We start from the raw sequence: 72,089 nt of genomic DNA on the forward strand, positions 1-72,089 counted from the left end.
CCACCATCACTCCCAGGTCCTTCTCTGCCTGGCAGCTCTCCAACCATTCCTCTCCCAGCCTGAAGCACAAGTAGAGTGCATGGTAGCCTTAGGCTGGTGTGTGTCTCCTTGGCATGTCCTGTGCATTGACCAGCTGCACACCCAAAGCTGCAGAGGGATGAACACTGCCAGTCATTCTGGAGGTGGAACAAGCAAAGCCTGGTGGGCAGATCCTAACCTTCCAAAAGATCAAAGGACAGATCTAATTTGTATATAAACTGGTATTCATTTCATAGTACAGTAAATATACACTTTTTAAAAAATATATTTTCATTGATTAACATTACATTTCAAACCTAGAGTTGTATTTCATGGTATTTCAGACCTAGAATTTTGGTCTTGAATTTGACACAATCAATTGAATAAGCTTATTATCAAATAAATAATAATCATATAACAATCTCACTAACCAAAAACTTGATCAAGGAAGATCAACTGGAAAAAAAGAAATCTATTCCAAAAAAGTCAGAAATTTGCATTTATGGGAGTTCTGTACACAGCAACCCCTTGGTTTTGGGGTGCCTGGTCTATGGACATGTGCTGGCTTGCATAGGGCTGGGGACTCAGTTGTATTTCAGCCAATAGGGAATTAATCTATTACTATCAGAAACAGGATCACGTGTTTTATTATTATTCATTAAGATGGAGAACTGTGAAAGAACCTTCAGGAAAATGGTTAACGTAGATCAGAGAAATCTCTTTTAATATAAATGCTTTAACACATTTTAAGCATATGTTTGAACGTGATAAAAATGAAATATGAACACAAAGAAGAAACACACTCGACTTTTTTTTTTTTTTAAAATCTGTTAACTGAGGCTTGTATTACTTTGATGCCATCTAGTTCAGTTTTTAAGCTATTCTGGAAAGGAAAAGGGGACCCATTCAAAATGAATGCTAATTGCATGTAACAGCTTAGCTAGAAGAACTGGTTCAGCTTCATTTGCTGACTTTTTTTTATATATATATATTTTAATCATTTGCTATATTGTTGCTTAGCATAACAGCACTTTATAGATTCAGATAAGATCAGAGATACACTGCATTTTGTGTAGTGTCAAATACACACAGAAATGTGATTTCCATCCTCAGACTGTAGACCAAAATCAATACTGTACATAAAATCTTGGCTTGGTTAGACCAATGGGAAAGAATAATCACTATCATTCATTTCAGGTTTCAAAAAAGAAAGTCACATTTTTATTTTCCACAAAAAGAGATTTTTTGTTTTGTTTTATTTTGTTTTGATTGAGCTATATTTGATTTACAGATAGAAGGAGAAAAAAGGACTTTGCAAGGGGCATATAAAACTACAAAAACCAATAAATGCAATGATATTTAAAGTTTAAAGGACAGCAATCTGTAAGCTGTGTGACTGCAAAGTGCTTTCACATGGCTCGTGAAAGCGCTGTGGATTTGAATGCACATCTGCTAATCGGTGTGTGCTTGCTGTGTGCTACGTCTGATTGTGCTGGAGTTCCTCTGAATGTCTGAGAGTCCATCAAGCACAGTTTCCTGTTTCCCAACAGCAGACGCTGATGAAAAACAAAGAATAAGAGACTGGGTAAACCCAGACTGGTATTTCCACGGGGATATCCTCCTTGTCCTAGCAATTGGTGCTTTGTCTAACAGAGCATGTTGTGTTTGCCTGCTTGACTTTGTGTCTTAGCATGACACATACATGTGGGTTATCCTCCAAACCGCCCCCCCCCCCCCCCCCAAAAGATGGAAGGCTCCTAGGTTAAGGATGAGATAGAGAGTGAGGGTCATTGGGTGTGTGGTCCTTATCTGCATGGCAGATGCCAGTGCTCCAGGCACTGTGTGCACTGCTACATGCTGAATGTGTGTGGGGTGGGCCTGCTGAAAAACCATGTACGTGTACCGAGTATGATCCTCTAGCCATGGTCCTCCAGCGCACATGCACCAAAGAAATATGCCACTGAGAATTTCAACAAATTGGTTGTGTTTTTTCTCTGAGTTACTGCAACAATACATATAAACATGACACAAAAGATGACAGTTACATGTGAATTTACATGGTTGCCTCAAGCGCAATTAGAATGTAATTTGCACTTGTTCTGCATGGAGGGTAATTACCATGGACTTTTTAAGGGAGTAATCATGACCTGTAAAGCAAAATGCATCCCTGAACTGGCAAAACATTCAGTTTTTGCATGTTGTCTCTTCACAGGAGTGCAAGATCTGCATGACATGAGACAAAACTTCTTTTTATGGTGAGGGTGACAGAGCACTGGAACAGGCTGCCCAGGGGGGTTGTGGAGTCTTCTTTTCTGGAGACATTCAAAACCCGCCTGGATGCGTTCCTGTGTGACATGAGTTAGGTGTTCCTGCTCCTGCAGGGGGATTGGACTAGATGGTCTTTCCAGGTCTCTTCCAATCCCTAGAATTCTGTGATTCTGTGACTTCCCTTCAGTATTTGGTACCATTAAAGCTATCTTGCAGCTCTGCATGGTGCTACATGGCAGTAAACATTTATACTGGTAACTGTTTGACCTCTGTTTAATGCAGGTTTGATTGAGTGCTGTGAAAATGTTTATTCCTTTATATAGTAGTATATGCCACAACTTGCTTGTTTCTTACTTTTAAAGATATGCAATTTAAAAACTAAATGATAAGAGGTGGCCTTCAGCAGTATATTGGGACCAGTTTCAACAATCTTGTTTATTCTGAGTACTTTATTCTGCAAGGAAGTTCACTGCTTTAGAGCACTGAACTAAGCTGCGTGCAGTATAAAAGTCATATGGAAGTGCAAGTACTCTTATGGTTCAACAGTAAAACAAGTTATAAATCTGCATGTAAAATGTTTTCCATTAAGCTAGTGAATGAGCTGATGATTTGGTTAATTCTAACTAAGTCACTGCGTTACCATAGCTTCATAGATCCCAGCAGACTAAACATGAAACCTGCATTACATGGTGATTTATTGCTCTGCTTATTCTAGAATGTCAGAAAGATTATTTGCAGAGAAAGCTTGCTAAATCTCATTAAAAATAGATATTTAGTGTTAGGAAAGCTAAGTTGACATCTGGGGTACAGGGAGCCCTGTGTACAGAGAGGAGGATGATACAGGAGGACCTAGCAGGTTTGCCTGTGGTCAAGCCAAACTCATAGGATGCTTCCCTCTAACCCCATTGGTCTTTTCCTTGGAGGAGATGAGGATTATCTCCTTGCTGCCTCACAGCTAGATGCTTCTTTTGATCCTATGCAAGGCAAGGTGTTCAGCTCCTGAACCTTGCACTGCATATATGTAGGAGAATTTCAAGCTGGGACCTGCCAGATCAACACACCTGGATGGGTGGGACACAGCTGAGCTCTTGCCCCTCTAGCTAGGAAAGGTGAGACCAAGTTGAAATTGTGCCTGAGAACAGGAAAAAAAAAAAAAAGAGAGAGAGAGAGAAGGAAAAAAAAAAGGGGGGGGCCATGTGGCCACCAGGGCTGTGGTGCGAAGAAGGGAAAGGTGAAAAACATGTAAGTTAAAATGAGAAGAAATACAATAGATTTTCGAATGTTTATTTAGTACCTTAATGGGAACAGGAAAACATGAAGTGACTGTGCTAATGGATCATATAATTAGATTTAATTACACCAGTCCATGAAATATTATCAAATTATTTGTATTCAGAATTTTACACAAAATCCCCAGGTTCTGATATTTTTGAGGCTATTGGATATAATATTAAGCAGTTCTGTGTCACAGAGGGCCTGATTCTGGACATGAGGACTGTTCTGGGAGTATGGTGGCAGATCCATCCTCAGTGACTCATTGAAGTGGCACTGTTTTACTACTGACTGTAAGTCTGGAAGGGAGTCTTTGTTGATCCATTATCACTTTAGCTTGGATCAAGAGGGTCCTTTTGAAGCAAATCTTCCAATTGTTTGCATTTACACTGTTTATGTTGACATTGCAGAGTTCCTTTGAAGCACACAGGCTGGATTCCTTTTGGATGGCACAGAAGTGGAAGATGTGCCTCAGAAGTGCACTCAACACCCATCCACCCTCATGGAACCAGACTGCAGCTAGGACAGCAGAAAGCCCCACAACTGCTACTGCCTCAGAGCTCAGTGCTCTCCTTTTACTTTATATCCTCTCCTCTATAATCTTAGCAAATCAGATCTTGAAGGATAATAGTTTTTTATTTTTTTATTATTATTTTTTTTTTATTATTATTTTTTTTTCCCCTAGCCCAAGTTCTCGGGCCTGCAAGAGTCTTCCAGACTCTCACTGCCTCACTGGTCAGAAGTGCTCCACCACCATTTCAGGATTCTGCTTCCTTAGGGGAGTGTTTTGAAATTTAATGGAAAGCTTGTAGAAAATTAAGTTAATACCTACGTTTCTGCCCATTTTAAAGTGAGTGAGTGAAAAACACAAGTCTGGAATGACTCTAAAGAAAACCACTGGTAAGAGCCATGAGTCCGTGACCACCCAGTAGTGGAAACAGGGACGTGTGTGTGTGGGGGGAGGCTGTTTTAAATCTGGAACTGATTGCATTCACTTTAGCACTTCCCTGCATGCTTATTTCTACTTGCAATTTTTAAATCCAATTTTTATTTTTAGCTCGGTGTATTTTAATGGCTTAAATGAACAAATTGGATTTGTTTTCTAACTGTAACCAACAGTGATTGTTAAAACTACGTCTAGTAAGAGAAAGACAATTTTAATGTGACATACCAAGCACACAAAAATACACAGACATGTAAACACTGATGAGGTCTTAGGGTTTTGGATATAGGTGTGAGTTGTTTTTATTAGAGGATTAGAGTCCTGCAAGTTTGGGGAGAATTTCAGGTTTCTGGGTGGGCTGTAGCAGATTGATGGCTTTTTATCTGCAGCCTGCTGCATTTGGCCAATATGTGCTGTGTACTTACTCAGTTTTGTCCTTTTATAGAGGTTCCCCTACTTTATGCCATATTTTTTGCTTTTTATTTCTTTCCAGGATTGTTTCCTCATTCATCCCTGGCACCACTGCAGTCTTTCTTAGCTAACAGAAATACCAATTGGAGCACAAACAAAAGCTGAAGAAACCGAGGCCCCACATGGATAATCTCATAGATTATTCCATGATTAATTATCATAGAATTATCAAATGCCATATCCAAATAAGGTCAAACATGTAATTTTAATCTTCCACAAGACACACAGACACTGGTCTGCACAAGCCTCAATTTCTGTCACAGAAAGCTTGAACCGACTTCCATTAATGATAAAAAAAAAAAAAATAAATAAAAAAATTAAAAATAAAAAGATGTAATGTTGATAGATTCTGAGCTATGTACTCAACATGTCAAGCAGATCATTAGTGACTGACACCAATGATGTGCCATGGACAAAAAGATGTCTCTTTTGTGCTTGTCCTTTACTGACACTCCTGTCGCATCCTATTCACCAGCCTGGAACACTGATCCTCTTGTGCATTGGATCAAAACCATCCATGTTATTGTTAGTAGTTTATGTATATCATTTTTTTTTTCCACAGTTAGCTTTCTTCTCACTTGGATGAAAAAGACTGTTCATAGCACAATAATCACCAATGAAAAAAATATTTAGCTGTTAACTGAATGAGTATCATCTTTTTAATAGGTTATAAGTCCCAAGTCCCAGAGGGAGACTCACGAATTCACTTCATTTCCCTGATTTCACATTTAGGTCTCCACATTAGCTATAAATGTGTAAAACCACATGGAGGTAGTTCCTATTTACTACATCGCTGAGGAGGCACACGGCTCTTTTTTCTTCCACCATATGGTTGAAGTAACTTGCACACAAGCAATTTGTTCTGATTCAGCTGTTTCAGCAGGAAGAATTTGCAGAAGCAGGATTGGGAAATACACAGGATTCTCTTTCACTTCTGTGACAAGAGTTATATTTTTAATTAGCTCCTGTTAGTCTTCAAAGGGCATCCTGTAAAAGTTCAATTCTATATCTCAAGTCTGAGTCCCACTTGATAGGGTCGTTTTTTGGTGTGTGTATTTAGGAACCAGTTTTGAAAGCATTACAGGTTTTTAGAAAAGTCAGTTCCTTGATGAATTATGTTAAATAAAGTAAGATGTTTAGTTTGTTGTTGTTGTTGTGTTTTTTGTTTTTTTTTTTTTGTTTTGTTTTGTTTTGTTTTTTCCTCCCGATAGATTTGACTTATATGAAGCTTACTGAAGATGCAGGGAGAAGGGGGTGGTAGTGAATATGCTACTTCACTTGAATCTTAAGAAAACCAGCTGTTGGGAAGGTATTCTACAATTTATGTATATTATTTTTAATACCTGAAGGTCCAAGGTTTGTAAGGGAAGGAAGTAAAAATTAGGTCACTTAATAAAGGGTAGGAAGAAATGTAAGATTAGTGCATTTCCTGTTACTTGGTTACACAATAGTATAGTTAAAATAAAATATATTTACTAAAATCTGAGATCAGTAAAGTTGAAAGACTATTGAAAATAAATATTAGCTGATTAAAAAATTTGCACTTAAGTACCTACATTGGCTAAACCTATAACCAACATATATTAAAACAAAACAAAACAACCAGGGAAAAAAAGCAGAGAACATAAAACAGCCTTACTAATTTGCAGTGATGCTCTGAGATTTTAAAAAAGTAGCAGCTGAATGAATGTGGCATTGCATGTGTTTAGGGAAGGAGAAGACAACATCCAAAGGACTTGTAAAATGTTTTGAGTTCATAATTTCACATAATAAGTGCAATATAATTGGTGATGCCTTAAAAATTCAGCTCTAATTCAACATCCTGTTAGCAGTGCTATGGTTAAGACCCTTTGAGAGAATGTCCCTTTAATGTCACTGGCCCTTAAGTTTTCAGTTTAATATTTAAGCTGTTTCTAATTGAGTTCAGCTAAAACTTGGCATACAATTCATGGGCTTGGATGCAATTTTCATTTTCATAAAAAGGAAAATGGGGAGAGAAAAAAGGCAAATTTTTAATCTGTTCTGTTCCTTGAGTTATTAAGTGGTAAACAAGGTAAAAATTTCAATGTTGTAGTTGCTCTTCCCGAATTTGTCCAAGTGTGATTTCTTACCCTACATTTAATGTAACATAATGCACTGTAATATAGTAAATACATGTGCATACATAGCCAAGAACTAATCAAAACACTGAACTTTGAACCTTTTGCAGTAGACTTTAAGAAAACCAAATCAAAATCTTGGGGAGTAGGGGGGTAGGAGGGAGGAGGGTGAAACGACTAGGAAAGGGGCTCTGTACATGTTACAGGAAATTACATTAGCCTTCATCAACACAAGAAAACTGAAGTGAAAAGCCAATCTCAGAACACAAAACTAATGTGGGTTTTAGGAAAGTTCCTGAACTTTTGTCAGTGGATATGCCCCATCCTGCATTTCACACATCCCTGACCCCGCCAGGGCCTGCCTCCTCCTTGCACTGCTGCCAGAGCCAGCTGGCTTCCTTCACCCTTTCATCAGCAAAGATTGCAAGATATATACTCCAGCTTTGCAGAGCTTTTAGGGAATAAAATACTTCTGCCTATCCCCAAAGAGACAATGGGATTACAGGGAAAAATCTTGGGAGAAGTTTTGTGTTCGTTATATCATCAGCTGGTCGCACAGAGTTGGGAAGAGAAGTGCTTCTTCCTGCCCTGTCCTCACCCACAGCTGTAATGGTTGGTAGAAACACATCTTCTGCCATCTACAGACCATCTTTAGCTTTGGAAGGGCTGCTGCTTGAAAGACCCCTGTTAGAGGAACATCCACCCAGTTTTTTCTGAGGCCAAAGAGGAAAGGAGAGGAGCTCAGCAGAAGAGGAGAATCATGGCCAGTTCTGAAAAGAGCCTCCCCCTCTCTCCCTGTCTTTTATCTGGGGCCTCCAAGCACACCTGAGTTTTCTGGTGCTAGCTCTGAGAAGAACCAAGAGACACTGCAAGAGGTTCACTACTACCCATTAAGATAATACTAATCATCCATCAAGTCCATACATAGCAGAAAAACAGGCACCGTTGGCTTTCTGGAATTTGCCTAGACTTCATGCTTCTTTATAGTTTTTATAAGAGTTATATCAGTATGAAAAAATATTCTTGAATACCACATGCATGGTGCTATGGAGGCACAGCAGGCAACTGAGGATTGTGGTTGTTAACTTGTGAAGGGGAGGAGAGAGGGCAGGAATCTCCCCACTAGACGTCTGTGCTGATTTTGCTGACTGCAGGAATTAAATGCCTTTGGGGCATTTAATAAAATATCATTAAGGAAGTGACAGGATTGTGGCTATATTACTCGTCCATTAACTGGATACACATGAGAACAGACATTTCTCTCCCTGAAGCAATATAGCAATGGACGTGCAGTCCTTGCATGGGTGCTCTACTGTCTGCATTGTCTAAGAGAATTGCACCTTAAAGATACAACACAGCTTTTACCACTATTATGTTTTTAGTATTGCTTGTCTGGTTTTTTTTTTTTTTTTTTGGTTCAAATTCCTTCATTATAGCAGAATTCTGTATTATGTCCACTTTAATGTAATTTAGCAAGATCAAAGTTATAACAATGGATACCAACTTGGTGTATAGCGTTTGCTCACTTACTTGACTTTATGAGTACTTTATAGTGAAGTTATAAAGTGTCTCATTGAAATGAACAGTCTCCAGAAGTAACTGTGAGAACCAATTTAGTTCTGGCCTGTGCAAGTATGGCACGTCCTTTGAGATGAGTTGAAGCTGAACTGTCCTAGGCCAATGCAATAACAAACATAACATAACATAACATAACATAACATAACATAACATAACATAACATAACATAACATAACATAAATTCTTTCTGTAACTGATTGGCAAGATGATTTATAGCAATTTTGGATGGAGCTGCTCTAGCTTTATGTATCACTTAAGGAGGCAGATATTTTTTCAAGAACATGCCCCACGTTCCCCAAGGGAATTCTTGAAGTCCCAGGTGGTGGTAAGGCACTTGCTTCCTGTTGACTCTGAACTTTAAACAGTTCTCATATTTGCCGGCTGTAGCTTTAAAGCTTTCCACTCCAATTTCCCAGAGGCATGAGCAACCAAATGTTCCAAGTGGTTTTAGTTGGGAGCTACAGAGAGCCATGAAAATCAGTCTTGGTAGTGAAATGTCTAGATGGGAATTCAGAAATGGGTTCTTGCCAATTAAGACTTGCCATTCAGATGTGTCTACCTGATCACATTACTTCTCCAGAAGTGAGTCTGTAGTCACATTTCTTTTTTTTTTTTTCTAACCAAAACCTACTATTTTTTTTTTTTTTTTTGAGAAATCTGGTTTATAACCAATAATTTTAAGCTAATTTACCTATCAATAATGTTTTAATCAGTTGCATACTATTATATTGACTATTTCACTGCAGGAGGAAAACTGCTCAGTAAATGCCAAGTTCTGTTTTGTAAAGAATGAAAGGAGGAAGGGAAAAGAGACGGCTAAAGACCCACATGTTCCTGATGCAAATGGTACATATCACCCCCAAATCGCTTGCAGGTGTACAAGAGTACGGCCGCTCTTTCTAGCCCAATTTTTGTATGCAAGGTCATCCTTCTGGTGCTACCTTAGAAACTGGCCTTATTCTATAGAGGACATTGAATGATAACACTGCAAGTCAGCTGACTGCTGTGTCACAGAGCTGCTGCTTTCTACATTATCGCAACTGCCAGAGCTCTTAGTGCTGCAGTTTTCTAGTCGCAGTGCGGCAAAGCAGACGCATAGACCCAGGCACAAAGCAGCATAGATTTTTTATTCTTGTCTTTTTTTTGTATGAGGGAGATTTTCCTGGTGTTAGCGTAGGAACAGACATGCAGCCTGGATGTGTTGGCTTCAGCCTGGCAGCGCTCTCAGCTGAACAGGGACTGTTCGGAGCTCGGTACCCAAACTGCCTCTGAGGAAGAACGCCTGGTCTCTCATTTTGTATACTAAGAGGTTCTTTATGCCATGATGATATACCTGCAGCCATAGGACAAAGGAGATGATGGTATTTGTCACTGTTTGCCGGACTGGGGCCTTTGCAGGCACTCCACTGCTGAAGCCGTGCCAGCATCCCAGGGTCGTATAGATTGGTAATACAGATTGCCGCAATTTCTTACAGCAGTATAGCAAAGCTCAAATGAGAAACCAGACTCTGAACTAAATCAATCCCAGTCCTTCTGGATACAGGGCAGCAGGCGACTAGCAATGACACAACCAGCCATCAAGTGGAGAGTCTCTGGGACTGCAGTCTGTATCAGTTGGAGTCTGTGAGAACGAAACACTTTCGATTATCCAGTCGCTTCTCCTTCTTCTAATACTACAATTACTACAACTGCTGCTACTACTACTACTACTATTACTTCTTTTTTCTTGCCTGTAAGAAGCTATTACTTGCGCTTGGTCTCTGAGTGTATGTTTGCGTGGATTAGTTTGCCTGTAAAGCAGCCCTTATCTGCTCCTGCTGGAAATCAGGGCACAAAGTCAGCCTGCTTTAACAGTTGTTTCTTCCTGCGTGATGCTATGCAGCTAGAATGGGTTACACTGACAACAAAGGAACCAACACAAAGCATCACTTTATTTGCTGGACTGTTACAGGAACATAACTCTTCTACGATATGATGCCCTGTTCTCTTCTCTTCCTTTTTTTTTTTTTTTTAATTCATCTAATCGAAGAGCATAACAGACACCATCGTGGATGTGGTTTTTAATGATTTGGAAAAGACAGCCTGTGGAGACTGTGATTTGAGACTGCAACACATTTAGGTTATTGCCAATTTGAAATACTCGGTTTGTGAAGCACAGCCCTAAGGGACAAGCGCAGTAACTGAGAAAGAGATTGTAGATAAAGAAATAAAAATGACAAGCGTAATGGAGGCTCTGCAAAAGAGACTGTCAGAGAATCAGTTCATGGATGGCAATTTCACCAGTCTGAATCTGAATAATTCATAGATTGAAATTACCCTGCTTTCACCTTTCCATTTAAACCGGCATGATCTGAATCTCTAATAAATTTTCAAGATAAAGTAAAATGCCAATTTGAATCTGAAGAGCTTTTAAAACCAGATGCTACACCCTGAATTTTTCGATACCTTTTACAATTATCCTGTGAGAACTGCACTTCATCACGAAGCACCATTACCAGTGAAAATTACTGTGATTACAATAGCAACAATAGAATACCATCAAATGATCTCCAATTTACCTAATTTACCAGGGCTGACTGTGTGCCCATTGTGCTTTACTACGTCTGGCATTGGATCAATATCACAGAGGAACAAAAATGCCTTAGTATATGCTTCCTTTTGGTGCCTTTAACTTCGACAGCACAGGAAAATCTATCTACTGTTAAATGGTTTTACAGCCAATCTACATGCCTGCTGTAGGAGCTGATTGATTCTCTATGATTTTCTTTAGTTGCTGGGCATTGGATGTCATTGTGTTACTAATTTGTTTATAACGTATACTTCTGCACAAAGACTGCAGCAAATGAGTAACAGCACAGCGGCTCTGCACTGCTACAGCAGTAGCAGTGCTGTCGCAGGGGAAGCCAAAATGAGTTCGGTGCCTTATGTGAATAATTGCTTGTGTCTGGGTTATAAATGCTCTCTAGCATCACTGGTCTTGGTTGCATGACATGACAATCGAATGCAAAAGCCATGGTCAAGGGAAATGATTGTGTGTAATCCTAACGAGATTTTTTCCCCCCTATTCAGCAGTTAGTAAGAGGTTGTGAGAGCTAGGCTGTGACTCTGTTTATAAATGCGTGCCTGTACATATGCATGTACATATGTAAATGTAAAGATAGCATGCTTTGTGAATATGTACCAATCACTGAAAGTAACAACTTTTACGGACAAGCCAGGCACAGTGTTTTGCCACAATCTGCTTGATTGTAACGTATCTCTGTTTTGGAGGTGTAAATTTTCTATAGGATGGTTTGTGACTTCTGGAACAGTAAGAATCATTTATGCAGTATGTTGGTGCCTATACCTATGCTACACAATGTAATTTTAATCATAGAGTCCTTGTAGCATAACTACAGTACAGAGAAGTTAGAAAAATGTACAGAAGGCTATAACAGGCATTCTTCATGGAGACAACTGTGTCTGCTGTCTGTATGTGTGTGAGTTGTACACTTCAATCTTGTTTTTCATTTTATAACCAGATTTACTCTGCCTCCAGGGAGTACTTGCTAAGGAAGGTAAGCAATATTTCTTCTTATTTATATGACTGTGTTGCATTTCTTTTGGGGAAAAATGCATGTTTATAGCACATAGTTATATAATAAAGCATGATCTTGTGACATCTAATTAAGTGTTTCAGTATTTGTACATGTTAAAACTGGACAAGAAAGCATATTTAAAATACACTTCTTTATTCAAAATACACTTACAGAATTGCTTTGCACAAAGAATTGGTTTTGTATTCAGCTTTGACTCTTTGTTAAATAAGAAACTATTATACCTAAATAACGATGTTCTTGAAACCTTTGGATTGTAGATATTTTGTCTTCTTAAAGCACTGTTCATTGTATTTCTAAATTTCCTGTACACAAATGAATACTGTTCTCTGAGGTAGAAGAGACAGAAGGTTTTAGAGATTGAGCTGTGATAACAAGGGAATTTGAAAGGGGACAAAATACGATTATTGAAAAATCTTGAATTTTAGATTATTCATTAATGTGATTTGGCAGACTGTTTTTCTTAGGCAACATACTCTCAAGTTACCACACCAGCTGGAATTAATCAGTCTATTCAGTACTAAATATATATTCTTAATTTTTCACATGGTATTCACAACTTAACAAAGAAAAATCTGCACATAACAAAGACTTAAACCCTAGTGAAATTATAAAATCTATACTATGATACTGTGGTGATAAAACAAGAGATTCAGACTAAACTTTTCAGAAGATAACTGGGTGTTTTGGTTTAACTGTTCTATGATAACTATTTTATGATTTTGTGTACATAAATATAACATACTTGTATAATTATGATAGGATCATGCAAACAGGATTTTGAATGAAGAATACCATACAAGTACCTGCTAGAATTTATGTGATTATTATTACCATAATCATTTAGAATCATATACTGTTTTGCAATTGTAGTCTGTTAACTATTTTATTTCTGTAGAGCATTTGCGTTCAGATTTTTTTACCAGTCTTATCTGCCGTGACAGTCTGTAGAGAGTGGCTTGTCATGGGTCACTAGATATCCTCATTAACAGCAGCAAAGCAGAAACAATAAGGAGTTTAAATGCTCTTGAAATGTTTATCTCAGGGCCTGAGCCAAATTGTGCTATGATTCACTCTGGCATCTCCTAACTCTGTATTCTGAATTCTTAATGTGCCACTGGCTTTCTCCTACTGCTCTGTACTGGCCTCATCTTTATAATGTTCAGTGCTGGTCAGGCCTAATGCTGTCTCTCAATGTAAGTGCCTTCAGTAGTTGCCATAGGATCTTAGGAGAGTGCCCTCAGGAGGTGAGGTTGTCTGTGAGACTCACTCTGTTATGAAGTACTCTGAAAAAGTTTGAGAACCTCAGTGAGTAAGACCTGCATTTTGGGTTGGTGGTTGTTTCAAAGAAGGCAGGCTGCCTGTAGGGTATATTGCACATTCTAATCAGGTAAAAAAACATTAAAACATTTTCAGCTACAGGATCATGAAGTGAGTATTAGCAATACTACCCCATAAAAAAGCATTAAAATATAGCCAACTGTACCACTAATGTATTTCCTAGTATGGCTATCACTAATCAGACACAGCTACAGCTGAAGAGTTTAAGCTGTGTCATTGTATGTGCTGAAGTAAATGGGAGAACCTACAATATTAAATTTCTAAAATAAAGCCAAAAATTTTAGCAATAGTGATTCAACAGTTAATCTACATTATATTGCAATACAATATTAGTCCATTTTTGTGCTTATGCACAAAAATGCATTGTGTTTTACTTGTCTGTAAATGATTCTGCAAAATTAGGGCCAAACCACTTCTTTAAGTTTCCCATTAAACAGAATTATTCACTTGAGTAAAATTCCATTGATGTATTCTGCTGGATCCACGCCCTCACCTACATCTAGGCACTGATTGTGATTCAGTCAGACACATAAAAAACATATGGGAGTCCATTCTACTACCGCTAGGGTTAATGGCAAGACGCCCTGCGCCACTGATATAAAAAATGCATTGATTCATTTTCTTCCATTATGAATATTTTGTGAAAGTTATTCCTGGCTTTTTTGTTTGTTTGTTTGTTTTCTTGCTTTGTTTTGATTATAAGGGTACAGGCCACTATAGCTGACATAATGTTGAGCAGAAGATGCTTTCTGTTCACTGGGACACATTACCTCAGCTAAACATACAGTTAAACCAGCAATGCAGGATAGGATCATTTACAAATGGAAGAGACCTTCTTGACCATCTGTTCATAATATTTGTATTCAATACGTTAGCAATTCTTATTAGCTTCTGTACAACACATACGTTTTGATCTGTAATGGTTGTATCTGCTTGGACAAAAGCCCTGAGTAGGAGGGTCTGTTGTGTTTGTTTGTTTGTTTAATTGTTCGTTTTTCACCTTACAATTTCTTGAATTAAATATAGCTGCCTATGGAAATATGATCCCCTGAGAATGCAGATTAATGCATTATTGATAAGTATGTATAAAGCATCTCTAGATTCCTCTGCAATATGGCTGCTATGAAATTGACACCATTATTCCCAGACAAAAGTCTTAAGAATAAAGTAAGACCAAAGTGACTTGAAAGGATAACAGAAGCATTTCCAAAACAACCATTCCAATGCAGAAAACTCAGAATTAAACAGAGGAAAATCCAAATGAGCTCATAAACACAGTTAAAATACGTAAGTGGCTTATCCCCTTTTGGATGCTATGTGATAACCATAGGATGTGATAGAGGTAAACGATTTTGCCATTTCAGTTTATATTATACACACTATCAAAAAGCAAAACCAAACCAAAACAAAAAAGCTTTGGTTTTAAAATATTTGCATAGCACCTCACAGTATCAGTTCACTTATTTTTTTTTAATGAAATATAAACATATACACCTGCTCTGTGATTTTATCTGCACAACTGCAACATAAGCAAAAGTTCTGAAAATTGAATGATTTCTGACAGACAGAAAGGGAAAATGGATTCCAAAATGTGAATTGCAAAGAAGATAATGACTTTCCCAGTTCTTATACCAATAGAGTTTATTGTTGTGTGTTCAAGATCAGGTTACCCCCTAATTACACGTATGTTAAAATTTGTCATATTGAACACAAAGTTAAAAATGAACATTAATTCAAAATAAGGCCCCAGCTGTGCCTGAAAACTTTCCTTTCCTTTCCTTTCCTTTCCTTTCCTTTCCTTTCCTTTCCTTTCCTTTCCTTTCCTTTCCTTTCCTTTCCTTTCCTTTCCTTTCCTTTCCTTTCCTTTCCTTTCCTTTCCTTTCCTTTCCTTTCCTTTCCTTTCCTTTCCTTTCCTTTCCTTTCCTTTCCTTTCCTATTTTATCCAAAAGCATATTTGCAACAATATACTTAATCTGTGACTTGACATGCATAACCTGAATACACAATGAATTAGCACTTGTGGAAAATGTTAAGTTGGGAAATGTTCTTGAAGTAAAAATAAAAGAAAAAGAAAAAGAAACACACACACACACACAAAATCCAATTTGTTTTGATTTAACTCTAGGTTGCCATTGTAATGTTCACTTATACTCAGTATTTTACAGATATTGTGCACTAGGGAATATACAGTTGAATTATACTCAGTTATACACAGTGAAATGTTCAATAGAAAAGGCTTTTCTCATACTTACCAATTTCTGTTTCTTTTGCTCCTTATGTTCATTCAAAAAGTATATCAAATGGCACAAGGGCAAAAGAAACCATCCAATCTTCTGACTTGTAGCGATACCACCTGTAGGTAGTAAGTGCTGAGAAACTTTGCTGAGACTGGGGAACAGGTGTGATCATACATCCTCTGCTCGTAGTAGGAATTGCCTGGTTGTTTGGCTAGGGGAGAGAGAGATATGCAGAGAGGTTTTGAGATCGGTGACTACCCATACAGTTATTAAGTTAAATAAAACATAGTTATTAATTACTTAAAGAGAAGTAGGTACACTTTTAGTTTCTATGTGTTTGTGGGCAGCTCTTGTTATATTCACCTAGAAAATTCAACTTATCAATCAATACTGAGACTGGAGAAAAACTATTTCCATAACCCAATACATTTCAAATATGTTTATTCACATAGACATTCATACAGAGTAGTACTCTTCGAGAACAGCTTAAATACTGTTTTATTTTGGTTTGTTTTGTTTTGGAAGGAAAAGGGGATCTACCTAAGCCCTGCAGATCTAATATCTCTAAGCTGACCATATAGTTCATATTAGCCTGAGTAGCTAGATCCCATTTACACTGGAAAGCCAAAACATTATTTTCACCTTTCCTCTAAGTGACACAGCATGGCTGGTATTATGCACAGAATCAGCATGGATTAAATTCCTTTTCTAAGATGGAATTATTTTCTTCAAATCTTATCAGCATTAAACTTATCAGCTACCTGTTCCTGAGGGACAGTCTTTGTCAGGTAAGCTGAGAGGCCTGAGCTGGTTATGAATTGCATACTGTTTCATCTTTTTTTATATTCAATGGCTCTCTTATTATATTTAAGAGGTAGAGTGTGACCTTTCCTCTGCTACAGAACTTGGTGCTAGGCAATCACTTAAAACAGACTTTTTTATGATATGCGCTTCATCTTCCAAATGGTTGACAGTTGTGTCTAAATTGCTGAAGTACTGAGCTCTCACAACAACATTTGAAGCCAGGGGATGTGCATAGGATGCATTTCTCTGTAAAGGAATCAAAAATATAACCTTCTGGTACTTCACATTGTATGTCCCAAATAAGACAATACTTGATACCTTAATATCGGTGTATTTATTTATTTATTTATTTATAATTAAGATTATCTAAACACAGTTCTTTCATCTTACAGGACACGTCATGAAAATAATTTCATTAACAAATATGAATCAGATAATGTACAGACAAGTATTAGAGGAAAACCTTGTAGGAAATTTGCATTGCTATCACTAGTGTTATGTGGTAAGCAAGGATTAGTTTCCCCAGGAGATGAGGACAAACATACTGAATTGCTGCTCATTAGAGTGTTTGTCTTGAGCACAGAGTAAGTTCTTTGCCCCATGCTGTTGCTTCTTTTGTTCCATCTCAGCATTTTTCCATTTTGTATACTGACTTTTTTTGTCACAATCCCTCTGCACGTGCAAAACACCTTCCCTGGGCTTCCCACACCTTTTACAACAGCTATCACTATCACTTCTGAACCTACTTCCCAGTCTTTGGCTAGTCAATACTAATACTTTCTAAACAGACTTTTCTTTGCCATTCTGCTTTACGCTCTCCTTTCTGCCCTCCAGTTGAGCTTTTGTTTTTCAGCTCTGTGGTATGAGGCTGGTTCTTTATTGCTCCAGTCTGGCCTTCAAAGTATAGGCAGCTCCAAGAACCCCATCATGGGTGGATTTTCATAAAGAAACCAATAGGTATATCTCCCAGGGAGAACATCTTCTTCATTGTTCTCCACCTCTACTAGACTCTCCAGACATGCAGGCATGAGAACATTTACTGTATTTTTAAATAGGGGCAAGGCCACGAGCTTCCAAGCAATGGCATGCTAATAATTCATAACAACAACAAAAGGAACACATAGGAAAAAGGCAACATGATGCAAATGCTCTGCATAGAAAATACCAGCTGAATGACAGAAGTCTGGCAGGATTGTAAGCAGCAGAGAACAATGTCATGTAAACGAGAAGCACTCAAAGGCTTTAACAGAAGTTAGAGTTACCTGCATACGCTTCCTATGCCTAAACCACATACAGATTTGTATGTGTACACCTTCATATAACTGGGTAAATAATGACTTTATTATGCATTCCTTCTCCTTAAGAACAGTAAGAATATCCTAATTCTGTATTTGTGTTATATATATATATAGAGAGAGAGACATATAGACATATACACACACAAAAGTTGGTCACTATATATAAAATCTACCATTTAAATAGGAATGTTTCTAGATTTTTCACTCAGAGTAAGTTGTTCATTTTCATCACCCACAGAAACAACATTACCTTTTTAAGAGACGTATTTTCAAAGGACAAATATGAAATCTAGTAAATAAAATAATATATCCTGGAATATCAGAAGTAGAGAAACTTGTTGGTTTAGACAAACATACAATTTAGATCATGAGAATCTGTGAATATTCCTATTATGTGTACATGAGTTTTAATTATTCTAACTATAATCATAAAGGTTAGGGGTCTTTTTGTTTATTTGTTCATTTGTTTTAAATTATGATTATGAACTGCATCAGAGCCATAAGACCATTTGAATTCATTCATAATCCAGCACTCAGTCAATCTTGCTATGTCTGCATGAGAAAATTATTTAAATGAGCAAGCTGAGACCAAAGTTAGATGAAGGAACATGGTGTATTTTGCACAATGAGAAATGCGGTTTTCATATGGCAGATCAATAACCTAGTTATTTTAGAATTGTTTTTCATCCAGTTTCTAAATAGCGTGTTATGTTTACTTTTTTTCTCCATCTTCAAGGATTTACTGCCATTTGCAAGTACTTTTATGTGATACTCTTCTCTACTCCCAAATTGGTTTATTCCGTTTTCTGACAATTAATGCACATAGAAACTACAGAAGCTACTGAAACCTTATTTAATAGCTTCCCAAATATTACTTTTTCCTGTTGGATTCGAATGTAGTCCACTAGGAAAACTTGCTTCAAAACTCAATGTAACCAAATGGCAGAGGCAAAAGAAGGACCTGCCAAAAATTCAAAGTAGTTTGACCCAAAGATTAACCTAAAACCATACATTCATTGCCCCTATTTCATACTACCCTCAATGTTGATGGAAACCAGAACCATGCTACTAGCTAATTTAATTCCTTAAGCTCAGTTTGCCAGTTAAAACATTAATTCTTTCAGAGGTTGGACTACATGGACCAAAACTTTGGATCTCACCTGTCCATTTGCATCACAGCAGATACATGAAAAGGTCTTAGAACCTGGAGATTATAAATTTAGATAACATCTAACTATATTAAAGAGAATGCTATGAGGGGGCTAATGAGGGGAAGAAATGAAACATAAGGCAGAAATTAGAAGGGATGGGACCAAAATCTGATCTTTATTACTTCTAAAGGTTTACCCTCAGCAGAATACTCTACCTAGTATACGATAGTATATGCCAAAACATCTCTTAGGATCCCTGCCACTCTTCAATTTCAGCTCATGACATCTTCACCATCACTGAAGAGAAGAACTTACTGAGAGACACCTAAGCTCTACTGAGCACTGATTATACTCAGTGTTACATTTCTTCCTCCATTGTGGCTGAACATATGTAACCTTCAGAAACACAAATAACCTGTCAATTAAGAGTAGCTTCTCTTTGTTTCTCCCTGGGAATTGTACTTTCAATTTCAAAAGCTAAATGAAAAGCTATTCACTTACAAGTGACAGTGGAACCTTAAAAAGTTCCATCTGCTGATTGGGTGCTATTGGGATGGGCAGACCAGACTTCAAAGAGGGGAAATGCATTCCTTAGAAGTCCCTTTTCACTTTTCAATATACAAATCATTTTGGCCATTAAGCACTAAATACAAGGAGAAATAACAACTCCTAATGAGAAACATGTCCTTTTAAAAGAGGACATAACACTATTAAAGTATCTCATTTGTACTTCCCAAGCAAAAGTAAAAAAAGTAAAGAAAAAACTTGAAAATTGTCAGCAAGCTTGCAACATCATGGCTGGTACCTGAGTAACAACTACAGACAAAAAAAAAAATAAAAATAATTAATGAGGTGGACTTCTTTATTCTTAAAAACTTACTGAGGCCTTCAGGCCTGTAGTTTCAGTTAGCTGTTAGTTGTAAAAGCTATCACTATCATACAGTGGCTAGTAACTATGACTAAGGAGTGGTTAAGAAGGAAGAAGAGAAAAAAAGGTTTCATATAAAGCTGAGTTAAAGTAAACTGAAAATTGAGTTTCTTGCTTTTGACTATTTTGCATTATTTCTACTACATCTTTGCACCACTTGATTTCAGCCAGTAACAAAATTATGGAAATATGGAAGTGTCTATTTTTTGCTGTATTTCAGACAGTTAATCCTGAAATCTATTCTGTAGCTGTCCATAAACATGTTTCCAAACATGTACTTTTGCGCTTGATTGCTGGAAAAAAGGTAGACGTTCACATCTTCTTCAGTAAAGAAACAGCATATTTCAATGATAGTAGACATGCAAAAATAAACCAGTATTGGAAATTTTCAATCAAAATCTTGTATCATTTCAATAAAACTCAAATCAATCAAATTAATGTCAATAAACCAACTTTTCACTAAAAAAAGCCTTCATCACATGTACATGTTTTTTCTTATTCTAAAGTTATTTAATTTGGTTCTGTGACTATTAGGGCTGTTATATTTTTTTTCAGCAAATGAAGTGAAGCCTGTTATAGCCATCCTGCATAATTGTGCTTCTCCTTGATCAGCAAGGTGGGAAGTTTGTATGTGCCCTTTTCCTCTACATGGTACAGCTAAATTCCTCCACTCTCTGGTCAAGTACACTAACAATGGGACATTTGATATATTATTAGATTATGTTTTGATGTATTTTCAGAATATTTGATGAGCGTATCACCTATAAACTAATAGCTTACGCATACTGCAACTGATTACAGTTTCTTCCACAGTAATCTTTTGTAAGTAGGCTTACAGAGTGAATATAAATAACCAATTTAAGGTGAAAATAAATGTATAATTATATTAATTTGCACACATACATTTGCAAAAAGAATTTTGGCATGACTTTCAAATACACATACGTAATCCTTTCACTGTTTTCAAAAGGATTCTGTCAGTTGTTTATATTTTGACACAGATAGGGGAATACCTCTATTTTGATTTTGCAATATTTTCTTTTTCTTTCTGCTCCTTGGCTTTGCTGATGAGAGGATACAGTCCAGTTTCCAAACAAATAATTCCTCAGATGGCATAGTGGCATAACACAGTTTTGAATTTCAAGGGCCACTACAGTGTTAGGTGAACCACATTTATTGGCCATTAACAGGGAGACCATTATGGGCATGACAGGCAGCATGAGAAAAAACCTAAGCACTGCTTTCATGTTGTGTCTCCAGGCAAACCTCATAACTGCAATTTCAGCAAATTCCTTCTGTGTTTGTGGAATTAGTTTCACAACATTTTTCAAGTTATTATTTTAACTCAAAACTCAAACATTGTTTTATGTTTGCTTTTTTTTTTTTTTTTTTTTTTTTTTTCTGATATTCAGACTATGTCTTTCCATAGCAATTGACATTTTTTTTTTTTCTTTTTCCTGATGCTGTTTTACACTAACAACAAATGCTTATCTGAGGAAACCAGTAGCCAAATGAGGTCAGATTGGTGTAATAGGTAGACTTTTTTTTCCAGCTGTCTCTCATTGCTGACCTCATAAAAGCATTTTCTAGAATGTAAGAGACTAAAAGAATACAACAAGGCAAAATAAAAGAATTAGAATGGTAAACTATGGAAGGAAGGAAGGAAGGAAGGAAGGAAGGAAGGAAGGAAGGAAGGAAGGAAGGAAGGAAGGAAGGAAGGAAGGAAGGAAGGAAGGAAGGAGGGAAGGAAATCTGCATGTGACAGATTGCATCTTTCCATTTAGAAAAATCAACTTCCAAACACTGGAGTACAATATGATACTGTCTTATCAAGTTAAATTGTTTTCTTGTAGCAAAGCACAAACTTAATTACAGACACATTTACATATGGATGGCATTTTCCTAAGCCCTATTTCTAACAACATGCATAAATGTGATTTAATTCTTATATAATTACATATATATATATTTTGCCCTTGCTTTTACAAAACAGGCAAGCATAATTCTTGGAAACTGTCTCCTGGACGATCAAAATACAGTTCTTTAGTTACACAAGGCAGTTTCATGAATTTAACAATACTCAACATTAAATAACTTTATTTTTTAATTATTATTATGTTTCCCCACTATTTGTACAAGAAACTCACCACTTTTCTGGTCAGAAACCTTCTAATTTCCAGCCTAAATTTATTCATGGCCAAATTACACTCATTTGTTTCTGTGCCAACATTGTTCAGTAGAGTAAATAGTTCTTATCCCTGCCTACTGTTTACCATTGTATTGTGTTTTTAGAGAATAAGTATTTTCTGTATCAGCTTTTGCTTTTGTTAGACTAAACAAGTAAAAATTTTGCAGCGTTGTTCTTAAGATGACTTCTCTCTGGTAATCACTGCAGTTCTTTACCTGTTTTATCTTCCATGATCATGATGAAAAAAAAATTGTGCAGGAGCTCTCAGGTGCTTTAGCACAGATGTTTTCATTTCTCTATGAGAAATACTGTAACTGGTCCATCCTTAGACGACATCTGTTTTTTCATGGTTGTATCCTACTGACAACTTAACTCCACAGTCACCTAATTTGCATACCTAGATCCTTCTATGTTGTTTGCAACTCATCTCCTATTTTATAGCAATTTTTAAAATTAATCTCTCTGCCAACACTACTGTTTAAGAAATAGTTTAATAGTGTTTGTTCTTAATGTGCTTTTTCTAAAGGTAACGTATGTTTTTAATAAGTTGAAAGAAAAAGGAACAGTGTTGGGAGACAAAGGGAGATAACATACTGAAAGCACTGGGAGTGATGCATTGAAGAGTAAGAATTTTTCAGAAGTCTGTGATAGAACGTAATGGTTTAAGTCTGGTATGATGCACACAGTAACCTAGGATTTTTACCTGTATGTCTGCAAATCTATCTATCTGTTTTCTTTTGTGTACTCATAGATGCTCAGATATTGTATTTTACTTTGTACGGGGAAAAAATAAATCTTGGATCCACTAGAGCAGGAGCTCCCAAACTCACAGAATCTCTCAAAATAGCATAGTAGCATGCAAGAAGTATGGGGGTGTGCAGTCCATCACCTTCTCCCCAGTAAAGCTAGGGAAAAGCTTTCTGGATTGTCCAAGAAGCAGATTTTTTTTTTTTTTCTGTTGTGGATCTGAAGCATGGCACATAGCTTCTAGCTACTTCCACATTGTTAATGGTAGAAAACAATAGTGTCATCTAAATCAAAATAATTTCATAAATCTCTGTGTTAGACTGCTCTATAGTAGCAGTATTATTTACTAGTCTATTTTTAGAAATCACACCATAGTAGATCTGTCCTTTTACTTCTTTTTGATTATTTTTTGAAGTTGACATAACAATTAGCACTTAAGACTCACAGAGTCTATGCTTTTGGAGTAGCATTGAAATATTTTCTTTACATGACTGTTTCAGATTAATTAGGATTTGCCTATTTATTTACATCAGTACTTCTGCAGTTGTTCACAAAGCAAAAGCCTTTTGATGCTATCTGGTTGTAAATGTTGCATCTCAAGTATTAGGCATTTAGAATGAAGAATCTACATCTGTTAGGTTTAAAAAGACATTGAGATTTTCAGAAGCATCTTAATGATTTTGCACTGGTAGTTCCACTAGCCAGGAATGTGGAAACTTTAAATCTTTAAGAAAATGATTTAGATTTCCATATTTTGACATGGAAGCCAGCAATTTTAAAATACCTGTTGCTGTATGATTAAAGAGAGTAGAAGACTAGCACATTGTTGCTAGCTGGAGCTTCTCCATTTATTAGAAAGACGAACTTGCTTTTTGAGGGATTTTTTGGAGGAAGAAAGATAAACCTTTTTAAAATGTGATAAAGTTTGTTTTTTCTTTTTTTTTTTTTTTTTTTTTTTGAGTGCTGGAAAAATAAAAATCCTTTCAAAAAGGAGTTAATTACTAGGGCATGCAGCTTAATAGAATTCTCAAAAAAATCTTTTTGTCAGTTCTAACTTTGATGGGAATCTGCTTATTGAGATGGGAATTTGTATCTATATAGGATTATTTTATTAAGTTATTAAAAGCTAGTTTTACTTAGTGTGCCCTCCTTGACTATTGCTATATAATACCTTCTTTGATGTTGAAGTGGTTAATTTAACATACTGACTTTTTGGTGTGTTGCTAATTTTAATATGTTGTATTCTGTTTAGGGAATCCCTGTGGAGCTGATAGCTGTGGACTAATGACTGGTATAACAAGAAGGTAAGCTCTGAGCATTTTTCAGAGTTAACATAATGACTCTCATCAAAAGAAGAATAAGTCTTGGTATTTTTATTTTCTTATGCTGAGTTTGGAAGGCTTTGATTTTACAAATCCTGAGATCTGTGACTTATAAACTTAACATATGCAGATAGTAGTTTCAAAAATTAAATGAGTTGATATTTCTGTCAGAAGAGATTATTTCTCTTGACCTATAACTCACAATTTTAAGGAAATATTTGAGACAAGTTCAGACATCAGAAACTTGTAGCAGAAACTTGCAAATGACCATTCTGGCTTGACAAGATTAATTTGAAAGTGATTCTTTCCTCTAACTCTCCTCTTTCAGTTTTACTAGTTGTAGTTTACAAGATTATTTGTCAAACTGGGACATTTTTTTTCATTTCTCTCCTCTTTAGACAGTGATAGACTTACTTTGTTGATAAAGCAAAGGGACTTACAAACTACCTTACAAAGAGAAACACGAGACAAAGTAAAACATGCAGTGGATGGTAATACCATATGACTGATTTTAGTCTGATAGAGTTGTTGGCTAATTAAGAAAGAATTAAAGTACACATGACAGATATCAGTCACATTGCTTAATACAGTGCTGGAGGATACACAGAACCACAAGGGTGATGAAAGCACTGCAAGAACATAAACAGAAGGAAAAATAAAATACAATTACTGCATGCCAGGATAGTGGATTTTGTAGGTAAACATGGTATTCTTGTTTGACAAGATGTTATTTTCCACAGCATAATTTTGCCATGACTACAGTTTCTATACAGAAAGAGATTGTTAAGCTATTTAAAGCAGCTATGATGGCTTCATCGAAGAGCAGAGATTCACCCTTGAACATTTATCTTATTATTGCATTATTCTCAAAGTAAAAAGCAATTATTTTTCCTCTTGTGCAGAACATTCTGGTGCAATTTTAAAATTAAAATCAATATTTTTTTCCTAGCTAAGAAGATTGAACTTATATGAGATGCTTGTCTCACTAATTACTTAATATAAAATAAAACCTTTTCTATGGTATCTATACGAAGAAGTATCCAGAAAATATTTTCTATGTAAAATGGATTTTTTTTTTCCTCAGTCATCTGCCTTGAATTTCTTGTGTTGAGTTCCTTTACATTAGATTTCTTAGAGCTCTGACTCAAGATGAAATAACACTGTTGTTTCATAAAAGTAGGTTTCTTAGTATGGAGATACAGAAAAGTTGTCTTTAGGTATACCAAAAAATAGTTATCTTTTCCTTGTTTTTATACTATCTCCATTTCTTCATAAACTTGAATCACATAAATATGTTAGACCACCTAATTAGACACCTCAGTTCCCTAACACCAGTGAAATCAATCTGTGTTAAAATAAGAGGGTTAAGGTATATGCTTAGATTAAGTGGTGGTGGTGAAATGCTGAAGAGCAAAAATACATGCTCCACTGTATGTACAGCAGAAAGATTACGTAAGTTGTAATTTCACATTGTAAGAAGATACATTCTGATTCAAGAACAGAAGTGTGGAAAATTCCACTCGAGGAAATAGGGGCTGTGCATCAGCACAGATGCTCCTGTACCATGCAGGCTGATGCAAGTATGCAGCAGCTGATGGGACAGCCCTTCTGCTCCTTGCCCCAGTACTGCCTTCTCTTCTTCAGTCTGTCAAAATGGGAGTGGTTTACAATAATAGTCTACAATGTAAGGCTTTTTTTTTTTTTTCTTTTCTGCTTCGAAGTAGTTTGATACTTAGAGCAAGTCTATAGCCAGTGAGGATTTTCTTGTCTTTCAAGTAACTACTTAAAAATCAGGTATTTCAGGGCATATCTTAACTTGTGTAGATGACACTAGAGTACTGTATGCAATTAGTTATTGACTTGTGGATTAATTTAAAGAGAAGTCAGTATGAATATTGTGCATGTTACCTATACATAACCATTGAAACAATATAGCAGATCACATATTTACTCCCACATTTGCTACCCATGCATTTCCTCCTCCTTCACACACACAACTATAGCAGAGAGGGCTGTTCAGATGGCTGTCTGGGATCTGAACAGAGCAAGCAGTCCCAGGTGGGGCTGGGAAATGAAGAAAAAACTGTTCCAACTGAGATACAAACAGAATAATGCAGGAGCTACGCTGCGACTAATGAAGGCTTCTGATATCACAGGTTACCATAATAATTAAAAGAGCAGGAAATAAATAAGCAATTCCTCCCTTACAAGCACTTTCTAAAAGTATATAAAATGACTGCAAACTGGTGGAGTTGAAAGGGAGATAAGGATGTTCATTCTCTGCTGGGACTGGATGTGGGTTACTCCCTTTCAGGTGTGTGGTCTAAGCTTCAGGTGATGGGAGTGGTTCCCTGGTTTTTGAAGTTTGACTTTTTCTTCTTTTTTCATCTTCCTCCTGGCATATCACTTCACTTTCTCATGAACAGTGTCATTAGTAGAGCAACAACCAGATGTCTCAGGAGGGCAGCTTTCATTCTGCTGCCATAGTATATATTTACCCTGAGCCACCATGTTTTCTTTTGTTTTACATGTATTTCCCCTCTACCTGAGCTCCAACTGAGCAGCTGTTCATTTTAAAAACACTACCAAAAATCAGACAGAAGAAAAAAAGCTATCCTTACAAATCATTTGCACATTCACCTCCAAACTGGAAGTTTCTCTTTCATTTTCCCTACCCTGTCAGTTTATTTCTAGCTTTGTTGAGTCTTAGTGGGCTTTGTGCAACTTCCACAGTCCTGTAAAGTGGATTGTTACAAATAAGAACAGACTCATACTGCCTTTCCATGTGAGTATCTAGGTTGCAAGTTCTCTTAACAAAATTAATTAAGACAAAAGGAATTTTCCAAACAATTCTGCCTTTAGCAAGAGAAAAAAAATAGCTAAAGGAAATAGTTAAAGGAAAATATCTAAACTACTATTTATTACTGAGAAGTATATAATGGTAATTGACAGAGTACTTTTTGAAAAATGTGTTTGAGCACTATGCACATGGACATTGAATATGCACTCCTTTCAAATCCCCTAGTAAGGAAATAAAATAACTATTTGCATTTTACCCTTGCACATAGGTGCACATATTATAAAGATAATATATGTATCTTTTTGTATGCTGAGACATTACTTTGCCTCTGCCTCAGCCTGTCCAAGGTGTATGAATATTGACTGTTTAATGTACACCCCATGGTGAATAACTGCTTACTTAAAGCATAATACTGTGTGACCTTGTTTTTTCTGTTAATTATATTTTTCCCTTGTAGAAAAGTAAGTTTACTCATTCTGAGTCATGCCAAACCACATAATCTGGAAAGGAATATTGTGGCTCTACTTGGAAAGTACTAATTGGGCTTCAGCCATCACTGGGAAAGTTGTATAGTCTTTTATTATTTTAACTGGCCAAATGCCCTTTGTTCCCACATTAACAGCCTCCCTATGGTGCCTGTAACTTTGATATTATTTTCACTTTTACGCTAAATTTCACCAGATGAAAGACACAAACCCTCCAATTTTGAAATAAAAAATAGCATGCTTTGTTAATCTTTTATTTCAGAAGGAAAGTCTGTGAAAATGATAACCTATGTCTGCTGGCCAAAGTTTTTGATCAGTAAACCCATCCTGCCAGCTGTTCTCCTTGGCAAGAGGAAAGATAATATTTTGGTATCTTTAATTTCTCCATTTTAGAGCAGAAGTTTTGCTTGTGTCATCATTTAAATCGTGCATGGTAACATCAGTCTTGCATACAATACAGCACTTTATAAAGAGCTGGGTTTGGACAGTATTACTGCAATGTTGTAACAGAGCTGTTTCAGAACATTAAACACAACTCAAGTCACTTACAGACTAGCAGTTATTGCGGGTGCTCTGGTCAGTGCTACTGAGGAACTGCTTTGAAAGTCCTAAGGAAGACACTGAAGCAGACATATAGGGGCATTTTAGTCTGATGTAACTGGCAACTGAAGACACAAAATGTCCCAAAAGACTGAGCTCTCACTTACATGCCTGTTATCCTCATCTCATGAGGCAGACTGGAAAAGGATCAGCAAGAGTATTTCAGCTCCAGTCCTCAGTGCATGATGAGGGATGGCCTCAGGCAGGGGACAAGAAAGCTGACACTTCTAAGAGACAAAAAGCAGTCACCTAAAGCTTCAGATTTAACCAGATGCACTTCCTACATTGGGAATATCCTATCCAAAACATGGACAGGGCATGTTCTCCCTCCAATTTGGTCTCTGACCACAACTTTTAATTTCTGTTGAAAAGGAAAGGGTGTTTTTACCATGTTTAAGAATATTTAAGAACGTCTTTCTTGATTTCCAGGTAACCTGAAGCTTGAGTGGTTACAGGCATATTGGATTCCACACCTTGGCAGAGGATTATTTCAGCATATGTTCCAGGACAGCTCAGCACTTAAGACTTACAAGGAGAAAAAAAAAAAAATGATTCTGCAATAATTTGTTTGGATCTCTTGAAGGTTTCAAGGATTGCTTATAGTTCTCAAGGGGCAGGACAAGCAAATTGATTGGGAAGAAACTAGGTTTCAAGTCTTTGCTTGTCTAAACATAAAGCCTCTTTCACTAAAAAGAAGAATGGGGGAAGACAAGGAATTATTTTAAAAGAAGAATTTCATTCATTTGTGCATTACGGTAATTATACCGCTGTCTTAAACGCTTGGAGGTGGATGGTGTTTGTGACCTCTCTGGTATGTTTCGTATGTTTCATGCAAACCTTCCACTGTCCTGAAACAGAAGTGGGCCCCCTATCTATTAAAGCTGTCTTGGGCAAGTCAGCAAACTCTGTAATGGATCCTTTATATCCCCCTAAACATACCTAATAGTGTAGGGCTCATTCCAATGAAATGGGGGAAGTTCCTACAGTCTGACTACTTCTTGTTGAAACAGCTTGATTTAAAAGCTGACAATAAAATAGATTGTGCATTTTGTTAGCAGGGCTCAGCCCTGTAACCACATTAATGAAACGATAGCTGTATCAGGGATGCAAGCTGACTTTTAAAGATGTCCCTTCAGCCTCTCTAATATGTGAATTCAGAGGAGGAAAAAAAAAAAGTTTGTTTCAAGTTTTAATTTTCCCCAGCAGCATATAATGATTTACTGCCTTTATCTGTCTTTCAGGTTCATGTTCATTGCCTCAGATGCAGCTACAAGTCAGTATTTTAGCTGACATTTTTCTTGCCTGCTGAACTGACAGAGCCTATCAGGGTAATTCAGGTAAGGTAAGTCCATTAATCAAATGCAAAATTATTAGAGAAAAAATTATTATTTTTATTATTAAAATTTATTATTAATATTAGAGAAAAAGAGCATTTGTTAGTGCTCTTTCCTGAATACTTCCCTGATTTTGGAATTTGCATGCCCCATACAGTGGCCTTCCTAGTTACATTGCATGTACTGCAATTTCACAAAGGTGCTCCAGAGATCTTGTCCCAGAGATCTTGGTCAGAGGGAAACCATAAATTCCAGCCCCAGTGGTAACTCACTGCTGCTACTCTCCTGCTCTAAAATACTGCTGCAGGTGGCTGAGGATCCCACACAACACATAACAGGGCAGCTTTGGGATGTATCCCCAGGTGGTGCACTGGTCACACCCTGTGGGCTACATTGCTGATGCTCAACAGTTTCTAGCTGTATGGAAGCACTTGAACAGCACCCTCTTATCTTAGAAAAGAGAAATATTATTAATTGCAATGACTGTGCAAATAAAGGTAATGCATTAAAAAGGAACATCTTCCATCTTTTAACTTTCTTCACAATAACTTGAAAATTGCAGACAATCACTTATTTTTGAATGAAAGGAATAATAATTGGGGGGGAGGGAAGTGGGGGTGAAGAAGAAGTAATTCTTAAGTCCTTAAGTCCCATATCAAAGAGCTACATTAAAAGTAAAGGTAAAGAAATTAGACATTACACATACATGAACATACAAGAAGAAATCCACTATGGAATAATCAAGTTTAAGAAAAGAAAAGTGGGGAAAGTAGTAGGTTGAAAAAGATACATGAGAACTGACAGTCCCAAGAGGAAGATATTTCCCAGCAGGTTCAATTCTCAGAGTAAATACTTAAGAAAAAGCTTCTATGGTTAAACAGAGGGTAAACGTTCATTTGAAAAGACTATATCCCTCAGAAGTTCAAGGTGAAAATAGAAAATAAACACATCATATGCCTCAAGACACACAGGGCCATCAAAAATTTGCAGTTAATCCTTTTCCGTAGCAAACAGGACACCTATCAATTAGCAGGACCAGCAGATTGCTAAGGTACAAAAGGAGCACACAGAAGAGAGAAGGCCATGGAAGCAAACTGCATGAGTCATTTGCATCCCTGTTTGTAATAAACTCAAGGAAGCTCCCTTCCTGGAATCTTTCTCTATGTAGTATAAATTGAGCAGTAACAATTTTCCAGGACTAAGAACAGCTAAAACTACAATTTGTCAGCATAGAAGGGAAGATAAACAGAGAAAAGAGCTCTCCAAATCATGAGTAGCAAAGACAGGTCAAATAGGGAATGGAAGTTTTTGTATCACAAAAGACAGTAAACAAGGATGTGACAAATAATTGGTTAATTCAAAGCTAATAAAAACAGAAGCATTGCCTCATTATAACACATAGATAACTTAAAATTTCCTTGCCTCAGGCTGTTGTGGTTTACTGAATTTGATGTGAATTAAAAATTTCTTGGACAAATTGATCCATCAAGATCTATTCAACACAAAGATACTGCCTCTGACTTAGGATGTTGCATCTCTCTGGAAGCTGGGAAGATAAGGCAGATAGCTATGTAGTGATAGCAGATAGCTATCACTACATAGTGATAGCAGATAGCTATCACTTCATGCTTATCATTTTATAACATTCTTCAGTAGTAATCATCCACTTTTCACCACTTCTTATCAGTTTTGGAGCCAGGATGCTGGGCTAGATGGATCTTTTTTAGTCCGAGCTGTGATGGCCCTTCTAGCACTCTGCCTTTAAATAGTCCCTGCAGTTTGTGTAGAACATTCAGTGAATTCATTTGGGTCAATCTGAACAACATGAGTCATATAAAGGACTCCAGACTGAACTAAGACTTAAAAAAAATAAATAAATATTAGGAAGAGATAACTAAAAAAATAGAATCTGTGAGTAACATAAAGGGAAGAAAAAAAAAATATTAAACTTGCATATATTCTTTAACTCTTCAAGTAGAGGCAACACACATGAGATGACAGAAAATAATTCTTCATCTCTGTAAAACAAAAAGAAAAACAACAGCAACAAAAAATACTCTTTTCCTCCAAGCAGGTGAAATAACAAGAACATTTCGATTTGTTCTCAGTTCACATCCAAATCAATGCTTTTTTAAAAAAATCTCTCTGCAACTTGATGAATTCACAGAAAATGGAGAGTATGTGAATATATCAGAGTGCAAAAATCATAGAAACTTACTTAAAAAAAAATAAAATTAACTGAATTAATTCCATTAATACATAGCCCCTATAAAAAGGGTCTTGGTTGTGTTAGTCCTCTATCGTGAAAAATGATTGAATGTAGATGTTCTTTCACATTGGTTACATAAGTGGAATCCTCACATAGTACAGACTTCTCAGGCTTCACCCAATTATACCAAACTACATGTATGACTGTTACTACAGCAGCTGAAGATCTGCCCAACAAGCGTACCTTGTTGGCTAACATAGCAAAGTTGTAAATTCTGCCCTAAGGAAATGACCATTTTAAAGTAGCTCATTGCACATGAGACTGTCGGCTGACCATTTACTGAGTCTCTCAAACACCAATCTCTACATGCAAGAAGGGAAAGAGAAGAGAAAAAAAGTGGTACAGTCTGCACTTTCTCTTTTTTGAAACCTTGTGCTCAAAGGGGGCCTCCAAGCACCTACAGAAGAAAGCAATAAAATAAGTCAATGCAGCTTCAGGATCTGTAGCTTTCTTCTTCATGGGTAGTAGTATAGTCCCTATCGCTGTCTTGGGTATGAGGCAACCCAAAACCTTTCTGAACCTGAGCTAGGAAGGAGTTTTCCCACTACTGACACCTACAAAATTCCAGTTGTCAATCCCCTCCTTAGTGAAATGCTGGAAGAGTTATTTACAGTTAAACTCAGATGTTTTCTAAATTGACTGTTCTGTCAGTCAATAGCAAAGATGTGACTGAGCTGCTCTCCAGCGACTTTCCCCTAAAGTGCCTTCAGAGGTTCTTCCACCTGACAAACCACTCCAGTGACAGGATACTCTCATGAGATTCATCATTTCCTTCAATGTAACCAGACCTCAGATCCACCACAATTTTAGAGCCTCCTAAGGGAGTCATCCTCTTATTGGCATTCTTAGTTTATCCAAGGATTTGTAACTTACTGTATGAATTCCTTGGCCAAATTCAGTAATCACATGAATCTCAACCCTCACATTTTTGTTTTAGTCAACTTCTGCTGGTAAAAATTCTCACAATACTCCTTCCTGAGAAATACAGAAATCTTTTGTTCCCTTTTCCCCATATACTCGGTTAAACATCCCTGACCATACATACTTCTACATTTCTTCTCAATGGAACCCTGAGACTTACATATCTTACTTCCAATTGTCCACCTAAGTATTTATTCACTTTAATTTCCAGGTCAAATAACTGAACCAAAACAATTTAAGTGTATAATGTACATGAAAAGTTTTGCTTTGAAATAAAATGCAATAAAATGCAAATAATTTTTGCATTTCCAACTGCTGAAGCAGAATTGGAGACATTTAGCATACATTATAACTTGAAGTTAACCAATATTTTTTTCAGGACATAGAATGAAACAGAATTTTCCCATTGTTCCCTAATGAACTATAGTTAATATTCTAGGTTTCTTTCGGCATAACCTTGAAAAAAATACAAAAAGTATATTTCCATTATTGTATGAAAGAAAGACACAAACATGCAAAAGTGTTCTATTGTTATCAGATTTAAGGAATGAATTTTTAAGCATTTAACTAGTTAAAATAAATAGCCCTGCTAGAAGGCAGTGAAAGCATTTTGTATTCATTTAATCATTAAACAAAATCATGAACATTTGTTAAAACAATAGATACAGATTATTCACTACCATTATGCTTTACTAGCTGGAATAGATACCTGATAAGAATTATACTAGAACTACAGCTTCTAATGAATGATTAAAGGAAAGGGAACAGATGTGAAGAGAAAGTAGAACAACTATACTTTTTTTTTTTTTTTTCCTTCCCTGGGGTTGCATAAGTGGTTCTCCTTCATTCCCTTCTTTCAAGCTTTGCTTTCTGCTCTCTATAACATAAGAGACTGAATTAGGACTGTATTTGAACTATTTCCCACATTGTGGAAGGGAGCCATTTTAGAGGAAAACAAACTCTTTAATTTGAAGTGTCAAAAACATGTTTTAACAAATTTATTTATTTGTTTATTTTGGTGTTCTGAAATCTAATTTGACTCATTTTCTACAGTTTTGGCTTAGTCAGATAGAGACATTTTTGGGGTGAAAATCATTTTTTCAAAAAGCTCCAAGATAGTTTTGATGTCCATGGTAGTCCATACAAATATCACAGGAAACTTCTGGTATATGCAATGGCCTAATCAGCTGCAACTTGGATAATACACAGAAAGTTATCTAACTGGTTCCCAGATGACAAGGAAATCTGTGTCCCATATGCTGTTTAGAAAAGCAGGTCTTAAAATTTTAATTACACAGGAGAATGAAACAAAGCTTGCTTTTAGAAATATATTTAAAATCATTATCATTCATTTTTTTTCCACGTTATATATCTCCTTGAACCTTGTACATTCATCTAATCCACAGTTTGCTCCTTTCTCACATGCACAACTGCTTGCAAACTTTGTCATGTACTATCTAACTTCACTTAGAGTTTTCTTTTATTGTCATCCCAAGAATTCAGGTCACAGAGAAACAAACTTGACAACCCAGGAGATGAGTAAAGTCATCATGAGTGAACACACATAGTCACCTATGTGAGAAATTAGTATGCAGTTAGCTACTCTACAAATCTAAACTTCTATACCAGTTTGCTGGCTCCTAGTTGTCTTTTTCGTCCCAGTGGAAGTGCAGAACTTTATATAGCAAATAAAAGCTCCCTGATTTTTCACAGGCAAATTTTCATAGACCTCTTATAAAAAGCTCACAGACCTCCAGGGATCTGTGGGCTATCTATGGAAACCAACACAAGCGGAAGCATGCCAATTTGTTCCCGCCATAGAAACTCTTTGTAGTGCACAAAGACTGTAAAGTACTTTTATGCCACTTTCAAAAAACATCTTTTTCAAATTCAATTTCTAGTTAAAAATACAGACCTGTATTTGTAAGTGGCTTGTCTGGGTGAAAATGGGAAATCTATGAATTATCACAGAAAGCTGATTGATTGTGCGTCCAATAGTCCTGTGTTTTCCGATTCTAATTACCCAAATAGTTGAGAAAATTTCCCTCCTGCTCAGTAAAGACATTTGTTTGTGTTTCTAGACAGAAACATTTCTCATGCATAATGAAGTATTCATGGCAGTAGCATAGGCTTTGACTTTATACATCGGTATTATTAGCACTTTTTACTTACCTTTTAAGGTGGTAGAGCACAAAGAGCTCTGCCAGAGAAGCTTTATCAAAACCTACAGTGGCAGTTCAGGGGATTACCAGCCACAGCTGTCTGCCTTCTGCAGGGGGAATGCCAGCCCTCAGCTGCTCCCTTTGCTATCCTGATTGCAGTGTAGATACAAATGCAGTTTGGTTTCCTTATGATACCTGCATATAAAAAGCAAGAAGAAAATTAGTTCATGGAAGAGGCAGTTGCTCTGATATCTCAGGTCACAGACAGCTGCCCTCTAGCAAATCTAGCTGTGGTCATCCCTGCATTGAATATGTTCAAGTTAAAAATAACCTGAGTTTGTTTTTGTTTTTGTTTTGTTTTGTTTCTCCTTTTTTTGAGGGGGTGGGGAATGTCTGATCCAAGTTGTTTCATGGCCCCGTAAACTTTACAAGGACAGCTGAAGGAGGGCATAGGTTGGGAATGAACAGCTGGCAGCTGTTAAGATGGCATTGTCAGTGAATGGCACTGCTTTCCTACATTTGCACTGAAACAGAGTTTGAGCATTCAGATAATCATCTATGACATCTGAGATATGGGAGCAGCATCAAGCAGATGGGCAAATACCTGCTTAAAGCTAGCTCGAGTCACTGGAAAGGACATCTGGTGCTTCAGTGACCCTGCTGCAGCTGAGCAGCAAGAACTCTGCTGTGTTTATGAACTGATATTTTTCAGAAGCTTGTACTCTGAGTGGTATTTTTGAATGAATTTTCACAAGTTAGACAAAAAAATTCTGCTGTCAGATGTGCCAAATATTAAGTCCTTGTTGCAACACATGAAGTCACTACAGCTTCTCAACAAAACAGTGTCAGGAATGTAATTAAGATACTTAAGCCAGCAACGTTTTCCTTCAGCCTTGTTCAGCAAAATCATTTTATCTGAAACTCTTCACTCTGAGGCACCTGCTAGTTTGGGAGCTTTCACATATTTTTACACCCTCCCCCCCCCAAAGGAAAAATTAAAAAAGTTACATACACCTGAAAGCTGAATTTCTAAAGACAAATTAAGGGCACCTGTGACTACATTATCCTTTAGTCTAAAAGTTACCATGTAAGTCCTTTCCTCTTCTCTTACATCCAACCCCACACCATCATATTTTTCTAAGTAAACACTGGGGCCAGCATACAACACTAAAAGTATATAGAAATGACTAATATGAAAGGGCTGAGTAAAAGGCCTTTAAAAATAAACCAAAGATAAATCATTACTTAAGAATAATCGTTTTGTTTGCTTGTCATTAGACATCTGTACATTTACACTGTAAATGTTCCACTGTTTGTCTGGGTTCAACCGTAACATCTTTGCAGGGATGTCTTCTTCTTCCTCATTGTTTTTACTTGGTTTCTAGGGTAAACAAAACCAAATCGTTCCATCCAAAGTTGCTACAGCATTAGAACTAAATAACTGTATAGGATGGAAACTTAAATGCAAGCCTCAGAATGCATCAAAGGTGCACTTTCTTGCCCCCTCCCCTTGGTAGCCCCCAGGACCTATTTGCAGTGACTTGGGAGAATTCAGGGCAGAACTTGACCTGAAGCATGTAAATCTAGCCCTCCTCTTCCTCCCCCTTTTCAGTCATCTGCTAACATTTCCAGACCACAAATACTGTACGACGTCTGAACTGTTTACTTTGCTGGGAATGCCATCTGCGTGGTGGCAGCTGGGGTGGGAGAGAAGGCACATGCGCTAATCAGTAGTGATAAATACAGACAGTGGACACAATTAGAGGAAATTGTGCTGCTTTCCAGAGCTCTGTATCTTTGCATGCTTCCATTAAGTACATAAACCTCTTCTAAAACTGATGTCAAATATCTGGATTATTTAGCAAGAAAGCAAATTCAGAACATTTGAAGAGAGATGTCAAACAAGCCAGTTTGGGCAAAATGCAAAGACTACTGAAAGTGCTTAAGTCATTTATGACTAAGTGCACTTTTTAGCATACTACAGTATACTGGAATCAGCAAGGGAAAATAAAAAATGACTAAGTATTATCAAAAGGAGTATGTCTTAAGAAATCCAAAATGAAAAAGCAGTGAAGATCTGGAGAAAAAGTTTCTTGCAGACCAAAGATAAAGTCAATAACCACATAACTGACGGCTGAGTCTAAATCCTAAAGAGGAATTGCTGGCATAACATTTAAATTTTCAATAGGCATTTAAAAGGACTGCTTACATTTGAGCTATCATTTTCACTGTGTTATAGAAAGGGAAATTCAGTCCTTAAAAGCCCGTCTTAATGTATTCAGATCTGTAAATAAGATGATAGCAGAGGAAATTTTAAAGATTAAATTTTTGCTCATATCTATTTGCTAACAGCTCGGTAACAACAACCTCTATACACAGAATCACAGAACGGCTGAGGTTGAAATCCCCTTCTCAAAGTAAGGCCCATGAGGGAGCAAGTTCCTCAGGGAAGCATCCAGTTGGGTTTTGAGTATCTCTGAAGACATGGACATCACAACCACTCTGGGCAACCTGCTCTAGTGTTTAGACAGCCTCACAGGAAAACAAAACCAAAAACAACAGAAAAAAATATGTTTAAATGAAATTTCCTTTGTTTCAGTTTGTGCCCATTGCCTGTTATCCATTCCCCTGGGTACCAGCGAGGAGAGACTAGCTCTGCCTTCTTTCCTCCCTCCTATAGGGTATGTGTAAATATGGATAAGATCTCCCCAAGCCTTCTCTTAATTAGGATAAAATGGTAATAAATATTAATAAAATATTTAAAATGTTTATTTTGGAAATACTTCAGAAGTATCTTCCCTGATTTGTCCCTGATTTCCACACTGAATACAGCTCCCAAGAGATGGGAATATTTTCTAGTCAAGTACCATTATTGTTACGAGTTTCATCAACTTCAGCAGATCTTACTTCAGCAATATTGTTTACTTTCAAACTGTATCTAGGTAACTTATTTGGTAAGACTTTCTCCTCTTCCCATAAGTATGTTAATTTTACACATTTCAACCTTTGTTTTCTCACTCTTGGAATTTGTCTAAAATGCACAAAATTTCAGAGCAATCAATAACAAGAAATGAGCTCAGTCCTTCAGCAAGTCTACAGCTGCACTAAACCTGAAGGAACTAAATGACACAGAAGAGGCTTAATGCCCTTTAATTTATGGAATTTGGATTCACATCACTAACTCGATTTGCCTTAACTTGGCTGTCCTTATTTAGAATTGCCTGGAAACAGAGGTTTAATCTCCAGTGTTGCACTTCTCTATGTGCAAGTCTTAAAAAAAAAAAAAAAAAAAAGACCACATCATATTAGTCTTACAAATTTAGCTGATGTTGGTTCACTAATAAAAAAACTATGTAATCAAAAGTGTAAAATGCATTCACATCAGTTAAAATAGGATTGTCACTATCTGCTCTTCACCTAATTCACCCAAATCCTGTGGGTTCAATTTCCGGTCTTAATGGAGGACTTCTTTTTGTCTTCAGCAGTTTAGCTCAATAAACTCTTCCAATTTTATCCAATTAATCTTAGATATTTTTTTCTTGAAGAAGAATCTGGAACTGCAGACCAACTGCAATGAAAAGGAAGAAGTTTTTCTACCAACCACAGTGAGTGATTCCCAAAACATCAAATAAAGCACAAGCAGATTATTCTGATATATTAAAAATAGTGAATTACATTGCTTTGCATAAATTTTAACAGAAAATTTTAAAGTCTTGAGTTAGCATCTGAATTCCATTTAAATAAATTAGCCTTAAAAAAATCATGTTCTTAGTCTCATGATTTTTCAGTTATCTTGAGATTTATGACTACCACCACCACTGAAAATTTCAAATACCTTCATAAAAATTGAATGGTGTCTGGCCTGATTAAGGTTACAAAAGAAAATGGAGAAGATATTCAAGGCTTGATGTGCAACAAATGGTGAACCATTTGTGTACTGGTTCTTATTCTTCAACAGTGCATATCATTCATAAATTCCCAGTAGTGAAAATGGTGTTAACAAGATGCATGAAGAACAGATTTTGATAAACTGAGGCAATTTACATCACATCAGAGATATTCGACAGAAAAACGGGCACTTACACAAACTCTGCTGTCACCTTCAATATCATAATTTAAAATTTGAAGCACAAGACCTGTGACAAAGCAGGAATGCTATGTTAAATCCTGTTTTTCTTAAACTCTTCTTTGACACAAAAGTTTTGCTCAGCAGCAGCCAAACATTTTCACATGTCCTAATGTTTGCAGATTTTTGTTATAGCAACAAGTGCTATTCCCCGTTTTTGTTCTTAAAGAAATATTTCCCAATTCAGAAATGGAGCAATGATTGAACTGTCTAGCTAGTTTAATAAGTGAGTAGGTTTGGTAACAAAGCAAGTTACTGAAATGGCCACAGAGATTTTTGTGGTTGTCAATGGACTTTGGAAGTGCCATCTCTCCCAAAAGAACCTCTGGTGCACAATCCAATTTCTATCTCAACTATCTAAAGTTTCTTACTTCTAATTAAAACACTGTATGTGCTAGTTAACCAGGAGAATAATAAACTTAAAAAGGTAAATTGTAATTTTAGTTCTGAGGAACAAATTTACTTTAGGCTTTTTTAGGGGAACAGCATAGCACTACTTCTTACACAGCTTTACCTCCTCCACAGAACTTTCTGTTCTGGAGGAAAATGAACATTTTGTGTTGTAAGAAGAGATCTTTGAAAAACAACAGCAACAACAAAACAAGAACAGAACAGCAGCTACTCTTGCTACCTGAAAGATCTTGGTGACAATGTCATTTTTTCCAGAAGAAAATCTGCAAGGCCTCAGGATTTCCGTAAGCATTTTGGACTACTGGGGTGGAAAGGTGGTAGTTTTGGTAATGGTTGAAAATACCCCAAACAGGGTATGATGATTCCTAAGTTCTCTTCCCCAGATTCAGGAGAATATTCCTTCCCATACACTTTAGAGTAAGATAGGGAGTAAGGAGCGGCATGACAGTTCGTCCCCCTTCTGCTAGTGGTGTCTGAGAAGCAGCCACAGGACAGGTGTGTTTCTTGGGATGCGTTATAGAAGCACATGGCAGAATAGCAGCAGTGAGACAAGCAGGAAGCAACCAGGTACATACAAACAGAACACCCCAGCCTTTCTGGCTCTGAACTATGCATATAATGTGCAGCCCTACATGCATTTTCATATAAAGCAGTTTCTTTCTTTAATGGAATCCATTAGAGAGATATCTGAACTCCTGTTCATCCTGCTGCCACTGATGTGCACTAGGCACAAACAGCACAGTCCAATTCTCTCTATTTTCTTCCCTCATGAGTCAGAAAGTGTGTATAATGTGCTAAAAGTAGTTAGAAGTGGCGAGATTAGTAAATTAATGAGCTATTTAGTATAATGAATAAGGCATCATTCAAAGACTGCTTTTTAAAATATTCTTTCCCACTCCTCAGTGAGCCTTGAGAAAAAGGTATGCCAGAAAGTTGTTCATGCTAGAAATTACGTTCAGGCTGAATTTACCCTTTCAATAGGGGTCAGTAGTTTACAGAAAAAAAAAAAAAAAAAAAAAAAAACATTGAAAGAGAAAATGTGGGCAGTATGAATGACAGTGAGAAAAGCAGTGAAACAAATTCTGTGGTTCAAATATGTTGCTCTGTTGTGTTCAGCTGAGCAGAGATGCCTTCATTTTGCCCACTAAAAGTCTCCTTGGGTCTCTGTAGCAAGTGCAGACACTCATTCAAGACTCAGTCAGAGCAGAAGCCAGGGTAGGTGTGCAGCCCATTGCCTGCAGGAACCTTCCTCTTCACAGACTGCTGAAAAACAGGATGCTGCCTGGCTAAGTGAGGTCCTTCATTTAGGATGTTTCACATTAAAAAGATTAGCTAGCATTGTAAAAGGCAAGATATCTGTGTTACCTGAGAATAATAACCACAGAATCCTTGAAATGTAAATTCTTGTTTTTACATATATTCATTCATGCAAATACAGATCCTGACCCAGAAATTTTATTCAGTTGAGTAATCTTCCTTTGACTTCAACAGTATTCTACTACATATGAACAAAGACACTGTCAGGTTTTGCATTTGAACAGTATCCTCCATTTGACTTCAAATGGGACTGTTGTATTATAAAAACTCCTAAATCATGCCAATTTGTCCAGACGAGATTTCAAATCTTTTTAATATTCAGCTTCAGCAATACAGAAAGCAACACTGCCAAACACTTCATAAACATTCTACTGTGCTCACATTTTGATTAGAAAATTTTCATAAAAGCCATTTCACATGGGTGTTGTCACCTGCCCTATGCTAGATGCATCATCTCCTCTGTGCAATTAGTTACAAAAGCATTGAAAAATTAGTTTATGACCTGGAATTGAGTGTTGATAAACCCTCCTGAAGACATACCCAAAACATAACCCAGGAGAATCCTCAACAGATACAAATGATTTATACATATACAATAGCACATACAGCAACCTAACAAACTAAAGACCTACCAGGAGCAGCAGTGACTAGTATCTGCTTTAAAAGGAAGAACGTAGAAGAGACCATAACTGAGGAGTAAGAGGTTGAATCCTCAAACTAGGGAAAAGTACAGAGCACACTAATATTTGGGGGGATTTACAACATCCGTGTACTTTCTGATGGAAATACAGGCAAGGAAGGAGCACAGAAAAAGAAAGGTTTGGGCAACCGCCATGGAAAGTTGCACATTGACAGTACACTGCTGCTTCCTTATTTAGGAGATAATACTTGGTCTTCTGAACCACAGGTTCACCTCACCCACCACATGATCTACACTGCCATAACAGGAGCATCCAGAATACACTCATTTTGGCCTCCTGTTCCACACATGCCGTCTGCTGGCTGTCTCACTACCTCGCTTGCTCACAGGACGCCACTACAGTACTTCAAGGGAGTGTATAAACAGGAGGGGAAAACACTGTTTACTTGTGTTGATAGTGATAGAACAATGGGGAAAGGTTTTAAACTAAGATGGGAGATTTAGATATTTAGATATTTGGAGGAAGTTTTTCACTCAGAGGGTGGTGAGGCACTGGAACAGGTTGCCCAGAGAGGTTGTGGATGCTCCATCCCTGGGGGCATTCAAGGCCAGGCTGGATGCGGCCCTGGGCAGCCTGTTCTAGTGGTCAGCAACCCTGCTCAGAGCAGGGGGGTTGAAACTAGATGATATTTAAGGTCCTTCTTAACCCAGGCCATTCTATGATTCTATGATTCAGTGATTCTGTGATTCTACTGATGCACTTGGGACACCACCATTTCTGATGTGGCAGTGGCTGTGGCTTCAAATTGCAGCAAAACTGATAAAATAACCAGCTGCCATGAAAAGGGTTGTCCCTGCACTTCCCCTCTTGCATGCCATCTCCACCTCCCTTGTGCCAGCTGTCGTCCTTGGCTGGCCACATGGTGAACCAGCTCAGGGAGATGGGCAGCACCATGACAGCACTCCCAAAAAAGGCAGTTCTCAGCTTGGTGTTGTCTTAGTCAAGTTGGTCATTAAACAGCAGCAAGCACAAACAACTACTAAAAGCTATTTTTCACATGTGGGTTAGAAAAGACAGAAGCTGTGGTATTCCTGTATGAACCAAGAGACCCAAAATTCCCCAGTATGGTAAGCGCCACTCTGAAAACATTACATTCTCTTATTCCTTGGAGCAAATCATTGGGGGCCTCATACTGAAAATATATTTATATATATATATATGCTAAACAGACCAAAACAGTAGGTTAGGAGCTGAAAAACAAAACAAACTAAACATAATAAATCATCAACACCTCATAGCATAAGAAAATTCCTGTGTAGTGTCATCTGCTGATTATTACAGTTTCATTTACATTGGAATTTGCATTGTTTCCATGCAACTTTTGAGCATCCAAATAATTACAGTTGTGTTACTGTATTATTTTAAATCTAGTCAGTGAAGTGAATAGAGGAGCCCATCCCTGTGTTATTCTGGCCAATATTACATTCTATTACATAAGAAATGGGAATTAAATCAAATTTAATGCACCATTTTAATAAGATGACAACTGCAGTTCTAGATTGCAATTATGGAGATAATTACAATTTCATTGGTACTGCTTAAGATTAAGAGTACAAAATTTACCTTGGATGAACATTTCATTATCTAAGATGAACCCAAGCTATTTTTCTTCTAAATCATATCTTGGCTTATTTTATTTCTTAGCTTTGACTGTTTAATAAAGGCATAAAGAATTTTACAGGTAGAGTATATCAAAACAGGCTAGCTGGTTCAACGTCAAATTACTGTACAGTGATTTAAAAAAAAAAAAAAAAAAACTAATTTTGAAACAGTTCTGGAGGCTGAGTATAAAGATTATTAAACATAAGTTTTATATATGCAGAAAAATCGCTTTTGCATGAATTCACTTTTAAAATGTTAATATATGCATAAGAAAATTGTGTTTCTTAATCTCTGAAGAAACACTTATCACTAGGAACCGCTTAATTCTTTTCCTGTGCTTGATTTATTAGCTTATGAAATTATGCTAATAGTTTGCATGCTAATGGTTTTGGGGCTCAAATGACCTGATTTTAATAATGAAGTAATTTATGCAGTAAATGTAATCAGCATCTATGAATCTCACTTAAAAGAACATATCAGTGATTACCTATGCTAAAAACAAACGCTTGTCAGCATGGTACACAGTATATGTTATGACAGGGAACTGGGATGTGTTCAGTTCATCATACCCTTTAGGCTGGTTGAGTCCCACTTCGATGAGCTACACTAAGGCCTACAACTGCAGCTCCCTTAACAGTTTACACAGCTCGCTGTCAGCCAGCTTCCTCACATGGTCACCTTTTAAAGAAAGAAAACAATGGCAGGAGATGGACAGCACCAGGACTGAAGGCTAACCTGGAGACACTAAGAATTGCTCCATGAGTAAAAGACCTCAGTGACAAAGAAACCTCACACACTTGGGTAGAGGAGGTTGCAGGAAGAAGGGAAAGTGTGTGTTTAGTTAAGAAGTTTTAAGCTTTACAGGTGGCAGGAAAAACTGCGCTTTTATTAAGGATGTGACCTGCATGGCATATAAAAGGTGAAACTCCTTGCAACATTTGGGCAGCCAGTGTGAAATCGATCCTTCACAAAGATTCTTTCCTAAAACAGCTGTATTTACAGACCTGCTCACTGCAAGGATGTATTTGAACCTCCATCACCCTGCATCACTTCCTGCACTGTTCCTCAAGATGAGAAGAAATTCAAGACTGTGCTCTGAAATGTAAACAGCAATGGTTTCTTTGTAGTAATGGATGCTTATGTTTTGATAACCTGCTGAACATCAATATTCACATTGGCATAAAAAAAAAAAAATCAAAAATATATTACTAGCTGCCAAAGATGATCTAACTGTTCAAACATGCAGACAGAAGCTTCAGGAGTTCTGACTGGACATTATCCAAAATGTATAAAGTCAATGGAAGAGCTGGATCATCCCTTCCCCAAAGAAAATGAAATGCCTAAAGGCCAGAAGTCCCCTCCCCTTCCAAAGACCAATACTGAAAAACTGTATTTTGCTTAATAAATATTAATAAATACCTTTATTGCAGCATCTCAAGCAGATGGTGAAAAAATGGCTTAGAGCACTACATGTATTTCCTGAGTTTTTAGTTTTGCAAAGCACAGAGGTGATATGCTCTGAGTGTGGCTAATGTTTTTTATCCCAGGATTCAGACTCATAGATTCATGTGATTTATTTCTTGTCCCTCTAAATACCTGAAAGAGGAAAACAAGTGTGACACTGTAGGGTTTGTTATCTTTTATTCTGGTCGTAAACAGACATACATAAGACATGTATGGATCATCCAAAAACAGCTCATCAGAAGTTGTTCAGACTGTTCCTTCTACAGACCACATAGGCCTCACCGAACAGTGAGATGCATAAAACTTTTGAGTAGGGCCTCTAAGAATCTCATGAAGGCAGTCTTGGTATAAAACGTGAGATAAAGGCCAGGCTGCTGCCTGCACATAGCTTCAGAGGATGGCGAAGCTGACCCTCTGTTTTAGCCCTGGGTAGGTGCTGGGCGCAGGAACAAGAAACCTGCTGAAAGTGTCCCTGTAGAAGCAGAAACAGGGCTTATCCTGCAAGCTGCAAAGTCTCCTGCTCCAGAGAAGCCCAGGCTGGGCTGAACTCCGCTAGTATAATAATAAGAGCAAACTTGATCAAAGCCTGTGTGTTTGCTTTAGAAGTGGATGCCATACACTCTGTTACCATAGAGCCGTGACAGCTTAATGAGCCATCACCCATCAGCTGCGCTGCTGTTACTATGTGTATGTCCCTGCCCTGCCCCCTCTCCCCAGAGAAATGATCCTCAGCCCCACCGAGAGTCTCGCAGACAAGTCCTCACTGCACGGAGCTGCCTGCTGCCATCCATCTGACAAACCCAGGCATCCTCATCTCGCAAAACAGGATTTCTGGAGGTGAAAACTCCCCTCCTCCATTTCCATACGCTGTGCCTGGAGGACACTCCCCTGACAAGAGGGCCCTGCTGTCGGCAGAGGCAGGGTCAGGAAGGCAGAAGATAAAAGGACAAATTTCAAAGTTCAGACATAGTTTTTTTGGCAAACTGTAACAGCTCAAAGGGGTAAGTATCTGTCTACTGTACTTGGAGCTCTGACAAGAATAACTTACCACTGACAAACTCGGCTCACAAACACCACAAACCCAAGCCACAGAGCCCTCAGTTCTGGTGCACGCTTCCCATCAGACACACACACAGACGCCCAGATAGTCAGCATCAGCATTTCAAAAGCAAACAGGAAAATCCCGACATGCTCCTTCTCCTCCACTTGTGGGAATCTCAGCTTCCCCGGCTGGGTCAGGACCTGGGGCCCTGTGGTCTCTTCAGCTGTGAGAGGAAAGGGAGCACTGCAGTTGCTGCCCTCTGCTCCTGGACAAGGGTTCAGAGGCAGACAGAGGGCTGGGGCTGCCCATGTGCTGTTGCAGTGCCCATCAGCAGCCTCGCCTGCTCAGCTTTGGCTCTCTTGCAACGTGGGGAAGCCACCTCAGCCCTTCTGCAGAGGCACCGAGGTGGTGGTTAGTTATTAGGAGATGCTTGTTGGTCCTGCAGCGTTGCACTCATTTTGGCTGAGAGCTTTCTGCAAGAGGGTGAAGGTTCATGTTTGTGTGTGTAAAAGTACAAAATCTGAAGGGAAGAGCTTGGGACCTGGGGTGCTCCCTCACCTGCTGTGGTTCTGGAAAGGAGGCACAAGGAGGAGGTATGCATCCGTGGGCACTTCACTCTAGCCTGGAGGGCTATCTGTGAGGTTTCATACTGACACAACAAAGTATTGACACACTAAAACACAATATTTACAAACAGACTAATCTGTCCTGGGAATAATTCTAACACCACAACTCCAGAAATTAGCTCAGTAGAAACCATCCTTTTATTTACTTACCTACATCAAAGCAGAACAGAAACACATCACAATGTAAGCAAAATGCTATATGATTTGAATCTATCAAATTATTAATTAGCTGTCTTAAATAAAGCAGTCTGTTAGCAGAGTCATCTTCATCCTACTCTTGTTTCTTACGCTGTGTCTTGATTTAATATTAGGTTTTAAATACTTCTGGGCAAGGATTTGTTTCCCTATATACTTGTTTTACTCCCAGTAAACAGGCCTGCAGTTTCTAAATGCAATCAGCAATAATATTTATCGTTTTTTTGTGTGCCTATCCAGAAAAAGAAAATTGTTACCAGAATAACACTCAGAACAATAACAGGATGCAATTGTGCACCCTATTCTTCAAGCTCACATGCTTCACTCCAGAATCATGCCAGCTTGTGTGGAAGTCAGCGGGAAATGTGACCAAATGAGGACTTCTGATTTATTTTCCAGGCATCTCTCTGCCGGATTTATCACAGCTAATGCCTTTTGTTTCTTTCTCTTCATACACTAGGAATGTAAGTAGGCCACAATGGCAAATCTGCACATTTGGTCAAGAAAGTTACTGTGATTTCAAAAATAGGTGTGAAAAACACCATGTTGCAAGCTGGGAAGGGAATAAAAATATGAGATTCAATGTATTCATTATTTTTAGAAACAAGAACAAGAAAAAGCCTGGCTTCCAGGATTGCTATGATGCCTTTCCTTAGTCTCATCACTCCATTTTAATTCCTGGACTCTCAGCAGCCCGATATTCCTATATCAATGTGTGCTCCTGCAGAACACTGATGCTTCCTGCCTAGGAATGGTTAAATGTATGGATACGCGTTTCTGCACATCTCTGCCTCTTTTTCTCCCCATCCCTGCTCCTGAATCAAATGCCTCCTGCCTCCTTCTGTGTTGCTTCATGGCTCTTTGACTCCTCTCCTCCTCCTGTGGCCTGCTTCTCGGTACCCCCCTCTCCTCAGCACAGCAGCTTCAGGCCAGGGTGACCTCTCCCTCAGGGTCTTTTGTCTAGTTGTCTCTGTCATCGTGGAGTGACAGGGAGCAGGATCACCACCCCAGCGTCTCCCTAATCAGGCAGCACTCACACAGCTCACACGCCTGCCTGCAGGCTTCTGTCTTTAATGTGACATTGATCATCATGACACAAAATGGTCACAGATATCTCTTCCTAAAATTCAGGAAAGTGACAGCTAGAGACAGAATCACTATTCTATGGCCTCAAGACTATATGGATTATTCAGGTTAGGATAAATCAGGATGGATATTTGCCCTACTTCCATATTCTAGCTATTAATAACCAAAAGCACGCCAGATTGTGGCTTGTTCTGTGTGACTGCACAAGGGAGCAACGCTGCCTCCCCCACACCTCCCTGTACACATGCACAGACTAACATTTTTGGCTAATATCTGAAAGACATTTGCAAACCCAGCCTTTGAGCTCGGAGTCAAGCCTCAAGCACATGGAGGCCCTCCTTCACCAGGCAAGAAAAGGAAGCCAAGACAGGCTGTAAAAAGATACAGAAGACCTGTTCTTTGGTCTACTGACCCAGAAACCCTGCAGAATACAAACTGCTTCCCTCCCTCTGCTTTCTTCAAGCCACAGTACAGTTCAGTTCAGTCAGTCAGGGCTCACCCCCTTCGATAAGCACATTGCCTCAAAATGTACCTACTTCTGGGAAGACCTGGTAGAGAAGATGGTGAACACTCACCTAGAGAAGCCCAGTCACACCAGTCCCAGAAAGATTCTTATCCACTGTACCTATACAGGATTTCAGTACAAAGAAGCAGCACTTCCTCCTCATTACTGAAACAAAGAGAGGGAGAGCAAGCATATAGTTACAGAAATAAATCAAGTTGCACCTTCCATGGCTTTAAAATAGCAAGTGAATTATCCTCCACAATGAGTCAGTGCTCACCTTTTAGAAGGATGTGAGACAGAAATTGTACAATGTTTCAATGTTTCATTGCAGAATGCAATTGCAGAATAACTTTTTTAAGCCTTTTTTTTTTTTTTTTTTTTTTAATTTTGGAAGATTAAACCCTCACAAGCTTAAAGTTCTTCCACTTTTTAAAATAGTCTTTCAAATGCCAGATTTTGCCTTTGGTTGCAAAGGGAAAAACAGATATTTTGCAGTCCACTGAGATGAAAGAACAACCCTGACAGCTGAGACAGCTTCCCTGAATAGGATCCCTCTGCTCTTGGGAGTTGGAAAGCTATTCTCTGCCATCCCTTTTGGGTCACTTATGCAATCTGCTCTAGCAACTGGTGCCAGTTCAGCTCAGCTACAGACCAGACTCTCTGGACAGTTGAAATGCCATTCCCTGAATCTGCCTAGGAATAAAGTCTTTATACTTCTGTCAACCACCACATACATGGCCTATTACTGTAAAGCATTACTGCTAGTCCCAACAGTTAACCATTTTAATTTTGAGATGATAGTTCTCATATGGCAACTGCATCCCACAGCAGTTATGCAGGTAGTTGAACTCTCTTTTGTCTGTGTTTCTAGCCAGTACTACATATTTTATTCATCAGATAAAAAGCAAGCAAAGCAATAATAGAAAGAGTAGGTCAAACACCAACAGCACTGCATGAGCCTCAACAACACTCATTTGTCCTCTCCTGCTTCTCCCGCAATGCTCCAGCCACTGTTGACTCTGATCTTACTTAGTTGACGCATGGCCTCAGCAAATGCAGTTCATAATCTCCACATCTTTTGTCCTCTACTGAGTGTACTGCCAGTATTTCTAAGCAGCAGCCTCAAACAGGCTCTTCCTGCTCAGCTCATTTAATAACTAGATTTGCTAGATCTCTACCCATTATTTGGCAAAGGGCATGATATTATTTGCCAGGTCCTATCTTGGGTAGCTCTTCCAAAAGTTGTTTAGGCCAGAGAAATAAAAAGTGTCCTTCATTTTGTTTCAGAAAGAAACCCTTAATTTTTTTTTTTCCTGCTTTCTTTGATTCTAATTGTAATATTATCCTAGGCAGAGACATCTTCAAACAAATACTGGTCAGAGGTCTCCTGAGGACCTAAACTAGGTTTGCCTTTGTACTGAAAACAGAAAGAAGAAAAACCTTCAGGTTTGTTACATGAAAAGGTTAGTCAGGAAATAACTTGGAGAAAGGAGAAAAGAAGTGTAGCAGTTCCACACTGCAAATGTAATTTTAAATGGACTTTCCAGGGGGGTAAGAAAATTAAAAAAAAAAAAAAAAAAAAAAAGGAATTTTTTTTTTTTTGCATCCCTGTTAAAAGATCAATCCACAATCTTGTTTGCTGACCTTTCTAAATTTGGGGACTGGAGCAGATCATTATGGATGGCAGACAGAACAACCCCTCAGAGGAATTACAGAGAAAAAGGCACAGGCAGCCTGAAGGAGTAGATTGTTTTGAAAGAAGCTAATCTATGAGCAGAGACAGAAAGTGAGAGGGAGATTTCTCCCCTTATTGCCTATACCTATCAGCCAAAATCTGAAATAGGAGATCCTTTCCAACAGTGATTCTCAATATCTCACTAATATAGACTATGTCTTAACAGCTATGGTAGAGCCTGACATACCTAATGGATTAAGTTTCAGATCAAGGCTACATGAATCAAGAATGACTGCTGGACTGAAAGCTGGAACTGAAACAGGGAAACAAAAATTCTGGAGAGCAAATAAAGAGAAATGGGATCATGTCCACCTAGAAGTGAGACTCAAACTCAGAAAAAGCTCACGCTTGAGCTACAGTGAGCCTCTGTTCACTGTAGAGGCTTATCGCTCTATTGGATCCCACATTATAATTAGCAAATGAAGCATCAAATGATGAACGTTTGATTTCGTTTGCAAACATATATATACACAAGATGATGAATAATCAATGCAAAATACAAAAGCTTACCAAATTATGTAATTATACATTTCCTGCAGATTTTCTGCAGTTTTTCTTATAATGTCTGAATGTTGCTTGCCATGTTATCAACAGCTTTTTATTATTTAAATATTTAATCCCATGATTAATGCATTTCTGCATTAAACAGATATGAAATTTGGTGCTGCCATATAAAAGGTACAGATGTAAAACTGATATTGTATGTCTTTTGCTCAAATATAATTCTGGCTTTGTAAATAACTGATAAATTAAAATGAGTTTCAATACAAATATTCCTTTATTTTTATATTATTCCTTATAATATACAACATCTGATGATATTTATGGAGACATGCTGGAGCTCTTAAGGTTATTTTTTCCCATCTGACATTACAATTATTTTCCTCTACATGTATTTCAGAGAAGCACTAGTCCAATAAAAAACTGTTCCTAGGGAAATTCCCTTGCAGAACACTGTCAGCAAGAGCTGGTACCAGACAAACAGGTGGAAGACACATTAAAGTCAACTACCTAAACAAATCTAAACTCACCCTCATATTTCTCTACGTAATAAGCCAGAAGCTCAGAGGTTGAGCAACATGCACAGGAGATGCGTGAATGTAGCAACACATGTCCTCAAAGGCTACTGGGACACAAGCAGCAATTTTGCAGCAGCATACTATAGACTTACCAAGTATATAAACATATTTCTTAGAGTAATGTTAAAATATCAGATGGCTTCTTTCACATGCATGTGAAGCTTTTGTACACCATGGGAGCCTCTTTTTGTTCAGTGTCTGGGCACTACTCCCTGATCCAAAAAAGAAGCAAGAGACTCTCCCTCCTTCTCCAGTCCCAGGAGTGTTTGAGATTCACATGGTTTTGTTTGCTTCACTGAGAAATGGGAAAAAAAAAAAAAAAAAAAAAAAAAAAAAAAAAAAAAAAAAAAAAAAAGGTTAAAAGGAGGGTCAGACACTCATACCACTCTGCTTTTCTGTTCTTATGAAAGGGTGATGTTTGCCTACCTAAAATAATTTTATTTACTCAAAAGGTAGGGGGGACTTTAGAGGCAGAACACAAAGGTAAATCTGGTTCTGCAGAGACAACCAATAAGGGTTCTCAGAAGATAATTCTGAGATCAAAAGTCAGTTTAGCTCTTAGATGCAACTTGGGTGTTCTTACTGATGAAAATTGTCACCTAATTCCTGGGAGGATTTCATCAGCGTAACAAAAGACACCAATAATCCCACTTAAATGCCTTCTACAAAAAAACTTATTTCACCAAGGAATTGATTCTCTAGGGAAGTCTCATTTCTCCAACAAGCACCAAAAATCCAAGCTCATGCTTTCTCTGATATATATCTATAAAAGATACGTCTGATACATGAATACATGCATTTACTAGTTGGAGCTGTTTATATATGTTAATCCAGAAATAATTTATGTTTCCATTAGACCAATAGATGACCCTAAGTGAAATCCGGACTGTACATCCATTACTGGGCAGCCTTTGGACCCTGCCTTGAGTATTATGTATACTGCACCATTTAAACTTGAGCATGCTCAGTAAAGAAATTTATTTTAAGAGCAAAAAAATGAGAAGATTCTTTATTAAGCATATCCATGTCTTGAAATTTCATCAAATATTCTGACAGTAACTCACTAGGCCCAAGTAAAAATTTTATTTAACTACCCCTGATTTAAAACTGTAAAGAGTAAAAGTATTTTTCTTAAATGAATGATGCTGAATCCATTTTGGGCCACATCATGATGCCAAGTGTGCCAAAATAGTATCAGCTATCATTGTGTACTGGGTTTCCCAAGAAGTTACAAATTGATTTGCAAGGTGAGTTAAAAGCTTGGGATATGTTCTCTATGGAAACAAAACTCAGAATCTCAGGGCAAGTGGTGGGATTTTTTATTTTTGTCCACATCAGTCGTTAGGAATTCATTCATCAATCTCTAGTGACTTAATCACTAGGAACACGAAGCAGAAGCATTAATATATTTTTGGAAACTAAAGGAATGTACACATGAACTTTGAAATTCAGAGATGGACTGGATAGAGCAAAGCTTATTAAACTACTTCTCTACAGTTATTTTCCATCCTTTCACTACCCTGAAGATGGATGCAGGAGGTTAGAATAACAAAACTATACATCAAACATTAGAGATGAAAAGACTTTCACCGCATCTTTTCCTTCCTCTGCCCCAAATGAGGTGCAGCAAGCTAAAAAAAAAAAAAAAAAAGCATATTATATCCATACCGTCACACAAACAACCTCAGCTTTCAAGACTGCTGTGGGCTACAAAAATAATATTATTTCAAGCATGCAGACATACCTTCCTGAGTAGACATCCAGCATTGGGAAAGAGACCTTGTGCCATGAAGCCATCCCTTAAGTAACTGATTAAAATATGTCTGTGTATCAGCTGGCCTATCACCTTAGGCGGCAAACTGAGGAATCTGAAAGGGAAGTCAGAAGAAAATAAACTATTCTTGGACCATCGTTGCCTTGCAAGTAAGCTCACTTGGCCTTTGAACAAGCTAAGCATTTTAGCCCAGCTGCACTCCAATTCAAGAATTTAATAGTGCATTGGAGATACATACATGGGCCACCCACCTTACAAATGGTAATCTCACTGTAATGAGCATAGTTCACTCGTAGTTCCAGGGCAGAAGGTGACAGATGGGAACAACATCCTGTATATCGATAAGAGAACTAGAGAATAATAACAATGGCATCTTTCCTTGAAAGCTGCTTTGGCTCTGCTTTTTCCAGTGGGACTGAGTCAGAGGCATATAACTCAGCAAGCTGAAAAACTGTTAGGACTTCTACGTTAACCTCTGTACATGGGCACTATGCGGTACGTCACATGCTAAGGATGAAAAGCCTTCTTCTGAGAAAAACGACCTTCTTTTTCAAAATGTGGGTTTGGATGTTTACCCACACAGGAGTGAAATCATCAAACCCAGGTCAGTGTTTTCATTTGAGACTAACCCAGACCACAGATCACAGACATGGCTGTCTTCTCTTGAACTTTAGGAGTGCCTGGAAGTGCTTGGTGCCCAACCTGGTATTTTGAATTTCTTTTATAGGTAAACTTTAACCACAGATGTTAAAATGATATAGGGTCAAATATACAGTGAAATGAATATTCTGGAAAGGGAAGGGAAGATGGAAGAGAAGACAAAAGTATTACTACCATATCGAAGAGCAGGGAGAGAGGACATCAAAGAAAGCACACGAGGTAGCTCAGGGAGTCTCCATGAGTTTAAGCTTTGAAATTCAGCATCCCAGAAAGGCTTGGATCTCTTGTCTTTCTCTGGTACTCTGAGCTAAAATCTCTAACAAAAGAAGCCCAATAAAATGGAAGCCCAAATTCTCATTTCTGAGCTGTACTTCCCTGAAGTTTGGCTCAGGAATTTTAAAGGAGCAGGTGGAGTTAGGATCCAAACTTTCACGGTCTTAGGCATTTTAACCTGGGGCATGAAAGCTGGCCAATGCTCTCTGTGGCTGTGTGACAGATTGCCACCCCATGTGCCATGAAATCATCTGGTGAGCCGCAATGAAGGTTGTGGCATCTATCCTGCAGACATTGAAGAGGGGAGCAATGGAGGCTGCTGAACAATGGCAAGAGGTGTCCTGACAGAACTAGCAAAGGAGGCGTAGGTACCATCTATCTGCCTCTTCTTGTGTTAAGTTCATCCTAGTTACTATCAGTCCATCAGGATTATGAAACTTTATTACATCCACCCACAAAACCAAGGAATTAAAATTAAAAAAAAAAAAAAAAAAAAAAAAAAAAAAGAGGGGAAAAATTATCTCTAGTTCAAACACTGAAGATGGAACAAGAACAAGTCTTGTACAAACATTTCAGTCAAATAAACAGGGGAATTCAATAGATGCCAAGAAATTTATATTAGGGAGTCTCACTTAGGAGATTTTAACAGCCTGCATAGTAGGCTTCAGTGGAATATTTTTGTATGACATCTTAACAACAAAAACTGATGAAAATTCACATTGTTCACAGTGAAAAGAAAACATCAGGTCTTTTTCCACTGTCTTCCCTTTGTTTTAGTCTTGCCTTGTTATATTCTAACTTAAGCCAATTTGGGATGTTAACAGCATACAAATATGCTTTTCCCATGAGATGTCAGGAAAGGGTTTTTTTGTTGTGGTTGTTGTTGTTGTTTTGAGCTAGAATTGTGTTAAGCTGATTACTTCTTTTAATTTCTTCTTAATAATAAAGCATTTTTAATTGTTTGAATCCTAACAGTTGATACAGCTGTTTAGAGAGCCAGGGAATGCAAATGAAGACTAAGAAATTCTTTCAATAGAAAATCAGAACTCTATGCTATGGCAACAGCAATTTTTCATTGAATTACAGATTCCTCAGGGTTGCTTTCTCCATATTGACAAGATCATTTCACAGGGAGAGGAGGTAAGGGAAAAGAGAGATCTTACCGAAGAAAGAGAATTGTTATGACGAGCAATTAACAACATATACACCAGCATGTCACAGTGGGTCTTCTCCTTTCATTCCATGAAATAGACTGATTATAAAAACGCTTCCCATTTGAGTGCCTCAACCATAATGCAGTTTGCATCAAGCTGCATTTTCCCTCAGGCTGAAAAATACTGACATCAACAGGAACACCACATGTGTTGAACCTGCCATCACCAGCCTGCAAAAACCGCTGCCCTCACTATTTCTCATACATCCTGGTGAACTGCCTGCTTGCACAGACCGGGCTAACTCAGCTCCACTATGAAGTCTGCTGTCACAGGGACTCGTGCTTTGCCATTTCCCCCAAATATTTGCATTTTTCACATGCTGCTTTTTTGATGTCACCTCTTCCCTTTAATATCCATGCCAAACCGTTACAGGAAAAACAGCCTTGAAGCCTGCATAACCTCCACTTCACTTGCATGTTAGGGAAGAGATTCATAATGAGTCGTAATAATGTAAAGGCTCGTTTACATGACATTATCAGCATATGCAAATTAGCCTTCTCTAATCATATCAAAGGTGGTATTGACAGAGTTGTGATAAAATGTGTCTTGATACATACATGGCACTATTTTTTTTCTTGTTCTTAAAGGGGCTTTTTCTTATTTTCATTGCTGGTAGGATCTGCCGTGCATTCCCCACTGAATATCACTACATGGTTTCTTAATGGAAAACTAAAGGCGTCTTTATTGTTCCCTCTCCTTTTCCAAAATTCCACTCATATCTATAAAGAACTACCCTTTATACCAATTAGTTAGACAGTGAAGGTTTTTTTCTCTTTTAATCACATATATGTGAGTAAGAAACAATCCTGGGCACTAAATCACAACTGAATAGTAGGTTTTCTAAAGGAGTTACTTGTGTCCAGACCAAATGTTAGGCAGCAAAACCCTGGAGAGCTAATGGTGGCCTATGGTCTGTATTTGTGAGTTTAATCTGGGTACAGCTACGACTTGTACTGCCACGAGATACTGGACCAAAAGTTTACACAGATTCTATGGCATTGCTGCCTAAGCCTCTGTGTGCACTGAAGTCCTCTGTCTATGCCTCAGCTCCAGAAGGTTTTCCTGTGAGGAAACAGAAATGATTAACCAACGTGGTTTCTCTCTACTCCCAACCTCCTGGGGTATCTTGCACCTTTGAAATCATGGCTTTTTCATGGCAGTTTAAACAACTGAACAATATTTCTACAAAAAACAGGGTGCTGAAAGAAAATCACTTTGCTTTCTCTTCAAATTTTAAAAACATTTAAGTGGCACAAACCTCGATATTTTACAGAAAGAAGTCATGGAAAGAACAGCATAACCACTTATTTTCTGGTCTAGAAAATCAACTCTATCTTCAAAATTAAAGCTTTAAAAAGAATCCATATTTTATCAGACTTAGCTTTTGAACATACTAAAAGAAAACAGGCAATACTTCTGATACTGTTAAGAACACGGTAAAATGAAATACCAAATATGACAACAATCAAAGACAAGTTACCCTTTGTGTATTGGGATCTCCACAACATAAAGGTGCATAAGATAAAACAGAAAAATAGAACAGAATGTGCCGTTTTATTTTCTGTTTGCCATGTTCAGATTCCAGTAATGAACCTCAGTGATGGGGTGGCACTAAGGGGCCTTAAACATCCATTGTAGACACATTATTTTTGAAGGTCATAACTGAAAGATAAACAAAGTTATCCTGCTCTAATTTTCTTAAGGTTATCACAGAAAAAAAGGACCCATCTTCAAAAAACATTTGTCAAGGATCTGACTGTGATAGCTGTGTCTTCAAAAATCACATTTGCACATACTAAAATCGTATCTCTTCCCGTGCAGTAAGACACCTGTGAGCAAAGGGTTCTTTAGTGTAAGCAAGTGCTGGCCTGAGATCACAACATATGCACACAAAAAGAGACAGCAAGAGATATTAAATCTACTATTTCCAAGTATTTAAATAGGATTTTAATGTTAGGTACTCCTTTTTCGTACTACCCTACTCTAGCCTCCTTCACCTTTGAAGCCCCACTTGCAAAATCTGATCATGGATTTCCCCATTACAATATCTTAACTCTAGCCCTTACCTCCTTTCTCTCTTAGTACATATTTTTTCTTGGTTGTTGTTGGCTGGGTTTTGTTGTTGTTGACCAGTCCGACACATTCAGAAGCCCAGTAAAAATACCCAAAAAATGCTAGCAGAATGATCTTGCCCACATGTTCACAACCTTCCTGGTATGTCTCCTTCTCTTCTATCTCCTGCAGGTGTCAGGAAGATCAGTGCCTTCTGCTGCAAACCAGCCCTGTGCAGGCTTGTGCACAGTGTTAGAGGAAACCACAGAATCACAGCTGATTAGCAGTTAGTAGAATCCCATCTCATGCTCTGATTTTGGAGGGAAGGGAGGAAGGAATAGACAATATGCTGCTATTAATTTTCCTAGAAGTTATGTATAACAAGGAAAATAATATAAACGCTTGCAATGTGTTTTTCTCTTCTCTGCACTTTGCAAATGCAATTCTTCTAATTTTTCTAACCAAACATTGAACTAAAAGCAGTTTACTAACCATGGAGGATTTAATGAGGTTTTTGGAAAGTATACACGCGTCACAAAATGAATTCCCCTCTATGTTTTAATGCTTGTGGGTCAATTATTTTATCTGAAGGTTGGAACTGACTTTGGGTAGAAGCATACAAGGACACTACTTGAGATGAAGTAGTAGCATTGCCTCATTTTATAGGTCAATCATCCAGTATTTCAGTCTAATACCCAAACAAAATGATGCATCTCATTTCTGCTTCAGGTTATATCTGCTCTATTTGTTCTACTCAGAGCCACCTACAAAGTTTCTGGAAGCACAGAGCTCGCTGGCTGTCTAATCTAACAGTATGAATATATGTAAATGAGCTGTTTAGCACATAAACTGTTCCCAGGAAGATTCACCAACTAGAGATATAAGATAAAAGCAATAAAACATATCTAATATTCATACAACAAAAATGGCAAGAGATCTCTGCTATAGGATTACTTCTAAAAAATGTTTCCTATGTGTCCCATCTACCCAGAATACAGGGCTTTGGGCTGCCTGTTGGCACTGAAAGTTGTATTTAATGCTTCAGAATAGGAACGGAAAAGCACAAGCTTGTTCCCCTCTATGACTTTATTCATCATGGAGAAAAGCCACTGAAAATGGGGTGTGTTTTTCCCCAGACTATTTTACATTCAAAACAACAGCCCTGTCTGCACTGGAAAATTCCACAGTGAGTGGAGACCTGCAGAGGACAACCGGGCACATCACAAGAGACTGAAAGAAAGGACTTGGAGAAACAGGTCCATGTTTTAACCAGTTTGAAAAAGGTAACTGTGCTTACAATAAACATCACTCAGGCCTTCAGAAGATCCCTCAGGGAAAAGAAAATAAAAAGTAAAAATGTCAGATTCTAATTTTTCTGATATTTCTAAAATTATGGATACTGTCAGCAAGCCCACCTGCTTCTCCACCTGTCATTTAGCTCTTCTCAAACATTTTTCAGACATATTTTGAAACAATTTTTTTGTGGTGGTCAATGATTTTTAGTGAAAGTTAACTGCATTTAACTCCTTACAAAAATCAGTGCCTGTGCTGGATTGTATATATATACACAAACACAAACATATACTTCAACAAAGACCTCTGTCCTCTCCATCGGGTATTCGTAAACTCTTCCGCGCTAGTTCTAGTTGTATTATTGTGAAGTCATAGGCAACCTGAGAAAGGATTTTATATGAAGTATATATCCATTCAGGACTCTAATGCTTTCCATAAAATGCATTTAACGCAACACACAAGCATAAACACAAACCATCCATGCAGGAAACATACTCATGACAGTCATTCCGAAAACTCATTAAAATTTGCAAGGCATGCACAACTGCATCTAAATCTTTGGTTTGTTCTTTCAATCCAGATGCTAGCAGAGTTGGGAAAAAAAAAAAAAAAGACTCAAAGAGTGTTATAAGAGCATTCTGGGAACTAGACTGAAAGCTAACCAGAGCTTCCACTTTGCTTCTAGAATAGCCATGTTATAAAAATTATACTCTGACTAAAAGAGCCTTTCCAGATGTAGCTAGATAATACTGAACTCTGTTTCCACTAAGAGCTTTAGGAATAGTATTAGCTCACATGGAAATAATTTTTTAACTAGCTGGGAGTGGTTCCCTAACAGTTCCTGAAGCTGTTCCCCCATGCTCATATCCCCTCCTCCCTGGCTCATTTTAGGAGCTACACCCAGTGTGTAAAATGACCTCTGCACCTAAAGAGGCACAAACGATATTATTCATGGAAAGAAAGGCATATGATAACTAACTGGCTAAAAACACCATGAGAGTCAAAGCAGAGCTTTGTACAGCTTTTACCTGACAAAACCAACATCATTATGCTGCCTTAATGATGTTGTGTTGAAATACAATGACTACAGTTTTACAGGGTCCCAGTACTACATTATGACAAATGCAGCTTCCCATAGGATGATGTAAGAAGCTAAGAAGCTTCTGGACTTATATTTTCTTAAAGTCTGTAAATTTGGAAGGTCTTGATTATGAGGTCGATAAAAAAGAGGATTATATAAAAATTAGTGATGGTGGAAGAAGAGTCAATTTTATACAGACACAGCAGCAAAGATTTTGTGCTCTAGCCCATGTAGACTGAACCATCAGGATCACTTTTTAGTTGATCTCTCACTTACTTACCTTATCAGAGTCTTTGACCTGTTCACTTATATTTTTTTTCAACACTCCACCTGAGTTTGTTCCATCTGTGTTTATTTCTGAGATACTAGACTCCAAAATGTCACAGCAGTCAGAACACTTTCTTCTGTGAATAGTTTATGCGAAATATTCACATGAAAGTTGAGGAAAGGAGAAATCAAGAGCTTCAAGCTCAAGTTTGGAGGATATAAGGTAGGTGACAATTCCAATGCTGGAGGAAAAAAAAAAAAAAGTCAACCAGAAAAAAAAAGATTTCTTCAGTACAGTAAAGACACATGGTTGCTTTCCAAGTAACAGACTACTCAAGCAGGTAATACTGGTTGTTCCAAAGAACAGAACAAAGAAAAAAGAGAAGAAGAAGGGAAGGGGAAGGGGAAGGGGAAGGGGAAGGGGAAGGGGAAGGGGAAGGGGAAGGGGAAGGGGAAGGGGAAGGGGAAGAGAGAAAATAGGACCACATTCTGTCTTCTGTTAGGAACTTCTTAACCACTGTAAGGTACGGATCCTTGGCCTGTCAGTCAGACACCAACAAATTTCACTCATCTATAAACTCCAGGTTTTATTGTTGCAATGCCACCTTGCTTTGTCATAAAGTTCAGAGGGCACAACAGTCAGCTAGCTGCTCCTGACTCCTACCTTGGCATAAGAATACCTTAATAACTCTTGAGCTAACTAAATGTTTTATAGACTTCTGTGGATGCTCCAGTGAACCTGGAGAGCTGACCCTGACCTAAGCAGAGTCACAAGTGGGACTGGGCATGCCAAAGTGGTAGGAAAGCAGTTTTACCCACACTCTTCCTTACTTAGGATCTGGCTCATTCTATGATGCCACATAACTTGAGGAAACACCTCCACTTACCTTGTGAGCAGCCTTCCTTCTGCTCTCCACCACTATAATGGAATCCTGGGTTCTACACTGATATTTTGTGCCAGGTCTGTATGAAAGACACTATGGCCATGATCTCCCACAACATCTGTGTTTCCATCAACAAATAGGACATGCTACAGACAGAACCTGCATAGAATCTGGCTTGCCTTGCATTATCTCTTAGAGTTGTGAACAACACTAGGCAGCAACCTCTTCATCCACAGCATTGACTGACATGTATTTTTCCAGCTGAGATTCCCTTAAACATATTTCCAAGTACAAATAAAACTATTACAAATGAATGAAGTGATTCCTCCTAGTGGCTGCAAAATAAGAAAATAAGCCAGTTGTTATAATTATTGTTAAATATTTAGGAGTAAGTCCCCCACTTTCAGCATGAATGGATGGATAGAGACATTAAGCCTAGTTATGTTATTAATAATTTACACTAACTTTCAAACTGCATTAAATCTTCCCAATTCATAGCCTGTACTCAGAATTTGAACTATCAAATTGGTTCATTGACTAACTTAATTTTCTGCTGGATTCTGTACCAGCTTTGCATTTCAAAATGAGACTTCATTACATTTGTATCTTTGTTGACTACCTTTCACCAGGAAACTGACCCCCAAAATTTCATTTTTCTATAATAATATATAGCATTGACACCTATTTTAATCACAGCCCTCAGAATGCAAATACAGAAGCTGACATGGTGACTTAATTGGATTTTACATGCCAGTTTGGACACACATTTGTTTAAATCCAACTTAGATGTGGCTGACAGTTTAAATATCACTACATTGTAAGCCAAGAAGACAAACCAGTCAACCACAGCACTGCTAACTATATGGATTTCCTATTTGCTAATGTAATTCCCTCCAGTTTACATGTGTTGCAAGCAGTGACTTTGGAAGCAAACAACTGCAGGAACAAAACACCAGATTCAAAACCAGCTTGACTTTAAAGCAGTAAAAACAGTTTATTTGTAGGACTCTGTCTCTGAAATATCCATACAGTTTCTAGCCACTTACAGATCTAACAGTCTGGGTACCTACGCAGCTAAAATAACAGGCTATCACAACACCATAAAACACTGCTTCTGCCATCTATCTTCCCCAGAAGATGAAAGATTCCAGTACCCTTCCAGGAACAACTGTAGTCCATCTGTGCTTTCAGTAGAGAAACCTCCAACCTCAAGTGGCCTCCCACGTTTGTTCTTGGTTGAATCACCAATCTCCCATGAAGGTCACTCTGAGGCAGAAGGATGCTTCTGAAGCACTCTTGCATGAGTTAGCACCTACATGCTAACCTGTGAGGTTCTGCCAGTATTTACATGGGAGTGGCACTGCCCATGACCCTGGACACGTTACAACCCCCTGACCCCCCACCACATCTGTCTTGCAGGTGTCTGCAAGGGGAAGGCTGACAACATGCACACATCACCACTGTCACTGCTGCTGGCTGTGTTGAGGAAGGTCCTGGGGAAGAAGGTAGCCACGTGAGATCTAGCACCAGCACAGCAGCCACGGTCTGGGGAGAGAAAAATTGTCAGGCACAAAACCTTTATTATATCTGGACCCACTACTTATTTCTCTTTGAGTTTCTATAAGCATAATTAGCTCTAAAGTGAACAAATACACACAGAATCACAGAATGGTTGGAAGAGACCTTAAAGACTACCCAGTTCCAACACTCTGCCATGGGCAGGGTCACCTTCTACTAGGCCAGGTTGCCCAGAGTCATCCAAGCTGGCCTTGAACACTTCCAGGGATGGGGCATCCACAGCTTCTCTGGGCAACCCGTTCCTGTGTCTCACCACTCTCTGAGTAAAGAATTTATTCCTAATATCTAATCTAAATCTACTCTTTTTAGTTTAAAGCCATTACTCCTTGTCGTATCACTGTCCTATACAAGTTAGTGCACTCTGCTGCCCTGAAACCATATAAGCTGATGACAATGTATATGGTGGGTGATACATGCATCACGGTACCCAAAAATCCAGGAAAGCCTTGCCCATTTGCTTCTCCTTGCAAAAGTGTCTAAGGTGTATCGTATGCAGTGTTGAAGAAAACAGGTAACACTTCTTGCCATACACCAGGGAATTGACTGCCCCTTCAGATATATTTGTATGGGAAAAAACCTCTTCTGTCAGTCCCCCCATTTTCGCCTTTATTCCCACCTTTATGTTCAAATTTATTTATTTATTTATTTATTTTTACTATTTGCTTTAGTGTATGAAACAGCTGTTTCTTAGTAAGACAAACTTGGCAAGTTTGAGGCATCAAAGCCTGACTGAGTTTTCCAAGGTATGATTTATAGTTGCCTTTTTCTAGTACTGTATGTGGAGAAGCCAAGAGTGAATAATCCTTTTGGGAATCAGGAATCCAAAAGTCTTGTATCCTAGCAATAGCCACTGTAAGGCAACTAGCCTAAACATATTTTTGTTAGATTTTGGCAATACTGTTTCTTTCCAGGGTAGATTGAAACCTGGAGTGATTATAGCATATTTCTTCACATAATTGGCCTGTATATTAGCATAGAATAGACAATTCCCCAAAATTAGAGAATGACACCAATGCAAGACATTTTTAAAACATAAACAATATTTTATGTTTTAAATAAAATCTAAAAATAGCAACTATTATTAAATAAACCTAAAAATAGCCATATATACTTGATTTTAGAAGAGAGGGAAACCTTCTCATTCAGAGTAGTTTTATATAGTCACATAGTTAGGATTTCATTAGCTGGTTAGATTTTATGTAAATAATAAAACAAAAACAAAAAACAATACTGGATGGATTTTATAAAAGCATTACTTCTATATGGTCATTCCTGTTGATATGCAGGTTCCAACTTAGCTGCCAAATGTCTTGCTTTATTTTTTGTTTTAAGTTATACCCTTGTTTAGCTCTTTTTGTACCAGTCAGAACCAACACCTGGGCAGGCTGGAGAGCTGGGCAGGAAGAAACCAAATGAGGTTTAACAAAACCAAGTGTAGAGTCCTGTATGTGGGAAGAAACAATCACGTGTCTCAGTACAGGCTGGGGGATGACCTGCTGGAGAGGAGCTCTGCAGAGAAGGACGTGGGGGTCCTGGTGGACAACAGGTTGGCCATGAGCCAGCAGTGTGCTCTGGTGGCCAAGAAGGCCAGTGCTGATGTTTGGCAAGGGTGCTACAATCCATGTGCCCAAGGGGCAGCCTGTCTCTGGCATCCCAGGAGAGCCACCCCCAGGAAAGGGACCTTCAGCTGCCCTGACCCTCCTCCTCCTTCCACACCAGAGCCTCTTTCAGGCCACACAAGCCCCCTCCCAACACGGCCATGTTGGGGGTGGTGCATGGCGCGCCATCACAGGGGCATCACCAAGGCTCCCTGATGTCACTGTGGCATCCGCCCCTCGCTGTGTTCCGGGGCCTATAAAAGCCCCTGCGCCTGGCCCACCCCTCGCTGATCTCCCAGGCCCTCTGGCGAATGACAAGCATGGCTGTCCTTAAGAGGCCCTGGGTTGACGGCTGCCCACGCATTCGTGGGAGCAATGCGAGCTGGGTTATTGAACCCAAGATGAAGTGGAGGCGGAGTGAGAGGGAAGACGGAGCATCCGTGGCAGACGGTGTGGAGCCCATGGAGGTGGATCCACCTGCGGAGGAAGAGCTGATGGAGGTGGATCCACCTCCAAGCCATCTGATGTGGCACAATGTCATCGTGCCAGGGCTCCCACCTGCAAGACAACATCACCGTCATCGCAGAGCCGCCCGGACTGCTCCGTACTCCCGGCCCTGCCTCCGCCTCCACAACTAGGGGGGAGAGGCCATCCTTTTACCACCTCGCAGGATTGCCTGCACGATGGCCTCTTCCCCCATCCCCTGCCCCCCATCCCCACCTCTTGTGCAGAGGTGTCATCTCTTCTGCACAGAGTCCCAAGCAAGCAGTGGACAAGAGTGCACTCGGCTTCCTGTGGGCTGCTGCACCAGGGCGACAGGAGGAGCCCTCTGAAGGCCACGCTGGGCATGGGTGTCTCGGTCTGACGACAAGAAGGCTGCCCAAGAGGTGCTTGAAGACAAAGCCGTGCCCTGCATGACGGTGCACAGAGAACAGCAGCAGGTCCCTCAAAACGGTGACGCAGACAGCTGCTCCTCTGAAGAAGCACAAGTCTTCAGCTCTGCCAGAAAGAAGCACAGGAGTGCAGCATAAAGTCCACTCAAGATGTTTGGTTACCGGTTCTTCCCAAGGCTGGGCAACAAACTGGTAGAATAATCCTAATAAAAATAACAAGGAAAGACATTGTAACAACAACCGCAATAAGAATAAACAACCAGTGAAAGCACTTTCCTCTCTTCTTTGGTGTCATTTTTGCAACTGCCCCTGGGCTTCAACATCCCGTTCTGGTCTCCCTGGTACAGGAAAGATCCTGATGGGTGTGGAGTGGGCCCAGCTGACGGCACTGGAGGGATTGAGGGGCCGGGGCACACAGCATACAAGCACAGGCTGAGGGAATTCCTGTGGTCAGCACACAGGAGAGAAGGCTGTCTGCTGGGAGGGGGGAGTAGAGAAGATGATGCCCATGCCTTCTCCGAGGGGCTCTGTGGCAGAAAGATGAGTGGCACCAGGTCTATGCTTGCAGGTGAAGACAGCCCAGCTAGGAAAAAGAAAAAGATTGACCCCACAAGGGTGCTCAGACAGGACCGGTGTTCAGAAAGGCTGTGGAGTCTCTGTCCTGGGAGGTAGCTGACCCTGAGTGCACAAGGCTTGGTGTTTCAATCAGGGAATCACCAAATGGTTGGCATTGGAAAGGACCTTAAAGAAAAGGCTGAGACCTGGGTCTGTTCAGCCTTGAGAAGAGAAGACTGAGAGGGGATCTTATTAATGTTTACAAATATCTTAAGTGTGGGAGACAGAAGGATTTGGCCAACCTCTTTTCGGTGGTTTGTGGGGACAAGACAAGGGGCTATGGCCACAAAATGATCACAGGAAGTTTCACACCAACATGAGAAAGAACTTCTTCACGGTGGGAGTGACAGAGCACTGGAACAGGCTGCCCAGGGAGGTTGTGGATTCTCCTCTGGAGATATTTAAGGCCCATCTGGACATCTAGCTTTAAAATAGCTTATTCTAAAACTATACTAAGCAAAAGAAATCAGCAACCCCACTACAAAAACATGTACCAAAGAATCAGAATCTGAAGTTTGAAACAGTGTTAGTGATTGGGTTTGGCATCTGGCTACAAATTAGTTTTAAAAATCACTTTAAATCACAAATGTTGGTCTCAGCCTCCACCAGTGCCAAACTTGGCACTGAGGCCAATGGCTCATTCTTGCTAGTCTCGCAGCTGAGCCATGGCCCACCTTGTGGATGATACAGAGAGAAGTGCAGTTCGTGGAGGAAACAAATAAACTAAAAGATATATTAGGCTGAATCCCATTCTGCAGTTACCTGAGAGTGTACAGCACAAGGAATGTTTCTGTCTGTGGTATCAAGGGCATCCACTGCTCTGTTGAATGAGCTGTGATATGTGGGATGTTGCTCGAGGGAATCTTCTTTAGTCTGTCTGAAAATCTGTTTAGAACACAAGAGCAATGTTATTCTCTGCAAACCCCCAATCCGTTCAACAGCAAATCACTTTTTAAAACTCAGGCTGTTGGGACTAGTTTTAAAGCCCCATTTAGTTGAATGCTGAAAGGTACACCTTGTATTCAGTCCTCACCTTTTTACTCAGATCCATGCAAAGCTCATGAAAAAGCAATGAAATTTTCAATGTGGGTGGAAGGAAGTTTTATGCTGCAGGAAAACCAAACCAAACCAAACCAAAACTTCATGTTTCAACTTTCATATGGAAAGCCTGTATTACCACCACCTTTATCGACCCACCAGGTGTGGGACGACACCTGGAAGTCAGACATTTGGATGTGAATTAAGAGTGAGGAAAAGAGTTGCAAAGAACTTATATATTTGCAAGAGACACTGAGAAGAGATTCATGGAAAGCAAAACGTAAATTATGTGTGTCTGTATGGAGTGTGTAAACATACTGTGATCTCAGATGAAAAAAAAAAATCAACTTTTAGTAGATGGGGCTTCTGCTGTGTCTAAACAGCAATGAACCTGGAAGGACAGAACCAACCAGGGAAGATACATAAACCTGAGGTGGCTGTGTAGACAGTAACACCTGAATTGTTTTTCTGATTTCAAAGTTACCCATTCTGTGCTTGACAATATTGAATAAGAATACACATCCTTATAAACCAAGTCCCTTATAAGGCAGGAGATCATTAAAAATGATCATTTTAACTGCAATGAAACTCTTCTTCAGTAAAATGAATTTCCCTTAGGAATTCAGACTTCATAGATGAGAGAAAAGCAATGGGATGGGGAGGAAATGTAAAATATAGTCATTAGGGAGTTTGCTTTCAGGTCTTGATTTTCACTGTTCATGAATAGGGTTTTACACCTTTCTCTGCCAAATATTTAGCAGGGAAGCTGGCACAACTACAATAGGAACAGTCTCTCCATCTGAACCTGCAAGAAGCACCTGATGACAGAGTATATGAAAAAAAGCAGTGTGTAAGTCCACAAATAAGACACATGTGGCAAATAAAAGACTCTCCTCCCTTCTTCCCCCTCCCCCCCCCCGCCAACTTTTGCTAATAATTGAGAAAATATCAGTTAATCCTTCACAAAATGAAGACTATTTCTTCAACAAACAAGGATGATTTGTATTGGGAAGATGGGTAGATTATGAAAAAAAATAAGGAAAAAATGACAAACATATAGTTAATTAAAAAAAGAAAGCTAGTAAAGACCAGAGTCAGGAAATAGCAGTTTGTATCAATCTATTTAACTGATGGATAACAAGCTCCAGAGGGAGGAATTAAACTAGTTGCAAGAGCCTTTGACCCTCAGAAGAGAATTAAAAAGCATAATGTCTCATGTTGGGAAGACTGAATCATTCATTTTAGACAAAATAAAATTTACAGTTTTGTTTGGCAGCAATAAGTATTTTTTTAAAGACTAAGATACACATTTAGGTTTAATATTTGCAGTTTTCATGAAAGCAAACTTTGTGTTTCAGCTGATGGGAATACTTCAAGAAATAATATTGCCCTTAGTCCTACAGGTACACAGACAAACACACAATTGCAGAATCAGCAGCTTCCCAGTTTTCTCAGACTTTTGAAACCACAGCCATTGAAGCTGCCCCACAAAACCACACAATTAAGAAACATTTTAAAAAGTACACCAGAAAAACACGAATAACCCCAAAGAAATACACAGGCCCAGAGTACAACCTTTCCCGCTTTATATCGTGGCTCAAGTGTACAGAATCTCACAAACCCACTGTCTAAACACAGTTAAATAATATATCAACACTAGATCTCCTTAGGCTGTGACAGGAGGCAATAATGTCAGTAAACAATTTTTGCATAATTTAAGGCCCCTTTTAGCAGAACAGTGTGAAGCAGACACTGTGCAAATGAGGAGGCCAGTGAAATCAGACACTTTGCTACTCCTGAGCCAAATCACTGCTGAGAATTCATCAACAATCCGTAATATGCAAAGAATGATGGAAGTGATTCTATACTGTGTATGATGTACAGGTGTCTTTAATTATTTTTTCCAAGCATGAGAAACAGCAGTCACTGGCTAGGTACCATTAAAAATAAGTAAGAAAATAAAAGGCTAGAACACAAGAACAACTGAAGTCTGGCAACAAAGAACTTCTGTGTTTCAAAAGAAAAAGGCACACTTAGTCAATACTGACTATAAATATGTCCGCTTCCATTTAGGGTGAGGTGAGAGGGAGGGTGAATGCACGGCTCTTTTGCACAAGCTTTTCCAGATGCCCCTGATTATCCCCCAAGACGTGAGGAATGCAACTATCTGATGTGAAGAAGGATAAAAATCAGTAGGTTTTGTAAAACTTAACTGAATTCTGCCATAGGTGGTTTGTGCCCAAGTTTACCATCCTTAATAAAAGATTTGATGATTACTTTTTATTAAGTATCTGAATATCAAATGATGAACAAGATGCTATGAATGACCATAATACTGCTTATGACATTTTCCTTCAGTGAAATGAAAAAAAAAAATGCAGCTGAAGTTGAAGGCCCAAACATTTTTTGTTGTGAAGGGAAATCAGATTTTTCCTTCAGTGACTTGAATGTATTCCAGCTACAGAAATCAATAGCTTCAGCAGGTCAACAATACAGGGGTGCTGAGACTGAATCTTGGAGTGAACAGGCAGCTAATACTGGAAAAATGCCAAAGCTACATTGACATTATTGGTGGCACCCTGACCTGACACAGCAAACAGAGAAGGAGATGCTGGTTAAGCTTTCAGTAAAAACATCTGCAGTACTGGAAAAAATGCATAGCAGTAGCTGAAAAACCAAGGTATTATTAGCACTTTCTGTCAAAATGGGATCTGTCAGGACAACAACAACTGCTACAGATAGAAAGAAAGAGTACCACTTTTCCTGGCTGATACAATCTCTGAAGAGCAGAAAAAGCAAGTACTGGGTAGTAGTTAAGAATTTGTAGCTACAAAGCATACTGAAAAACATCTGGGTCAGAGAGCTGTCAAGCAAACCCCATTGGAAAGAGTGCATTTATTCATGAAAATTAAAAACTGGAGGACCAGAGTGAGATGGGGAGCTGAAAAGAGGTCATGGAGACAAAAGAAATTAACAGGAAAAAGGAGGGGTGGTGGTGTTGTTCCTTTGTTCTGGAACTACTCCTACTCCTTGACTAAGTAGACAGAAAGGTGTGCCAAATTGTGTTCTGTGTTCTGTTCTGTTTTTACAGCGCTTAGCAGAAGGGACACCACTATCCTACTTATTTGGGACCAATGCTCCTGCTGGAAGATTCTCTCAGTAACCTAATTCTTGAGGTCAATTATCATGCCAAAAGAACTATTTCTGCAGGACAGTAATATCAAGCTGCTTAATACTAGGCATGTTTCTTACTTCCATTGAGAACACAGAGAGGGCAGTGGCACAGCTCTCTTCCCTATGCCATAATGAAACCCTTGCACCTGCATGCTGTGGCTTTTCAGAGCGTCCACTGTGTCCACCAGGTCATCAGCCTTGGTCACAGCCAAGCATGTATGCAGAAACTGTGGGGCAGCCAGCTTCTTACCCAGAAGTTGCCCAAGAAGAAGGGGAAGGACTCAGCTGCTATAAGCAAAAGAGCAATTCATGCTCTTTCTTTTAGTTTCTTTTAGACCATCTTTGCAGTTGGTCTTGAGACCTACATGGGGAACGTGAATTGGCTCCTGTCAGCCAGAACCTCTCCCAAGCTTATTTCACCCCATCTGAGTCCCTCAAGGAAGGGAAGGCATCCCTAGGAGGATGATATTGGTTAGTGAGGTGTTCACGTTCACTGAAACAATCCACCTAATCAGATTATGGAAAGTAGGCCATCAGAAGGGGAGGCATTAATTACCCTACTAGGCCAGAGTAATCACATAGGACATAAACTGGATGCCACTGCTGCAGAAGACATCTTCAATTAAGAATGAAATTTAGGAGACAATGCTTTTGCCGTCTTACTTGAACTGAGCAACACTTTCGTGGTTTTATTGATTTCACTAGGATTTCCCCAGAGGACAGGTAATACTTAGCATCAGGAAGATGGAAAGAATGGACTAGGACATCATAGCCACGTGGGCTGCAGTAGTATTTATGGATGCTTCACAGATCAAAGCTTCATTATACTAAGTATTGAGCAAACAAACCACGAAGCTCACCCGATGAGCTGCTACTTGCACATTTGTAGAAACAGTGGTGAATACAGATGGCCTGGCCTGTTGCTACAGTGCACTGGTAGCAACAAATCTGCAGGATAAGCAGCAGTCATAACATGCAAGTGACAGACCATGACCAAGGATTTTTGCGTTTATCTTTATAGAGAAAAAAAAAATAATCAAGCTTAATTTCCTTTAAATGCATATCTATACAGCTGTTTTTGTTGCTTTTGATTACTTTCCAATTTCAGCCAGTGTTTAATACATCCCTCTCCCCTACCACACATTGCCTGTTCTGAACACTCTCTTTTCCCACTCCTCCTCTCCCTCTTCATCCCAAATATACCTTTTATCAGGAAAATATTGTGATAATGTTTGAAATTTTCTTTCTTGTTCCCTCCCACTACTATGCACAGGGAGCTCCTCAGACTGTAGCTCCATTTCAGTATCTGACATTACCTCCTTTCAGATCACAGTCACAATAAGTTGGTATTTATTTCACCGCTAAAAATACAAAATTTGTCCTATATAATGTAGCAAAAAGTTTACTCTGTTAACAAAAGAGGCACTGTTGCTACTGAATAAGCAAAGTCTTATTTTCTGAGTTTAAACCTTGATGTAATTAAACAGAGAGGTTAATATTGCATTCCCAAGTAACACAGCTCTGCTAATGTCAATTATTCTTTGCAAACACAGTATGAGTTTTGATTAATGAAACAAATCAGTCCAACCTGCACCACTGCATAGGCCCATTGTACTTTATATGACCTTCAGGTGACTGATTGCCTGTTCCTTTCCCCAAAGGGTATTACCAGCTTTTTACTTTCTTGTTCAGCCTTTTCATAACCATGGACTGCAGAGAGTCAGCTGGAACAGTAACACCCAAAAAGAAAAAAAAAATAGCACACAGATGGCTTTTAGCTCATGCATCAGGGCCCAGCCTTCACACATTCACTAAAATAAATAAATAAAAATAAAAATCTTCCTGAAGGAAAAGTTCTGAATGTCAAAGAAGAAAATAGTATATCCTCCACTATAAGATGTATAGTGGGAGGCAACACAGCAGTGACAACACCTGTTTGTCCTCCTGAAGCCTTCAAACTCTGTGATTAAATTCTCTGATCATATTTCTACTTTAGCTAGGGGAGTCTGTGCTTCATGTCTGTTAAATTCATCAACATTTTCCTCACAGAGTTTGTACTGCACAAATAGGCCTTGCTTCTAAAGTGCCTCTAGCTATAGTTTGAGGTAGGTGGCTGCATCCTGGCAACATTTTCAGCATTGCCCTACTAGGTAGGAAGGAGAACAGCTATAGTTTCACAGAGGCTACCAGGAGACTATAGCACTATGCTATAGATACTGTATGTATATTAGATATATTCACATCAGATATAAAAGAGATGTTTTTACTGGGAACAGTAGTATCTTTCATATCAAGTTCTCATTGATGCAATGTCAAACAGAGGTAGAAGAGGTTTTTAATTTCATTTCTTTAATAAAGACAAAGAGAAAAAATATATATTTCTAAAAGCCTTGAAAGACAGATTCGCTTCTTCCACCAAATATTCATATCTAATTTGGAGAAATTAGGGTTACCTATATGACAAAGTTTACTCAGCACAAATTTTTTAAGTAAGTCAAGTGCCATACCACCCATCTGCTAATCACAGGGTCTGACTTGTTATATGAGACATGGGGCTGATAGGACTACCAGGCACTTTTCAAAGTGTGCATGTAACCTTACTGAACATTTTCATGTTTCATATAACTGAATATATTTGCATGGTCCAGCCAAAACAGCTCAGCAATCTTTGGAAAAGTGCAAAGGAAAAATACCCCCAGTCTTACTACTTTCCTGCTTGTCTTCAAGAAGCAGGAGGAACACTCGTGCTGGTACTACACGGCCATTGCACTGCCTGACAAATTTGATTCAGCAATACAATTGTAATTCAGTTCAGCAATGGACCCAAATTCACATATTCACTTGATTGGCCAGAGTACATGGAGTTTATGCTTTCAGCAGGACAAATAACAACTTGATCTGACAGTAAGGCAAACAGTTGAAATAGCAACTGCTCAACATTTTGGAACAGATTTGAAGTGCTAGTGTGAGCTCA

At 38.5% G+C, this 72,089-nt stretch overlaps 1 long non-coding RNA gene across 9 annotated transcripts; it reads left to right on the forward strand.

Annotated features, from left to right (window-relative positions):
- The first annotated feature begins 10,663 nt into the window (after positions 1-10,663).
- On the forward strand, positions 10,664-48,198 carry LOC116486857. 9 transcript variants are annotated; one of them, XR_004253011.1, is made up of 6 exons: positions 10,664-11,384; positions 12,171-12,206; positions 24,192-24,243; positions 28,576-28,957; positions 29,388-29,483; positions 43,530-46,384. It is a non-coding gene; the product is annotated as an uncharacterized LOC116486857 (long non-coding RNA). The 9 variants fall into 9 exon arrangements; XR_004253012.1 differs by lacking the exon at positions 10,664-11,384 and adding an exon at positions 46,557-48,198 and having other exon boundaries at positions 11,392-12,206; positions 43,530-45,454; XR_004253009.1 differs by lacking the exon at positions 10,664-11,384 and having other exon boundaries at positions 11,392-12,206; positions 29,388-29,488; positions 43,566-46,384.
- The last annotated feature ends 23,891 nt before the right edge of the window (positions 48,199-72,089 follow it).

Source organism: Aythya fuligula, chromosome 2 (assembly GCF_009819795.1).
Source record: "Aythya fuligula isolate bAytFul2 chromosome 2, bAytFul2.pri, whole genome shotgun sequence".
Classification (NCBI taxonomy): domain Eukaryota; kingdom Metazoa; phylum Chordata; class Aves; order Anseriformes; family Anatidae; genus Aythya; species Aythya fuligula.